The sequence below is a fragment of the Danio aesculapii genome, chromosome 1 (assembly GCF_903798145.1).
Source record: "Danio aesculapii chromosome 1, fDanAes4.1, whole genome shotgun sequence".
Classification (NCBI taxonomy): domain Eukaryota; kingdom Metazoa; phylum Chordata; class Actinopteri; order Cypriniformes; family Danionidae; genus Danio; species Danio aesculapii.
In genome coordinates this window covers 31,228,701-31,300,789 of record NC_079435.1, presented here as the reverse complement: position 1 = coordinate 31,300,789, position 72,089 = coordinate 31,228,701, and the positions used below count along the sequence as shown (strand labels likewise).

Below are 72,089 nucleotides of genomic sequence, written 5' to 3'. Positions count from 1 at the left end.
TGTTCTAGGATGGTGAAGGGACCAACAAATCTGGAACTTAGTTTTCGGGAGGGCAGTCGCAAGCGGATATCTCTGGTGGAGAGCCAGACCTTCTGCCCTGGAGTATAGATGGGGCCTGGAATCCTCCTCTTATTGGATACCTCCTTTGTTCTGCGTACTGCCTTCTGGAGATGGTGATGAGCATCGTCCCAGACTCTCTCGCTCTCCCGGAACCAGTAATCCACTGCGGGGACATCAGATGGTGCGCCATCCCAGGGAAAGAGTGGAGGTTGGAACCCTAGGATGCACTGGAATGGCATCCTAGGGTAGGTTGCCGCAGGGAAGTCCGGTGGTAGGTTGCCGCAGGGAATTCTGGGCGTATTCCGCCCAGCCCAGAAACTGGCTCAAGGAGTTTTGGTGACCGTGACAGAAGGTCCTGAGGAACCGCCCCACTTCCTGAATTTTCCTCTGTCTGGCCGTTGGTTTGGGGGTGATAGCCAGACGAGAGGCTTACGGTCACACCTAGGAGTCTAAGGAATGCTTTCCATAGTCTGGAGATAAATTGGGGTCCTCGGTCCGAGACTATATCTTCTGGTAACCCAAAATTTCGAAAGACGTGGTTGAACAGGTTTTCGGCGGTCTCTAGGGCTGTGGGTAGACCCTTCAAAGGAATCAACCGATAGAATTTTGAGAATCGATCTACGATGACTAAAATGCAGGTGTTACCTTCAGACAATGGGAGGTCTGTCATGAAGTCAACTCCTAGGTGTGACCAGGGGCGGTTCGGGATGGGCAAGGGATGGAGTTTACCAGCAGGTAGATGGCGAGGACTCTTCGACATAGCGCATTCTCTGCAGTCTTGGACATATCTCCTCACATCCCTCGCCATGTTCGGCCACCAAAAGCGTTGGGATAGCAGCGAGAGGGTGTTGTTGGCCCCAGGATGCCCTGTGCCCAGAGATGTATGGCTGGAATGAATGAGATCAACCCGTTGATTTTCAGGGATGAAGCGTCGATTGGGGGGACAGCCCGGCGGAGTTCTGGATTCTGGAGTGGCGACTACTGTAGGAGCGGACCATTGGATGGGACAGATAGTGATCTGATCGGGAAGGATCTTGGCCGGTGTCTCAATGGTTTCATGCTGGTCGTGAATTCTGGAAAGTGCGTCTGCTCGGATATTTTTTGATCCTGGCCGATATGATATAGAGAACTGAAATCTGGAGAAGAACAATGACCAACGGGCCTGACGAGGACAGAGTCTTTTAGCATCTTTTAGGTATTGTAAGTTTTTATGATCTGTGATCACCTGGAACGAATGTTTGGCCCCCTCCAACCAGTGTCGCCACTCCTCCAGGGCGAGCTTGATGGCAAGAAGTTCTCGATTTCCGATGTCATAGTTCCTTTCCGCCGGGCTGAGCTTCCGGGAGAAATAGGCACATGGATGGAGTAATGAGGGAGTACCGTGGTACTGGGACAGGATGGCTCCCATTCCGGTGGTCGATGCATCCACTTCGACCACAAAAGGCAAGTCAGGATCGGGATGAGTCAGGAGTGGAGCTTGAGAGAAGGATTCTTTGAGGTTTTGGAAGGCTGAGGCGGCTTCGGGAGGCTAGGGTAGTGTTTTGGGTTTGTTTTTTAACAGATTGGTGAGCGAAGCGGTGATGAGACTGTAATTATGGATGAAACGTCGATAGAAATTGGCAAATCCTAGGAAATGTTGGAGTTCCTTTATGGTTTTGGGTTCTGGCCAGGAGATGACGGAAGTGACCTTCCCCTCGTCCATACGAACCCCTCTCTGATCTATGATGTACCCCAAGAACTGAACAGATGGTAAGTGGAAGGAGCATTTTTCAGCCTTGAGGTACAAATGATGTTTCCTGGGGGTTTTCAGGACCTCCGCAACGTGGTGGCGATGTTCGGCCTCACTCCGGGAGTAAATCAGGATATCATCAATGTAGACTATGACGAAGAGATGGAGGAACTCCCGGAGGACTTCGTGGATGAAGTTTTGGAATATGGAGGGGGCGTTAACCAGACCATAGGGCATGACCAGATACTCGTAGTGTCCAGTAGGGGTCACAAAGGCAGTCTTCCACTCGTCCCTCTCACGTATTCTCACCAGGTTATAGGCGCAGCGGAGGTCCAACTTTGTGAAAATTTTGGCGGATCTGAGTTGTTCCAGGGCCGCCGGGACGAGAGGAAGGGGATAGCGGAATTTGACGGTACCTTGGTTTAGGATTCGGTAGTCAATACATGGCCGCACCCCTCCATCCTTCTTAGCCACGAAAAAGAAACTTGAGGCAGCGGGTGATGTGGATGGACGGATATACCCCTGACTCAGAGCCTCCTGAATGTACTCCTCCATGGCCTTGGTTTCCGGAAGGGACAACGGGTAGATCCTACCTCTGGGCATAGGAGCATCTGGAAGCAGGTCTATGGCGCAGTCCCATGGCCGATGTGGAGGTAGCTGGGAAGCTCTCTTGGGGCAAAATACGTCCTCGTATGAGGAGTAGATCTTCAGGATCTGGATGGATTGTTTCTGGACTGGACTTTCGACAGACGTGATGTAGGCGGTAAGGGGTCTTTAAATTTGTAAGGGTAGATCGGGAAAACAGCTGGATCTGCATTCTTCACCCCATCTCTTTATTTCTCCTGTGCCCCAAGAGAGGATGGGATCGTGCTTCACCAGCCACGGGCGCCCTAAGATGATATCCATCGATGCACCCTCCAGAACCAGAAATTGAATCTCCTCTTTGTGGAGCAGTCCTACTGGGAGATTGACTTGTTCACATTTTCGATGGATACGTGCCTGAGAATGGGTATCGTTGGTTATGGGTTGAATCTGGTAGACGTGCGTCGAGGCTTCGGTGTTAAGCTGGAGTCGGCGACAGAGGGCGTGCGAGATGAAATTTCCAGCTGACCCGGAGTCGATGAGGGCCGTGACTGAAACTGAGACAGAAGGGGTAGTTAACTGGACATTAGTGGTGAGAGGATGCATCTTTTCAATGGGAGAACTGAACAAACTCACCACAGAGCGTGCTGGACGAATGGGACAGTCCAGCCTGACATGTCCTTCGGCACCACAATATATGCACAGACCCCGGGTCAGCCTCCTCTGTCGCTCAGTGATCGTGAGTCTACCAGATTCTATGATCATTGTTTCTGGTTCTGGAGGGATGACTGGCTCTGACGAACGGAGGAGTGCTTGGGATACTGGTGGAGGATCATGCTGGTAGACCCTCAGACGATCGGAACAGTGCAGGATGAACTTCTCCAACCCCATCGTGTTGTCGAGGGCGGCCAGCTGTAACCGGAGGCTGGGCTCTAGTCCGAGCCGGTAGGTTATGAGGAGAGATCGCTCTTTCCATCCGCTAGCAGCAGCCAATAATCCTGAGTGGACATGGCTCCCTGTTTGAGATGGTATAACTGTTCTCCGGCTGCTACTTCAGCATCCGCGCGACCAAAAACCTCCTTGAAAGACTGGGTGAATGACTGAATGGAATTTGTTACCGGCCCAGACTGTTGCCAGATGGTTTCAGCCCACCGAAGAGCCGACCCAGAGAGAAGGGAGATGATGAATGCGATTTTGGACCGATCTGTGGGATATAACTCGGGTTGCATAGTGAATGCCAGAGAACATTGTAAGAGAAATCCATTGCACTCCTCCGCCCCGCCAGAGTAGGGCGCTGGTCGAGCCATGGGACTGGATGAGTGGGTGGACGGTGAAGAAGTGCTCGGTGCTGGTGGTGCTTCGGGAAGTGGAGCAGATGGTAGTAACACTCTCTTCAATGCATCCACCAACTCCTGAAGGGGATCGTGAGTGCTCATGCTGTTGATCTTTGTGGGTCCGGTCTTCTGTTACGGAAGCAGACGGACAAACAAGGGGAGTAAGTATAAACAATGTTTATTATAACAGTTGAGCATAAAATGGATAACTATAGAGAGGTGAATGGAGTTCAGTGGAACTGATGGTCCTTTGTGGCAGGTGCAATGACAGACACTGAGGATGACCGAATGCACACACCAGAGGGCTTGCGGGAAAGACAGACTGACGATACACACAACGCTGACAGGACACCGGGAACACTGGACAGACTGGAAGGAAACAGAGTAAAGGTAAGTACAGATGCTGAGTTCAAAGGGGAGTGACAACCAGGAGGTGTTTCACCCAGAGTCCGCTTCGTAGGAACGAGACCGGACAATGAGTGAAGTGAGGTGTGTGCTTTTATAGTGAGTCTGCATGATTGGGTGCAGCTGTGCGTGGTTAGAACTCAGGTGAAGGTGCTCGTTGCGTGATGTTGGTGGAAGAGCCTGGCCAATCCGTGACAGTAGTGAAGTTTCACAAATTATGAATATAGAAAACGGAACTCCACAGGGAAGTGTGATTAGTCCTATACTTTTTAACATTATGATTAATGATATTTTTTAAAATGTTGAAAAAGAGAAAGGTGAAAAAGAGAAAGGAATATTGCATTTAATATGGATAAAATTCAAGAAGCCATAGAAATAGTTTTCAACATCAAAAACATGTTATCAAATTTTTACAAAGAAGAAAATAACAGGGAATAAACAGCTTACATTATATGGATCATGTTTAGAGAAAGTAGACAATTTTAAGTATCTAGGATTATGGTTTGATCAAAAGTTAACCTGGAAGAATCATATAGATTATATTTTAAAGAAATGTGGAAAAATATTAAATTTAATGAGAGCAGTGTCAGGACAAGACTGGGGTGCTGACAAACAGTTGTTAAAAGGAATTTATGATGGACCTATGCGATCTAGTATTGACTATGGATGCATTGTATATGAATCAGCATCGTCAACATCATTAAAGAAACTAGACATTATGCAAACTAAGGCATTAAGAATTATTTTAGGGGCTGTGAAAACAACACCTATAGCTGCTCTTCAAATAGAAACATCAGAAACACTATTCTATATAAAAAGACAAAAATTGGCTATGGCTTATCGGGTAAATCTACAGGGACAAAGAGAGAATCATCTTGTAAGAAATGTTTTGAGTGATTGTTGGGAAGTTATAAATACACAAGGGAAGGTATTTGCCTGGAAAATAAAAGAATGGGTAAATGAGAATGGTCTTGATATAGTATCATTTGCATCAATAAATATAATGTCACCAATTTCACCTTGGTTATTAGATCGACCAAAAGTAGATTTAAAATTACATGAAAACAAAAGAGAGATGGAAGGAGCTGTTAACATAATCACATATGTCAAGAACTACATTAATAATGCATATTACTCATATCTACAAATATATACAGATGGTTCAAAGAGTTTGGAATCAGGAAGGACAGGAGTAGCACTCTATATCCCAGAACTTGAAGTGAGGAAGGCTGGAAGGATATCAGATGGAACTTCTGTATACACAGCTGAGATGGTTGCAATTTTGATGGCATTATAGTGGACATATGAAACCAGACCTGCTAAAGCTCTAATATGTTCTGATTCAATGGCTGTCTTGATGAGTTTAAAATCAATTGAATCAAAAAGAAGTGACATCCTAACAGAAGTCATGATCAAATTTAATAGTCTAACACAAATGGGAGTAATAACTCATCTAATGTGGGTACCAGCGCATTTTGGAATTCAGGGAAATGAGGAAGTGGATAAAATAGCTAAAGAATCTCTACAACAAAATGAACCAATTATACACATTTCACTTAGCAGAGCAGAAGGGAAAACCTTAATCCTAGAAGCATGTAATAGGCAATGGCAGAAAGGTTGGGAGTCCAATAACACAGGTAGACATTATTATAAGATCCAAAAAACAATAAAGAAAAGCAAAATATCATATAATCTTAGTCGAAGAGAACAAGTTATTTTAACACGTTTAAGAACAGGACATACACATTTAAATAAAACATTATACATAATGGGGAAACATGAGACGGGTTTATGTAACACATGTCTAACAGAGGAGACAGTGGAACATGTTTTAAAAAGGTGCAAAGCATATAAAAATGAAAGAAGAAATCTTAAAGAGGAATTGCGTAGCCTAGGATACAAGGATTTCACAATAAGAGGTTTATTAAAAGATGGTTTAGATTCAGGGAGACAAATAAAGGCAGTTATAAGATTCATTAAAAATAGTGGATTATACAATAGAATTTAGGAAATCAGTTCAATCTCTTCACACTCCATCACAGTAGGTGGCGATACGCACCTCTAAAGTTGGTTCGCAACTCGCCATAAAACCAAGAAGAAGAAGAAGAAGAAGACCATGAGTTGAGAGCGATTGAATTTTATTAATAATGCACCAATATGCTTAAATGTTTGCGGTGGCACATCGTTGAGGTTATAGCCTATGAAACAACTGCAAAACCTCAACATCGAAAATGCGCTTAAAAGTCTTGTTATATTGCGGGTTAAGATAATCTCAGTAACGCAATCTTTTAAACTCTATTAAAATATTTTGCGTTTTACTAACGTAACTTGATAGGATGAAAATGAGGCTGGCTTCAGCACTGATACTTAATTCTGGCTTTAGAATCAGGCGTGGGATTTATAGTGGAGTTACAAAAACATTGCTGTGTCGTCGTAATGCATGCAGCAGGACGGAGAGAGGGTGGTTAAAACCAGTGGGATTTGACACCGGTGTAACGGCTTACAACAGTCTTACCAAGCAGAAAGAACCTTTGATTCTGTCACAAGAAAAAATTGCTACCTGGTAAGGCAGCTGTTTATAACGAATTTTTTTTTTCATAAAAGTTAATTGCAATCGTACTTTATTTTTTCTCACTGTAACTTTCAGGTATAGTTGTGGACCTACTGTTTATGATCATGCTCATCTTGGTCATGCGTGGTAAGTATTTAAATATGTTTTTATTGCTTGTATCTTGTTTATGGTTTAGCTTTAACGGATTTGTATTCAGTTATTTAAATTGCAATCATATAGTGTACCTTGCTAATAAAAACTGCACATGCTTGTGAGACCTGGTCATGAGCTGAATCTTGCTGGACATATTCATTCATATTCATTACCATTTAAAAGTTTTTAATTACGTTTAGTTCTGGAGATTATTGGGCATTTGAACATTTTATGAACTTTGGGTTATTGTTTGGTAATTTTTTCCTGCCATCCTCCTCTTTCTTTTGTGCAGCTCATATGTCAGATTTGATATTCTCCAAAGGATATTATCAAGACTTTTTGGAATTAATGTCATTCATGTTATGGTTATCACTGACATTGATGATAAAATCATACAAAGAAGCCTTGAGGTAAGTGTCAACCGATAATATATTGTTTCATTTATGTTTTTGTTCATGTAAAATTTGTCATAGGGTGATGTAAATGTAGAAAGTGAAATTCTTTTCAGGAGAACATCTCACCCATCATTCTTGCAAGAATGCATGAGGAAGAATTTAAGAAGGATATGCTAGCACTGCGGGTACATCACCACTTTTTGTGTTGATCTTTCCTGAAATATTAATACAGTGTCTTATAATTTTTTTTGTTTATTTGTCCAGGTTCTTCCTCCCGTGGTATATATGAGGGTGACAGAAAATATACCTCAAATTATAGCTTTTATAGAGCGTATTATTGGAAATGGACATGCCTATGTCACAAGTCAAGGTGTTACTATTATTTCTTTTTTTTTTTTGTATCCCCCTTGTGTAAACGGCATGAAACTAAATGGTCACTATTCTTTGTTAATCCAGGGAATGTCTACTTTAACACGCAGTCTGTTAGTCATCGTTATGGCAAGCTTGTCAATCTTGGAGAAAGTGCTGGGGAGCAGGGTATGTTCATTTTTATTTGGAAGTCTTCATCGGTACATGTGGACACTTGTCTTAAACTCTGTTCTTCTTAACACAAACCTGCTTAAGACATATTACTGATTTGTTATTGTTTATAAGAGAAGTTAATTTAAATTATTAATATCTACTGGAAACTATGAGATTCTTATATTTTAGGGGTTCAGGACAAAGTGAATTCAAGAGACTTTGCTTTGTGGAAAGCATCCAAACCATTTGAACCTCACTGGGAGTCACCTTGGGGACAAGGAAGACCTGGGTGGCACATTGAATGTTCCACAATTGCTAGGTAAATTTCAAAACTTAATGTTGAAATTTGTTTGCATTCTTGAGATACTTTCAAATAGATAGTTTTCTTAGTTTAAACATTAAAATAATCTGAGGCAAGGCCATAACTCTTGTGTTTTTATGGATTATGTGCATTGCAGGAATAATTTTACATTTTTACAAGTTTTTGTCAGACACAAAAATTCAGAAAACCATTTAAATCATTTGCATCAATGTTAAAAACTAAATAATATATATTATTTTTCCAGTATTAAATTCATCATTACAAAATGCATTTCTCATTTCATTTAGCATTTTTTCCATGCCTATTACAAACTGTCTTTAACTGTCTTCATGGGTGTTTGAATGAGTGAGTGCTAAAGTTAGAGACATTTTCACATGAAAGTCAGTGACCTGTAAGTTGAATTTTTTTTCCAAGTGCACAAACACAGGAGTGAGAACTGAATACACCACTGTAGCAAAGGATACCTGCAATTAGGGCTAGCTAGAAGTGTCGTAGTGAACCAGGTGTTCAGTCAGAACACAATAGAGAGATGAAGTCAGCTTAACAGTATTTATTAATAACTGGAGTGAATCTACAGAAAAAGGGAACCAACTTGTGCATACGCCAATCAGTGATTTATGTGCAAGATGTGAAGTGAGTGGTAATGCAGAAGGCAATACTGAGTCTTGGGGCATTGGAGCCATGTTAAGGGAGTTCACTGAGTTGCAGATAAGCCCTGTATCCACTGTAAATGGAATTCCAGGTGTTTAAGATTGTTACATGGAACTAGCTGGTTCGTATGGGGGATGAAGCGATGCATTTACTGTGGACCCAGTGGTGTAAACAGACAGTGTGCACAAAAGTTGAGTTGTGATCGATAAGGTGGTAGGAGCTAAAGAGCTGTTAGTAACTGTAATTTGAAAGGACACTTTTATCACTAGTGAATCAGATGGCTTTCTGCTTAGAGGAATGTGTGTTCTTACTTCAAAGCCGATGAAATATCATACTATTAATTAAACAAGACTCTAAATCTCAAAATCAATCTAAAAGTGCACATGCACATTATTGAATCAAAATGATCATTTTTTCTTTTATTACAAAAAACATTATTGCATCAAAAGTAAAGATCATCTTCCTCAAAGACATTTTGTACATTTCACTAAGTCCAACAAAAACTGTTATGATTAGTTATATGCATTACTAAGAATGAACTCTAAAGGCAATTTTGAACCTTTAGATTCCAGATATTATTGGCTATTTCACACATAAGGTACAGACAGGTATTGAGGTCCATGGTCTGAAATGATTTTTTGTTTTGCCTAATTGAAGTTTTTTTTTTTTTTTAAAGCTTAAGTTAAAAAGTATCAAGGAAAAAAAATGATGCATGCGAGGAAAAAAACAGGAATATAGCATTTAACAAATCGTTTTAATGCAATCTTCTTTTGATTAAAGTTAAACCCTAACATGTCAAGAACTTAAATGTTAAACATTAGCATACAATATACAAATAGTATAAAGTTTGATTAGCCAAGACGTAAGCTGAAAACAGCAGAACTAACTTTGAAACGTACAATTTTTTTTTTGATTTGAAGTGAGGAATGAAATTAAAAGTGGTCGTAATTGAATCGCTGATTTTTGAGTTACATGCTTTGCATGTTGCTGATCTTTTCTTCTTGGCGTTATCTTGCTTGTAATTTCTAAAGCTGAATGTAAATATTTTTGGCAGATTGCGTTCCATTTTCCATCCCCGCATGCTCTTTATTTGATAGCCGAATAGCAAATGAATCATTCTAATGAATCGTTTAAAGTGGTTCTTCTTAATGAACTGATTGATCCAATTCAGCAAATCCAACCGATTCTTGTAAAATGGTTTGCATTTTCAGTAAACACTAATCCACAAAAATTACTCTGACTGGGAAAAAAAAGAATATTCCGTACACCGTACTGTTATTCTTGTTTTAAGAATATTTTGTAATACTTGTAGTGCTTTGTTTTTTAAATCGTGAACATTGAAAAGAACTCATGCTTGAGATTTGGAAAGTGCACTCACCTGAAAAGTGAATAAAAATTTCAATGCACACATTGCAGGGGTTGGACAATGAAACTGAAACGTCTGGTTTTAGACCACAATAATTCATTAGTATGGTGTAGGGCCTCCTTTTGTGACCAGTAAAGCCTCAAATAATTTTGGGAATGACAGATTTAAGTCCTGCACAGTGGACAGGGATTTTGAGCTGTTCTTCTTGCAGAATAGTGGCCAGGTCACTACATGCTGCTGGTGGAGTAAAACTTTTCCCAACTCGCTTCTCCAAAACACCCCAAAGTAATCCACAGCTGAAGATTTTTGTTGCTGGCACCATTGAAACTGACGTTTGGCATTGGCACAAGTGACCAAAGGTTTGATTTTAGCAGCCTGGTTGTTTATATTGGTCTTGCTCGATGACCAATATTTGTGGAAACAGGAGAGTTGAGGTGCACATTTAATTCTGCAATTAGTTTAGCAGCTGGGGTTTTAAATGTTTTGTATTTAATCTGGGTTAGCACCCGGACATCCCTTATAGACAGTGTGAAATTTAGCCATGAAACTTCCAGCACTAGAATGGCCAATGTTTCAGTTTTCAGTTTCATTGTCCAAGCCTTGTTGACAAAGAATTACTTACTTCTCTGAACAGTAAAATTCAGTTATTTCCAACATTTATGTCAACTTTCCTGATGTGACAAATATTATTAATCAGTTATGACTGTAGCCATGAAATTTCTCCCCTTATCAAAACACTTGATCCAATCACTGAGGAGTCATCCAAATTTATTATTACAGACATCCCCAAATGAAACGGGCACTGCTTAGAAAAATTTTGGCGAGCATTCTTTAATAACTAAAGTGATAAGGCTCTTCATGTATGGTATCTTGGAAGTGGGAATGTTGAGGGTTTGTTGCTGAATTGCCCATTTTTTAAAACTTTTTGATTCATCGTAATACCTAATCCCATCAAATAACATATGCAATGGTGACCCCTATTACAAATTGTTTGTGCTTTTTATCTTCAGCTCAGTTTTTGGACATCAGTTGGACATACACTCTGGAGGTATTGACCTTGCCTTCCCACATCATGAGAATGAAATTGCCCAGTCAGAGGCATATCATCATTGTGAACAGTGGGGAAACTACTTTCTGCACTCTGGTAATGCTCTTATTATTCTGGCTTAAGCAGTAGTATTGGAAGGGGATGTTTTAGATACTTGTGTTACAATGCATTTGTGGAATTTTACTTTAACCAATACAATATATGGAAAGTAAATTAAAACAACAACAAAAAACTGTTTTTAAGGGCACCTTCATTTAAAAGGAAGTGTAGAGAAGATGTCAAAATCCTTGAAGAATTATGTAACTATAAAGGTAACAAATATAAATGTACAATGAAAATGATTTGTTGTATTTCTAATATAAATGTAATGCATAATTTAAATCTAACTATCTTTTTTTAATACATATAATTAGGATTTTCTGGCTTCTTATACTGCTAATGAGTTTCGACTGTTCTGCCTTCTGACAAAATACAGATCAGGTAAGTTACAAGCTAAAAAGTACACCTGCAATAAGTCCACTAGATGCTCTACATTTTAATTTTTTGTTTGTCCAGCAATCGACTATAGTGATGCAAGCATGAATGAAGCCCAATCTACCTTGTCCACTATCTCTGCCTTCTTCCACAATGCACGGGCCTACATGCAGGGCCACATGCATTGCCAGCCAATAGAGGAAGGATTACTCTGGGAGAGGTAAAAGTAGATCACTTGCATGGTCTGTTATACATTTTGACCCAAACAGTAACATAAATACAGCCAGTTTCACAACTTCACACAGCAGCACAAACTTGTCATTAACATGTCAAGAAGCATCTGATTGCACCAAGTCCGACAAGAGTGTGTGGCCACTGGCAGGTAAAAGTCTGGCTTCAAATCGAGCGCTTAACTCCTGCTAAAGTTGCCTTGAGCCGATGCACCAAAGAAGATATCTATTGATATCTCCAGTGTCCTGAAGGCTTATGTAACTATAAGGTGCTCTTTGGAAAGCTCTCTTAAACTTTTTCCCTTCAAAGACAACTTGACTCCTGGCTTTTGAATCAATGGGATTCCATTTGTGCCACTCCAAGCTGGACTTCTCCACATGCATTTGTTGTTGCTTGATGTTTCCCAAGCCCATTTAGTAGCTTGTTCTGTCTTAGGTGCTTTATTTATTCTACATTTTTACATCTGGTTTTGTCTAGCTCAGCTTATTCACGTTCTTGAGTGAATTCCAGTTGACTGTCCCCTAGCACATAGGGTCTCACTGTTTGTCAATTAAATAATCAGGACGCTATCAATATTTCCTGTAGTTTAATTTTGAAAACAACACGATGAATGGAATGATTTGTTACTGTCCGCCAGTTTTCTGAAAGATCAGGTGGAGAGATCTACCAAAAGTATGCCTCACTTGTTGTTTGAAAAACAAATATGCTCACTGAGGAAGTGTAGCACTTGCTTGGGGTTTTATTCACTCAGAGAAGGTCTGGACCCTTACCTGTCTGTGTGTACATGCATGCTCATTTTTGTCACACCAGACAATTGCATGCAGAGATCAGGCACAAAGGTGAATCTCTCCCTTAATTGTTTTAGAAAGCTGCGTTTATGTTCATTAACATTATTTTCTGTCTCTTCAGTTTTGGATCAGTTTGCTTGCAGAGACATACAGAAGCTGTATGTCATATAATAGGTTTTTTTATACTATTGTTTTCTTTGCACAGTAGTTGCTAACATCAGGTGATAGGTGATATTGCAACTTGTTGGCTTTATGAGAATATTAAACTGATTTTTGACCTTGAATGATTTAAAACCTATTGTAGGAAACATGCATGCTTGGATAGAAATTTTTGATTGCCATATATCGATGATCATCTATTTTTGATGATCATTTCAAATGCTGTCTTAATATTATTTGAATACAGCTTTCAAAAGAATGGAATGGGGGTTTGACTTTGGTTTCTCATTCATTCACATACAGTAATCAAGATGCTTATTCAAGATGTTGCATGTACAGAATAATAAGTGAGTCATACATAGGCATGGGCCGGTATAAGATTCCGATGGTATGATAACCTTGGATAAAAAGATCACGGTTTTGCGGTATTGTCATTACTGCTCTAAAATATATTCTTTTTAAATGTCTGGGTAAAAAGCAAAAACGTTTTTCCCTTTTGAACACCATATATTTATTTTGAGAAACATTTCAAATATTTTGGAGCAGTAAACAACAGGTTAAATAATTTAAATGACTCATTGACTTTTGCTGTCTTCATTTATTTCAAAAAAATATATATTTTTTTACAATTTAAAACTGCATCTTTGGATATCTTTTCTGATGGAGATACTGTTGTCCTAAAAAGCAAAAAAAAAAAGTAGATAAAAAAAATTGTGCACACCCCTTAGGAACAGTATTGCAGAAAATTTTGACTGTTTTAAAATCTTGACTTGTCCATACACGGTATACCTTGAAACCGGTTATCGTCCCATGCCTAGTCATACAGTACTTTATAGTAAATATGAATAAATAATATTCCTGATGTTTGAATGTAGCCTAAACCAGTGTTTGCAAAAAATTATCTCATCTTACTTGCTTTTTGTCTTCACTGTTTTTGTTTGGTTAAGGTTGTCTAATACTCAGACCAGTGTTCATAAAATGCTCGCTGATGACTTTGACACACCAAAAGCTATGGATGCCATCATGAGTCTCATTTACCTTGGCAACTGTCAGCTTCAGCCTGCTACTAAGGTAACATTATAGGGTAGGTCACTAAGGCCTCACATTCTTTATCTCCGTTACACAATCTTAAAATGTAAAAACTTAATGGCTTTTAATCATTATCTTAACTGTGTCTGCAGGTGGATGGGCCTAGGAGTCCTGCTGTATTTGGAGCCATGCTGTCCTATGTTATGGAAATGATGAGTGTTTTTGGGGTGGATCTATTGGACAAAACGGTGAGAAATCAAACATCACTATCTATTCCTTACCAGTAAGTTGACATGTTAGTTATGAGCCAGCAGTAACTTAAAGGTGCAGTAGGAGACCTGGAAAAATACTAACTTAGCATAATAGCATTGAGAATCCATGTCCCTCAGTGTCGTCCAAAGCCCTGCCTCCTCGAGCCATGTACAGCGCATAGATGACCATAGACAACCTTATAACACTAGATTCTGTCATTCACCAGTTAGAAAACTTACAATTTACAACTTACAAGTTAGAATACTACAATTAAAAATGTAAAAACCTTTTAAAAAACGGTATTGTATCTAGCACTTTTTCAGTTGTGTAGCAAGCAAAACTTTACCAATATAAGCGACTAAAACATAAGCGTTTCCTCAAAGCTGAAACTTTACAACAAAGCCATACTTGCATGCTATTTCAGACCGAATATTCAAAGTTGCATGGTAAATGATATTATATAAAACCATGAAAAATTAATATACTGTAAAACCAACTTTACCGCAGTAAAGAAAGCTAACGTTAGGAGGAATATCATCATTTACTTATGTTTTGTTATTTAACTAAATAAAAATCAGAAAAAAGAAGTGCTAAAAACAGAATTATCCTGTCATCTTTTTATATTACACTTATGATACCAATACAACGACTGACACTAACATTTTAGGATGACTGCTCGCTGCTCCTCACAACACTTGTTTAAACTACTTTTCATCTCGTTTTATGCTTAAACAACTAAAAAATGCTTAGGTCTATTTAATGGACAATATTTGGATTAAATTACATTATCGATGCTACAAAAGGTACCTTGTGAAATTGAAAATTGTCACCATAGGTTTTCAGTGGCTGAACAACACTTCTGTGCATATAGCACATAAAAGAACACAATCTACATCAGCTTTGCGTAACAAATAGTTTTAAAAAATACCTGTCTAAAAGTAATACTTCAGCCTTAAAGATGCAGTAGGTGATTGTCTTCAGAAACATTTTTTTGTTGTTCTGATTGAAAGTCTTTTCACAATCCAATAATACTGATTAAAAGTAAATGATCTAAATGTATTTTTATATTCTGGGTAAGGCATAAGACAAAAAAAAAATGTTCATCCTATTAAAATTATGTCGGGCCGACATCTCCCATAATTCTGATACGTAGCTCAAACTGTCAGCAAATGCAGATTTGAGCTACTCCGCACCTGTTTGTACGCAGCTCTGCTGTTTGTGCATACACATGCTGCGCGTTCACGAGAGAGAGATAGTGAGCACGAGAGCGAATGGTAAAAACATGCTGAATCAAAACTTTTTTTTAAATCCTGAATCAATATTGTAGTTAATTTTGCACGCTGGAGGAAGGACGACACCATGGCTGAAGTATTTCTCTTAGACAGGTAATGCTATGTTTTAAAACTATTTTTGTCATGCAGAGCTGATGTAGATTGAGTTGTTATGAATGGGTTATATGCACAGAAGTGTTGTTCAGCCACTGAAATCTTCCGGCGAAAGATTGATGTGACTATTTTCAGTTTCATAAGGTCCTTTTACAGCATCGATAATGTACATTTTATTTAGTTTAACAACAAAACATCAGTAAATAGGGCTATTCTGTTTAGCTTGCTTTACTGAGCTGAAGACGGTTTTATATTCACTTTGGTTCATTTTTGAACAATGACAACCTGTGACACGTTCCCTATATTGTTTACCGCTACTCTGAATATTCGGTCAGAAATGGCATGCAAGTATGGCTTAGAAATGAGTGTAATTCCTGCAGGCTACTGGCCAAGCTTTAGCTTTAGCTCAACAGATGAGAGAGGGTTCTACTGTCATCTTTAAGGTGCGCGCGCTCATGTTTTCAGGAGGTGTGGCTTTGGATGGCAAGGGAGGGGCGGTGTTTCAGAGATTTATGCTAACAGGCTAGCATTGTGGCAGATCACTTACTGCACCTTTAAGCCCTCTTCGCACAGTGATGCCAGTAATTATCCGGAAAATATCCGGAACGACTTTACCAGTAAATTCAAAAAAGCACTGTTCACACAGACGAGGAAGTTACAGAATTTTTCGGGTAAAGACCATTCACACATCCATTCCAAAATACCGGTAAATTCTGACATCATTAACCAGAAATAACTTCTAAACGGCTGCACTTGTATTTGTAAACACTTGACTACATTACAAACTCTGTGGATGGATAAGTATTTTAAACAACTTCGATGAAAACATATGGAGAAACACTTTCGAATGTCGAGATGTACATAATGTCTGTGTTCTTTTAATTTCATAAATAGCGCAGATGTGAATGAACGTCAGCATGTTTAATCGTGAACGAGCTCTTTCCGGCAGTTTTCCTTCTGAGTTCACACAGCACAGCATTCTGTCAAATTAGCGGTAATGTTACAACTTCTCTTTCCGGAAAATTGCCCGAACTAATTTACCGGTATTTTCACACATACAGAGCTTTAATAAAAAAAAAATGGTTAATAAAAAATAAAAAAACTGCTTTTATTCTAGCCGAAATAAAACAAATAAGACTTTCACAAGAAGAAAAAATATTATCAGACATACTGTGAAAATTTCCTTGTTCTGTTAAACATTTGGCAAATATGACTTCAACTGTGTGTGTGTGTGTGTGCGTGCGTGCGTGCGTGCGTGCGTGCGTGCGTGCGCGCGCGCGCGCGCGTGTGTGTGCGTGGGTGTGGGTCCGTGTGTGTATGTATGTGTGTGTATGTGTATATATATATATATATATATATATATATATATATATACAGAATCAGAATCAGTTTTATTGCCAAGTGTGCTTACCACACACAAGGAATTTGTTTTGGCTACAGAAGCTTCCAGTGTACATAAAGTGACAAGTGACAACACAAAATAATAACAAAAACAAAAAAATAAAATAAAATAATAATAAAAAATGATGAACATTAAACAGATGCGGTTAGTGAAGAAACCTGGATGTTGAGTTGTATGTACAGATTGTTATAAATATACAGGTTATAAGGTGCTGTGTACAAGTGCGAATGTAGAGAGTATTGCATTGTATATTGATATAAGGTGCTGTGTACAAGTGCGTATGAGAAAGTATTGCACATATTTATTGCACAGTAGGGGAATATTTAACTGTTCATAAGGTAGACAGCCTGAGGAAAGAAACTTTTCCTGTGTCTGGCTGTTTTTGTGCTTGGTGCTCTGAAGCGCCGACCAGACGGTAACAGTTCGAACAGGTAGTGTGCTGGGTGTGAGGCGTCCAGAGTGATTTTGCGAGCCCTACATACATACATACATGCATACATACACACACACACACACACACACACACACACACACACACACACACACACACACACACACACACTCCACTGTGTATGTTGCAGATTTTTCTGTATATTATACGGAACATTATTTGCTTTGCCTAAAATTTTCAGTTTGATGTGACTGTCAACTGAGCAAGGACATTTTCAAAAAGTTTCCTTTGTAGACAATGACATTGTTTTTAATTCAATCAGTGTGTAGAATCAAGACAAAAGAACTCACCCTGTGTCCCTTAGGAAGTCCAAGATTCCTCGGGAGTTTTGAATAATGTTGTGGAGGAGTTAGTCCATTTTCGGAGTGAAGTTCGTAAATTTGCTCTTTCTGTGGAAGACCAAGCACCACAGGAATCCCAGACTGGCAATAAAAATCAGAAAAGGCATCAACAACCAGACAGATTACACTTACCCCTACTGAAAGCGTGTGATGCCTTAAGGAATAATCTAGCACCCCTTGGAGTCCACATTAAGGTAAATTGATATTCTGTTAGACTTCTAAAGTTAAAGGAAAATTCATTATAATGATTCTTTAAACATATGGTGCAAACAATATATTTACCCAGTCATTTTCTTTCACATATAATATGTTGATATTTTAAACTATAAAAGCATCCAACAATTTCTTGCAAAGCCCATTGCACATCTCATGGTTAATGCCGTTACATTTTAGATTTTTCTTTTTGTTTCAGGATAGAGGCACCAACTCCACGTGGGAAATAACAAGAAAGGCAGAGATGAGGAAGAAGTAGCCCCTAACAGAATTTCGAACAAACTGTATCGATTAGGACTGAAGTTCTGAAGACGCTTGATTTTTTTTTTTTTTTAATAATGCAACAATCTGGAAAGCACATTTATGTGTTATTGTCATTTTCAATAAATCTGTTAAATGTTTATCATAAACTTTTGATACAGATTCTGTAGCTGTAAAGTGTAGGACAGTGCCATGAAGTTACTAAAGTAAAGCATTTTAATAGGTTTCATTGGCAGATGCACATCTGAGACCACTGACTTCCATAATAGGAAAAAAATAAATATATGGAAGTAAATGTTTACAGGTTTTCAGCTTTCTTCCAAATATTTTATTTTGTATTCAACAGAAGATGGGTGGATTATCCCTTGCGTTTTGCTCATTTTCAACATGCATAGCAAACACATTTGTTGGAGAAACTGGATCACTGCCAAAGGTTTGAAAGAGGAAGAAATCAAATATATCAGATTAAAAAAAGTAGTCTTTGGTCATTGCTTATTGCAAATTCCTAAACAAATCAGACAAAGATTAATTTACGAGATTTATACACAATAAAATCAAACAGTCTTCCATTGTGACGTTTAAGAGTTTAAATTGGCACTTTTTAAAACAGTTCCATATTTTGAGTTACTTGTTGCATCCTTTTTAGGTGTAAACCTTTAAGTGGAAGCACTGATCCACTATGTCCAGATAGGCACGTACACATCTACAAACTCAGTTTGAATACCTTATTTGAAATGTGTTTTTTTTTTTTTTTAATTTATAGCAGGGGCATCAGATAGGTTAATTTAATTGCTCCCCTGCAATTAATAGCATGCCCTGTTCCTATTTATTTATTATTTCAATCTATTGTGTCAAGTAACTTTCTGATTTTTGATTCTTCAGTAAAATGTAAAAATACACTAACACCCACACTAGAGATAGCCATTTCAAATATAACATAACCTTTATTTGCTTTATTTTTGTTTTATTGTTACGTTACAAAAAAGCTAAATGAAATTAAATGTTTCATTTTAAATGCTGTAATTTGGTTGAAATTGTACAAACTGTCACCCGATGGATAGAGGACAATCCAGAGACTTTGGTTAGTTGATCAAAACAGCCAGATTCTGCTTGCCTAGTGTAGCATTGAACTCCACTGTCTTATAAATGTGATTATGTTCTTATTGCAATAAGATTCAAAGTGATGTTTTCTAGTTATTTTTTAATATTATTCAATAAATTAGGAAATGACCCAGGGCAACTTTAATGTAAAATAGTTTGGTGTGTTTATCTTCGGCCCACGGCACTCAAGATATTTGGTTATTGGCCCTTCATTCGGAAAAGTTTGGGCACCCCTGGCCTAGATCAATAATTACTAAAAAAAAAAATTTAACTTTAGATTTTGGATAACTGTAACAGGCTCATTTACAAAAGGAGCATGTCTTTATAGACCTATATACCTGTAAACAAGTAAAGAAAACTCAAAACCTCATGAAATTTGTTGTATTTATGTGACAAATGATTGTAAACAAGCGTGCAAAATTTTGTGGAGATCGCACAATAAGTGGGACTATAACAGTAGAAAAGGTATCAAACAGTTGGTCAGTGTGTTTATGCTTATTTCAATAGTTCAATGACGATTTTAGCCGCTAGAGAGCAGCACAAGACCACTTATTGCTTCTGTCTGCTTTTCAGTGAAAAATGAAACAAAACTGCAGAAAGTGCCTATTTTACACAGCTTTTCACAAATACGCTTGATCTAGATATATGTTAGATCTGCTCTTTCTGGGCAGCTTTTTTTAAAGTCATCTGCTGTCAATCAAACAGTTTATTAAGTAATTTATATTACATCACTAATATACATTCTTGCAAAGTAGTTATACTGTTTTTTTTCCTTCTCTCTACATAAGGATAACCATTTACAAATCTCTGGACTGCCTAGATAAATAATTATTTATGCACTTTTGCATTATCAAAATCTTATATTCATTTTGAAAATATTTTGACCCAGTGTAAGCCTGTAAATCATAAAACAAATCGCAAACCCCCCCAGTTATTCAAGCAGATGTGACATCTTCTAAACAAATACGAAAAAGTTTTGAGGGACCAACCATTAAAATCAATATTTATTTTGTTTGAATTGATCATTGTAGCCAATAGATGCCAGCAAAAGACCACTTATTGGTTAGTTTATGGTAAAAACACCGCTATTGCATTTAAAATCAAATTTAGTCCAAGTTTACCATTCATACTACAATTTTTTTTCCCAACTTATGACATTATAATAATTACACTGAAAGTTGATTATTATGTATATAAATGTCAAAGAACACCAAGTGGTAAACATTTTGTTAACTTTTATTAGTTTAAATATCTACATGTGGCAACAAAGTGTGCATAAGCATGATTAATGACTATTATTGATATAATAGTTTAACCATTCTTTTTTTGTCTATGTTTCAACATTATGTCCACTGTGGGTGTGTTTTAGTGTCAGCCATTAATTTTGGCTTGTCAAAGACTTAATCAGCATTAATGTCAAAAGTCCTTAAATGCTTAAACCTCCATAATGCCACTTGTGGCTTTAATATATATTTCATTTGTGGTCTAGTACAAGGTCTTCATTTCTGTTTGGAAATGTTCATTTTTATGACAGATTTATTGATTGTTTTTGACAAATGAAAAAAATTAAATAAAATACTTTTTTTTCATTTCTAAATACCAGAAACATATTTTTCGCATACCTTCAGAATAACCAAATGAAGTCCTGATTTTTTTTCTGTGAATATACACACTCAGAAAAAATGGTACAATGTTGTACCAAAGAAGGTACAAACCCTTGTCACTGGGCCAGTACCTTTTTATTGAACAGATTTGTGCCATTGCAGTTTGTACCTTTAAGAACATGACTTGTACCATGAGAAACCAAAATGCACCTTTGGTTTTTAAAACCTAAATACCTTTTCATGAAAGGCACAACTTGATCCATAAAGGTACCACCACAGTGTCAAGACACTTTGTAACTTAGTGTCAAAAATGCTTACCAAACATTTATTTAAAATGCCTTAAATGTTTATTTTACAATAGCTATAGTTTCATGTTTATCAGATGTTTTGTATATGATAGAACTTAATAATTAATGTTTATAAGTTTTTTAAACATACTTTTAAATGATGGTTCTTGTTTTCATATGTAAATTAATAAAATCTCTTGGCCTTTCCAGTAATATTTTTTTCATATATATTGTAATCATATACAGTATATTGAGTTTTTCAATGCTTTTGTACCTTTTATATGAGAACAATTGTGCACCTACATTTCAGTTGTACCATAAAAAGCATAGAACGGTATCATAAGAGGTCTTTTCTAGACCTTATAAGGTACCATTTTTACAAAGGTACAAAACTGTTCATCAAGGAACATTATTTTTACCACAGTGTACCTTTTTTCTGAAGGTGTACAGTACACTGTAAAAAGTTCTTCAAGGGTGTTGTCTATAGGAATTTATTTTTAAAAGTATATTTCTTTCAATAAATTGATTACCTTTTCTTTTTGGGTTAATTCAAGTTTTACCTAAGTAAAAAGTGTGATTGTTTTTGTAACTTATTATTACCTATCAAAAAATTGTGTTTTACTAACCTTCAAAATAAATTGCTTCTACAAAACTCTATTTAAATGTTTACATCCAAAGTAAAACGTCACGGCCCGCCCACATGATGCAGCGTGCATGCAGAACGACATCGTTGCTCAGAGTGTCACCTGTACCGGACCATTTTCGAATTTCTGTGGAGTTTTTGCGGGCTTTATACAACCTGCTATACATGTAAGTAACTATTTACATTGCATAAAGTAAGGTTTTAGCCGAATGAGCACGCTTTTGTTGCACTATAAAATGTAAACGCGTCGCTAGGTTTCAGACGTTAACTTAAATTTGTCAGTTTTGCAGGCGCCATGCGGCCTTACCGAAGGTATTGAAACTAGCATTAATCCTAAAAACTATCGCTAACGTATGATCGGTATTTGTGAGATATGTTGCCAGATTATGTTTCTACTTAGTTTGGGTACTTTACAAAAAAAATCGTCATTTTGTTTGTCTAGAAACGTTAGCCTTGGTAAATGTGAATTATTTTGTCTCAAATCATTCGTCTTAAATATGCTGGCTCTTTCCGAATTAACGTTAGCTAGCAAAACACTAATAGCGTGGTCTCTTATTCTCGTACATGTGTCAGTTACAGTTTTTTTTTCAGTCGCGGTGCATTTTTCACAACACTTAGTAGACACTCTTTACATTTGCACAACAGTTAATGCATTTCTCAAAACAATTAGTACAAACTGCAAAACCTAGTTGATAACCTGCAAAAGCGTGTCACTTGCTCAAATGGAGAGCTCATTCCTCAAAAGCAAGTATTCATGTCGATGAAAGTGTCACTGTCATCGAGATGAAAAGTCATGACACCATAGTTTTTGAATAAGACAGTCAAATGGATTTGTCATGTTTTCATTATCACAGTTTACTCTGTAATTTTTTTGCAATGCAAAAAAAGTCAGATTTTGGTGACTTCCTGAAAATGCTCAAAACAGCACTATATACTATTTACACAGCCATTTGAAAACTACAGTAAAGTTAGACATCACTGCATTTAGTGAGGTATCTGAGTACAAGACACAGCATTATGCAAAAGAATACATACACCCTTATTTACAACATACTTAAACTTCCTTTGGGTAGAGCTGTGCACAATATTGCAGTACAATAACTGAAACTGAACCTACAGTATAACATACACAGGTCTGTAAATAATTCATGAAATTGTTCAGTTTAGAAGACATTTTCAGGAAAAAAAAAAGATTACTTTTTTTTTTTATAAAATTGGCTTGACCGATTTTGACAACTAGTTTAACATTTTTGCATGTAATGACTCAATTAATGAAATGAGGACTTAGTTTTATATAGAATGACTTTTCAGCATTCAGAAGTTTAGTTAATTTTGACTGACATGACATAAGCAAATGATAATGTTATAAACAGCAGAGAGTCGTATGAAAGCAGTTGATGCATGTCCAAAAGCACTTGTAATTTGTTGAAAAGAATGAGAAACTGCTACTATTATGTGCACAAATGACTAATTGTTTTGAGATATGCATGAACTGTTGTGCAAATGTAAATATTGTTGTGAGAAATGCACCAAAGCCACTGAGAAAAACTGTAAAAGTTACGTTAACTGATATGTTTGTAATTACATTTGTTGTTCCTGCTTGATTAAAAAAAGATGAAAACATTTTTTTGCGCCTCTCTCTGCAATTTATCATAATAATTTAAACGTTCTAACTTAATCTTTTGATATATTTGTTTGAAATGTTTTATTTTTCCTTAAACCATTTGTTCAACTAAAAAGACTAAACAATTTTGCATTGCAATAACATCAATGATCCTGATATTTTCCTAAACTCTTCTTTTATTTGTGTTGCTTTTTTAGAAGACCATCAGATCTACAGGCAGGAGCAGTTCATGGAGTAGGTAAGCTTTTTAGTAACAGGTGGAATTGAGTTAAATGTTTCAGATGTTTGTTGTTATCTGTCATTTAGAGGAATTAAGATAACCAAAAGTCAGTTATTAAGAGTTAAAAAAAAGAAAATAAGTAATTATAAATGACATCCCTCTCTATTTTTAATAATAGATGGAATGGCCTTGTAAATTATGCAGCACTGTTGTACCAACAAAGACTGATATACTAAAACATTATAGACTGCATCATGGGACATTTGGACATGCTCATGCCTTGCCTTGTATACATATAGATTGCCCATGCACTTTTAAAAACTGGAGTAGCCTCCGCTGTCACTTGTCACGACAACATCCAGGAGTTGACTCACTTAACTCACCTCAAGTAACTCTTTTCTTTACCTGCCTATTATGTCAAAAATCTGGATTCCCTAGCGAAAAAGAGTTTTTTGAACATATTGGTCATCATCTGAAGAATAACGAGACTGTAAAGTGTGTTTTTGCTGGGTGCAATCACCAAACAAATGTGTATGGGACTTTCGCGACACACAAACACAGGAAGCATACGCCACATACTTCACAAGATTTTAAACCAGGCATTATTGGTGAAAGACAGTTAACTGAACAGGAGGAGTCACTAGTTTTTGAAGCCTTTGAAGAGGATCATGTTCACAGTGATGGCAATTACCTAGGCTCTGGCTCAGATGTTCACTATGAAGAGGATAATGGAAGCAGTGTGGTTGTAGAGTACATAGCATCCCTCCTTTTGAAATTAGAAAGTGTTCATAATGTTTCAATTCGGTGCATTGATGAACTAGTAGATGATCTTCACTTCATAGTAAGTTCTGCATCCATTACTGCAATAAGAGATATTGTTGTTTCACACTTAAAGAAACATAATTGTACGATTACTGACACGTTTGTTACATCTCTAGTGGAAGAATTGTGCGAATCAAATCCACTAAGCACAGCACTTAGTGCTGGTGGTCCTCTTTCATCATCATTTAGAAGGCGACAGTATTATAAAGAAAACTTTGAAGTCGTTGAGCCCATTGAATACATCCTTAATCCAAATGAAAAGAGAAGTTTCCAGTATATACCAATTCGCCAGTCCTTAGTTCATATTTTGGGTAAAGAAAATCTTAGAGAAAAAGTTCTGAGCAAAGAACAGGACCAGTTGTCATCTATTTATTATGGATCATACCGTGATGGTACAGTCTATAAAGAGAATTCTTTTTATTCTGAAGAGCTAAGAATTGCACTTGTGTTGTATGTAGATGACTTTGAAATTTGTAACCCCCTGGGTACATCAAGAAAAAAGCATAAAATCACAGCTGTATACTGGGCCTTTGGCAACATCCCTCATTCATTGCGATCCACTCTTAACTCTGTATACTTGGCCCTTTTATGCAAAGCAGTTGACATCAAAAAATTTGGCTACGCTGAAGTGCTTGCTCCTTTGTTAAAAGACATTGCCATTTTGGAGAGTGACGGTGTCTACATTTCCAGTCTTGGACAACATGTTAAAGGCTCTGTGTTTTGTGTAGTCGCTGATAATCTTGGGGCACATTCCATTTGTGGACTTGTGGAAAATTTTTGTGGACCATTCATTTGCAGATTTTGTCTTGGAGAACGATCAGAATTTCAAAGAAAGGAGGTGAGGTCAGGTGCATTTTCTGCTCGGACCAAAGAGAATCATGCCACTCATTTATCGACTGTTAAAGAAAATCCAGCTTTGACACACTGTTACGGTGTAAAAAATGCCTGCCCACTTACTGAAAATCTGAGCTATTTCCACTGTGTGACTGGCTATCCACCCGATATATTGCACGACATTTTTGAAGGCATTGTTCCTTTGGAATTAGCTCTGTGCTTCAGTGTTTTTATTTCAAAGAAATATTTCACTTTCAGTGAACTTAACAGTGCCATCACACAATTTCCGTATAAATGGGCTGACAAAACTGATTGTCCTCAGCCATTGCCTACAACCTTTTCCTCAAAAAAGAGGATTGGAGGGAATGCACATGAAAATTGGGCCCTCATACGACTGCTGCCATTCATTATTGGACAAAGAATACCTTTGAATGATCCAGCCTGGCTTCTACTTATGTCTTTAAAAGACATCATTGAACTTGTTGTTGCCCCAGTTCACAACAAAGAAAGTATTGCATATCTTGACTCAAAAATTTCCGAACACCGACATAGATTCCAAGAAGTATTTCCTAATGAAGGGTTAATCCCAAAGCACCACTTCTTAGAACACTATCCTGCATTAATAAATGCTTTTGGGCCTGTGATTGCTTTCTGGACAATGAGATTTGAAGCAAAGCACAGCCAATTTAAGCAGATTGTGAGACACACTGGCAACTTTAAGAACATTCTCCTTTCTCTGGCCACAAAGCATCAGCTTATGATAAGTCATCACCTGCATTCCACAACAGTTGTGCCTGCTCTAAGCGTTGTAAGAGTCACATCAGTTCCATTGGATGTACTGCATGTAAATGTTCAGGAATCAATCAAGCATCTGTTTCCTTGTCAGTCTCAAGTACAGCTGGCTGATACAGTCACCTTTCATGGAACAAGGTACTCAAAAGGCATGATCGTGGCCTATGGTGGTACTGCTGGTCTTCCTGATTTTGCAGAGATTGTCCAAATTGCCCTTTTTGGGGAAAAGGTGCATTTTATTGTGAAAACACTCATGTCCTGGTATGATGAACACTATCGTGGATTTCATCTTGAGAAGACTGATCACATAACTCTTGTTGAACAACAAAGGCTTAGTGATGTTTGTCCCCTGTCAGCCTATATTGTTGCAGAAAAGCTCATGGTGACATTAAAGCGCTACATCTGTCTCCAGTGTTGAGTATGACTTTGTATAATTGTTTCTTCTACCTTTCTAGAGATGGAACCAACAGTCAGATTCCGGGTCCTCATTGATCACGAGGTCAAAAAACTTACACTCAAAAGTGGCATACCCTCAACTGTTGATGAATTGGTTGCAGCCATCCAAGAACAATTTGCCATCACCACTGAAATCAGTGTTCAGTACAAAGATGAAGAGTTTAATGACTTTTTCACTCTAACGACCACAAAGGAACTTAAAGATAAAGACACACTGAAAGTAGTGTATGTTCCGTTAAACATAACACTGACTGTTGTTCCCCAGGAAAGCACCCCTGATGCCTCCAGTGTGTGCTCTTTATCAGAGTCTGTGACACACTCTGACGTCTCAGATGATACTGTGATTCTCTCTCCTTCACCCTCTGAAAGACAATATCCATGGCCTGCTGTATTTCCAATTCCAACTTTCTCACACAATACTGAGCTGGCTTTGAGTCAAGGTAATGAGATTTATTTAAGAGATGGCACCCTACTGACATCACCCAGTGTCAAAGCAGATATCTTGGAGCGCCTGGCAGAGGCCATGTTTTGCTATACAGCATACCCCAATGATGCCCAGAGATCTGCAGTAGCACAGGCACTAATAGAAAAGCATCCCTGTTTGAAGGAACCGGGATCTTTTAATGGAATTTATGGGTGGCAACAAAGCCTGAAATACAAATGTGGAAACTATCGTACCAAACGCAAAGCATTGGGAAGTCCTGAACTCCTGATAAACTCAATGAAACACAAGGTGGGAGATGAGAGAAAACCTGCTAAAAACATCAAAAAACCAAAGAGGGCAGAAGTAAATTTCCTGCCTCAGCACCCTTCAGGTGATACAGATAACAGCCTTGAGAATGTGAGACTTGAGTTAATAGAAGCCAGCAAGAAAAGGGATGTCAAAAGCATAAATGACATGATGGCCAGGACGTATAGCTGCAGAAGAATGGAAGTGGTTGCCCAGTCCCCAGATGTACCAAAATTGAAAGAAAGATGGCCTGCCCTCTTTGAACCATTCCAGGTAAATGATTTATCACTGACATGATGCTCACTCAGTTTTTGTTTAAAGGAAAATAGTGAACAAAGTTGCTAGAATGTGATGCTAGACACTCCTAAGGCGGTTTAAGAATGAAAGGTTGCCAATTAATTACACATCTTACGTGTTCCAAATAACAGTCAAACAATTTATGTATTACAGATAAATGAAGAATTCCGAAGGTGTACTGCAGTTCCACTAGAATCAATGTTTATGTCCCAGCTGGACAAGTACACTCCAAAACTTCTTGACCTGTTTAGTGCGAAGGGTGGAGCAGCTGGTCAACGCATCAAGAACTTGTTATTGGAACTGATACAGGTGAGGCAAAAGTGGTAACAGTGTTGTAGATGCATATTAATGCAATAAGTTCTTTTATTTACTTGTCTTGTGAGTAAATAATAAAAATAATTTTTATTAATCCTAATAAATTAAAGATAAATAAAAAGTGTGTGTGTGTGTGTGTGTATACACAGTTGAAGTCAGAATTATTAGTCCCTCTTTAAATGTTATTTTCTTTTTTTTAATATTTCCCAAATGATGTTTAACAAATAATATTTTTTCTACTGGAGGAAGTCTTATTTGTTTTATTTCGGCTAGAATAAAAGCAGTTTTTAAATACGATCAATATTATCAAAATTATTAGCCCCTCTAAGCTATATTTTTTTCGATAGTTTACAGAACAAACCATCATTATACAATAACTTGCCTAATTACCCTAACCTGCCTAGTTAAACTAATTAACCTAGTTAAGCCTTTAAATTTCACTTTGAACTGTATAGAATTGTCTTAAAAATATCTAGTCAAATATTATTTACTGTCATCATGACAAAGACAAAATAAATCAGTTATTAGAAATGAGTTATTAAAACTATTATGATTAGAAAAGTGTTGGGAAAAAAATAATCATCTCTCCATTAAACAGAAATTGGGGAAAAAAAATTTAACGGGGGGGGGGGGGGGGGTGTTGGGGCTAATAATTCTGACTTCAACTGTGTGTGTATATATATATATATATATATATATATAGCTCTAGTACAGAACCACACTGATAATGGCATTGTACGTTTGTAGTTGTATTCCCTTCAAGAATCAATTTTTCATTATTGACTTATCAACTATAGGATCCGAGTACCTCTGTGGTGAAGAAAAGAGACGTGACTCTGAGATGCCTCATTGAATACATGGGAGAGAGTGGGCAAGAGCTCATCTCTGACTACATTGTAAGTATTGTTTAAAAAACATGGTTAGACTTTTTCAATATCAATCTTATGTCTCCCTGAGATATCGTACGAGACTAGAGTTAGGGATTAGCTACCATGTCTAAAAACAAATATTGTTACGGTTCAAAACACACCTACAAACACCCAGATGTATGTGCAGGAACCAGGGTCCCAAATTAACATTTTGGTTGTCCAGTTGCAGACTTGATTTAAAAAATACTGTCATATTTTTCAACTGCAAATCCTTGTTTTACATTTTGCAGTGTTTTTTCGACTTTTAGAGTCATAATCATCTGACACTATAACTGTAAGAGTGGCATTTTCAGTTTTGACACTTATTGTTCTGTTTATTCTCATACAGGGAAAAACGGAGAGCAGTGTCCATGAGGACTTGAACATGCGCAATATGCAGATATATGTCTGCTGTGAACCAGATGCAGTGGGCATCATCATTGAGGGAATTCCGGTGCTTACTGATCTTGGAAATCTGGCCAGGGCATGTTGCTTGCTTCTGGGGATGACATATGCTCTGAACTTGCAGTATCCACCACAACTTTGCAAAACATTTGAGGTGTTCCAAAGACTTTTTGTGGGACTTGACACACTGCGCCCAAAGCCTTCTTCCCGATTCATGACACTCAAAAACAAACTTCTGAGTTAGTTGGTCAACTGCCAGCCTCACACTAAATGGCAATCTTGTGTTTTTATTGAGTTTTCCAGAAGATTGTTGTGAATGTTTAATTGTTAATTGGCTGAGTCTCAGAGGTTCTGTTTCTTTGCTGCTTCACTCTTGTTCGATGGGCTGTTTAACTAAAAGCAATGTGGTAGTCAAGCACAGACTTCTTCAGTTCCTGGATAAGTGTCCAGCTTCTGGGCACTTGATTTGCTGAAGTTTGTTTTGTTATGTCAAATACTGAGGTCAGAGGCCCTTTATTTTATTTTATTTCAATTTCAAATGTTTTATTGCAATATAGCACAGATTGCACTTTAAACATGTTCTGTTATTAGTTTAACATGTTTTAACATATGTTACATGAAAATGTATTGTACTGTACACACAAGTCAGGCTGTTTATGTAAATTGCTTAGGTCAAGAGTGACTGTACTTTAATGTTAGTGTTAAGAGGACACAGATTGCACTTAAAAGGTGTTCTATGTTGCATTTAAAAATGAGAAGTTTCTGTAATTTGTAATTTCAGAAACTGCATCCAATTGTTTGTATATGGCAGCTGTTATAGAGTAATAAACATTGGAAACTAATATCTCTTTCTTTATTAATTAAAGTTATGACAATGCTAACTAATTATTTCAATTGGACTGAAGAAAAAAAAAATTCTAAATTAAAAAGTAAAAAAATTATTTAACTAAAATCAAAAAGTTTAGTTTTATATTTTAAATGTTACTTATTTTAACTAAGTATGATTGGGTAAATTTACTGAGCTTTGTCACATTGGTTAAACTCAAATATTTTGCTTTATATTGTAGACTCTACTTAATTTTTTTGCATACAGTAAAATAAATAATATTGATTTTTACCAAATTAAAATAACAAGAAGTTCACTAAACTTACAAAAAGTAGTTGGAAAATGTTGCCTTAATTTTTTTGAGTAAAATCTAAGTAACAGTTTTTACAGTGTAGATAGGTAGAGAATGATAACCAGTCAAAAAATAATGTTTCAATAATTCAATTCACCATTATTTGTATAGCGCTTTTACAATGTAGATTGTGTCAAAACAGCTTCACATAAAAGATCATAGTAAATTGAAATAGTGTAGTTCACTTTTAAAGTTTAAGTTCAGTTCAATTCAGTGTGGTTTAATAATCACTACTGAGGGTTCAAACACTGAAGAGCAAATCCATCGATGCGCAGCTCTACAGATCCTGAACCATGCAAGCTAGTGGCGACAGCGGCAAGGAAAAAACTTCACCAATTGGCAGAAGTGAAGAAAAAAACCTCGAGAGAACCAGGCTCAGATTGGTATGACCATTTCTCCACTGGCCAAACGTTCTGTGCAGAGTTGCAGTCCAAGTGTCCCTAATGTGTCGTTAGCGTCATCTATGTGAATGTTAAAGTCTCCTACAATTTGTATTTTATCAGTTTTAACTAGTAAGTCAGAGATAAAATCAAAAAACTCTTTTAGAAAATTGACATAGGGTCCTGGGGTATATATATGGCGATTAAAGCGAGCGATAACATAGGTTTTTGCATAATGTCCCGAAGGATAACATTAAGCGCTAATACTTCAAAGGAGTTAAACATAAGTCCGTTTCTCTGATTATCATTAAGAATATCACTAAAGATTGATGCAACTCCACCACCATAGCCAGTTTGACGAGCCTCATGTTTACATAAGAATCCTGGAGGAGTTGCTACATTTAAACCAATATAGTCATTTTGTTTCAGCAGGTTTCAGTGAGACAGAGTGCATTAAGATTGTTATCTGTTATTATTTCATTTAAGATAAGTGCTTTAGGTGCTAGTTACCTGATGTTTAGGAGACCAAGCTTTATGAAATTTGTATTTTCACTTGTTTCTTGTTTAATTCTTACTAGATTATTTCTGGAGCCCACAGTAGGTTTATTTCTTGATCTAATAATACGAGGAACAGACACAGTCTCACAGTTCCCTAAGATACAGGGAACCATTTTACATTTACATTTAGTCATTTAGCAGAACATTTTATCCAAAGCGACTTACAAATGAGGACAAGGAAGCAATTCACACAACTATAAGAGCAACAGTGAATAAGTGCTGTAAGCACGTTTCAGCTGTGTAAAGTCTAAGAAGCAAAGCATTAGTAATGTAAATTTTTTTTTTTTTTTTTTGATAGAGTACAGTTAGTGGTATAGCCAGAGAGGCAATTGCAGATTAGGAAGGAAAGTGGAGACTAAATAGTTGAGTTTTTAGTTGTTTCTTGAAGACAGCAAGTGACTTTGTAGTTCTGATGCAGTTAGGGAGTTCATTCCACCAACTGGGCAGATTGAATGCGAGAGTTCGGGAAAGTGATTTCTTCCCTCTTAGGGATGGAACCATGAGGCGAAGTTCATTCACAGAGCGCAAGTTTCTGGAGGGCACATAAATCTGCAGAAGTGAGAGCAGATAAGAAGGAGCAAAGCCAGAGGTCGCTTTGTAAGCAAACATCAGAGCTTTGAATTTGATGCGAGCAGCAACTGGCAGCCAGTGCAAACGGGTGAGTAGCGGAGTGACATGTGCTCTTTTAGGTTCATCAAAGACCACTCGTGCTGCTGCGTTCTGAAGCAGCTGAAGAGGTTTGATAGAGTTAGCTGGAAGCCCGGCTAGTAGAGAGTTGCAATAATCCAGTTTTGAACGAACAAGAGCTTGAACAATGAGTTGAGCTGCATGTTCAGATAGGAAGGGTTGGACCTTTCTAATGTTATAGAGTGCGAATCTGCAAGATCGAGCAGTTCTAGAAATGTGGTCAGAGAAGTTTAGTTGGCCATCAATCGTTACTCCAAGGCTTTTTACCATTTTGGATGCAGTAATGGTTGCCCCATCCATCTGGATTGAAAAGTTATGGTGTAGAGTCGGGTTGGCAGAAACTTCAAGCATTTCTGTTTTCGCAAGGTTGAGCTGAAGAGGTCGGACACCTCTCCCCTCCAAGACACCCTGAATGACCTGTCATAGAGCTAAGATCTGAACCATTGAGTAACAGTGCCTGCAACGCCCAGTGACTCAAGCGTAGATAGCAGGATCTGGTGGTTTACAGTGTCAAAAGCAGCTGATAAATCCAGCAAGATGAGGACAGATGATTTAGAGTCTGCTTTAGCCAGTCTGAGATCCACGACCGAGAGCAGGGCAGTCTCAGTTGAGTGGCCTTTCTTAAAGCCAGATTGCTTGTTGTCCATGAGGTTGTTTTGAGTAAGAAAGTCCAGGACTTGATTGAACACTACTTTCTCCAAAATCTTGGCCATGAATGGAGGCAGGGATACCGGTCTGTATATACAGTCAAGAGATATACAGTCAAGAGATGTGTTAATTATGTGAGTCAGTGTTGGTATGACTGCAGGAGAAATGGCTAGCAAGAGATGAGAGGGAATGGGATCAAGTGGACAGGTGGTTGGATGGCTAGATAGCACGAGTTTGGACACCTCAGACTCAGAGAGCTGAGAAAAAGAGGTGAGTGTGTGTGGTGTTGGTGGTGTATCTTGCGTGTTTGTTGTAGGTGCAGCAAATTGAGCACTGATTTTTGCAGTTTTGGTGCAAAAGAATGTAGCAAAGTCATCAGTAGTGTGGAGGATGCTGGTGGAGGAGGAGGATAGAGGAGGGAGGAAAATGTTTTAAAAAGTAAGCGAGGATTGGTGGCACTGTTGATTTTCTGACGGAATTATGTCTGCTTTGCAGAAGTAACCTCAGCCGAGAATTTTTTTTTAAATAAACAAATGTTGATTGGGGTCATAAATATACCCCAAATTCAAATTAAGGATTAATTTGCAACTGTATGTTTTGACTGTTAGACTGACAACTAGCAATGTGGACATACTAAAAGATGGCTAGTCCTGTGGGACCGAGTTAGTCAAGACCTCCCGCTGTCTCAAAATGACACCTGTTTACAAACAGACTACTGAAGCTTCTTTGCTCTGAGGATTTGATGACCTATCCTCTTTAAGTTGCCCTTTGCATGAAGCTCACCAGTGCTCTTGTCACTCCTGTCAGCACTTCTTTAAGCTTCTGTACAAAGAGATTTAAAGAACAAACTAAAACCTAATTTATCTTTTTTTTTTATCTTATTCACTGATTGTAGATAAAGTTTTTCTTCATGTTATGTAAAAACATTATTCAGTCACTGTATCCACTATATTCATTTGGTGTAATAATGCAGTGTGTCTCTCATTGCATTAAGAAATGGGCATTTTTTCTTTTTTTTTTGCAACAGTGGCAATTTCAGGCTAATATTTACAAGCTCAGTGTACATAATCACAGAAAACCAACCTCATTAGTGAACAGAAGATACGTTCAGTCCTTTAACAAAAATTTTAATTAAAATAAATACTAGGTTAAAAACAACACAAAAGTGCAAACACATTCACATATTCCAGCCTATCAGTTGGACCAAGGTATAAAATCTTCTTACATGTGACAAGTTAAACATGTCCATCATTCTCATTCACTATCCTTCAGCTTAGTCCATGATTTGTCAGGGGTCGGCACAGCAGTTTGAGCCACCAAGTACTCTGTCATATGTTTTATGTGGTGGATGCTCTTCCAGCAGCAACCCAGGACTGAGAGTACACTGAATGGCACATCATGATTTTGCCAAGTACAATATGATCCTGGATTAACATCTATGTTGATCGTAGGACATCATTTTTGTTGGAAAATGTAATCAATACCTTTTCCTTACCCCTAAACCCAACCATAACTAAATTAATCTCTAAAATCTGAGGGGAATAATAGTTGGATAACAATCGTGTAGAAGTGCATAAACCTAACCGTAAGCCTAAACCTAACATAAACGGTAAGCATATGCCTTACTTTTGATTGGCTGATTAGAAAATTGTTCCAGGATCAACATAGATGTTCATCCAGGAACATGTCCTACTTGATGAAATCAGGTAGATGCCCTGACACACACACATAAACAGTTGGGAAGGTTACTTTTACAGGTTGCAAAATACATTATTTCAAGTCATTTGCAACATATTTAGTTACATTGAGATACTAATAAAAGCAGGGTTTTCTAAAGAAGAACTGCATCCACAAAATATTTGACTTATTTGATTATTATGCACAAAAATAATGTGCAGGAGAAAAATATATACAAGAAAGGTTATATACATTGATTCCTTGCACATTATTTTTGACATCCGTTTTCCATTCTATTTCTATCATGAAGCAAAAACTGACAATCGCTCATTCTCAAAAAGCCAACACAATGACTTATTAGAGATGAGGTATGTTGAACTTATTTTGTCTTTAGGAAATGTGCAAATATTAGCTGCTGAATAGCAGTAATAAACGAAAAAAAGTGTGATCTTTAAACAAATTAAGAGAATTGTATACGTCATCTTGTTCAAATGTTTACCTTAAAATATCTCTTTTTAAAAAAAATCTTTATTTTTTTTTTTATAAAAATCTTTGCTGTGAAAATGCAACCTATAGTGTCAAAAAATAGGAAATACACTCATTTTATTAGGTACACCTTACTATTACTGGATTGGACCCCGTTTTGTTTTCTGAACTGTCTTCCTTCGTGGCATAGATTCAACAAAGTACTGGAAATATTCCTAGGTAATTTTGGTCCATATTGACATGATAGCATCACGCAGTTGCTGCAGACTTGTCTGCTGCACATCCATGAAGCGAATCTCTCATTCCACTACATCCCAAAGGTGCTCTATTGGATTGACACTGGTGACTGTGGAGGCCATTTGAGTACAATGAACTCATTGTCATGTTCAAGAAACCAGTCTGAGATGATTCGCACTTTATAATATGGCTGCTGTAGCCCATCTGCCTCAAGGTTGGACGTGTGTTCAGAGATGCTCTTCTGCATACCTCGGTTGTAACGAGTGGTTATTATCTTTCTATCAGCTCAAACCAGTCTGGCCATTCTGGTCTGACCTCTGGCATCAACAAGATATTTGTGTCCACAGAACTGCCGCTCACTTGATATTTTCTCTTTTTCGGACCATTGTCTGTAAACCCTAGAGATGGTTATGCATTTATGCGTTCAAAGTCACTTAAATAATCTTTCTTCCCTATTCTTATGCTCGGTTTGAACTGCAGCAGATCGTCTTGACCATATCTAAATGCATTAATGCATTGAGTTGCTGCCATGTGATTGTCTGATTAGAAATTAGCAGCAGTTGGACAGATCTACCTAATAAAGTGGCCAGTGAGTGTATCTTGCATGGGTAAACTTACTAGCAGAACTGCACATTGGGATGCTTTTGTAGACTCTGTCTAAAGTATATAAATCAGAATAAAATGCAAAAGTAATCACTTTGGTAATCTAAAATACTTTTCAGATTTAACTGCAATTTGATTACAACCCAACTGAAATACAGCTACTCATATTTTATATTAAATAAGTTACGTAGATTGAATTACTACCCAACCCTGTAAGTAGCTACAAAAAGATGGTGCATTTATAGAGTATTTTTGTCCATGACTCTGAATAAAGCTATTATCTGCTCTGTAATGCATATTTATGAATATCCTGAAAATGGATGTACAGTGCATCTTTCTATATACACAATCTGTCAAGGTACACAACGTTTGGTCTTCAGACTAGACTATTATCTCATTGTGGATAAATACAACATCTCTTGGATTAGAAGCACATCTAACATACTAATCTGCCTTACAGAATCTACTCTTGGATAATCAGTCTAATTAGTGGACTGTAAACAAATTTGAGATGAAAGAGTTACCTTTGCCCATCATAAAAAAGCATGGGATTGACAGGGTTTATGGATATTGCCATAAAAATGTTTTTGCATATTATATTAATTAAAAAATATAATTTAAATGTATTTTATTGCATTTTATGATATTAATTACACAACATTATTTACAGCTATTACAGTTTTTCCAACTGCTACACAGAATTCTACAAACAATTCCCAAAACTGCACACGCAATTGCCTGTTTCCTTCAAAATGTAGCACTGTATTCAAATGGAAAACACGTCCTTCATAATAGTAAATGTTGTAATATATCATGTAAGCACTGTTGTTCTAAATCTACAGTTCTTTGCTCTTTTTATAGGCTTATCTTTTCTTAACAATGTTCTACAGTGAAAGCAATCCGCTGAGAGGAGTAAAAGGTACACTGTAAACATCAATGCAATGTAGAAACAGAAAATATTTAGTAGGGTAAACATACTGTTGTACAGAGTAGCATACAACAAAACCATAATGACATTTATGGCTTAACTAGGTTAATTAGGTTCATTAGACAAGTTAGGGTAACTAGGCTAGTCATTGTATAATCATGGTTTGTTACAATATAAAACAAATTATTATTAGATTTGGATTTCAAAACTGCAGTTTATTGGTACGTGAACAGTAAATTTAGTGTTATAATTTTATTAAAGTGATTTTCCTTTTTAATATAAGCTCATTTATTAATCAGAATAGTAAATATATTCAATTATTTCCTTAATCTTGACCCCACATTAGCTTATGCTTTCACAAAGATGTTGGATGTGTCTTGCCTAAGTAGATTTGTTGTGGATAAGCTTTGATCAATGGGTTTTACTTACATTACTTCATCATTATACAAGATTAGAGTTGCTAATGTTTCAACATATGCTGCAAAAAGAGAGATCATATTAGATCACCAAACAACATCAGCCACAACAGATTCTGATCTGATTCTGAGCACAATGCTTATTAATCCATAGGATTTGATCATGTTTCATGTGACAGAGCTGGTTAACAATAGACAGCTGCTCTTAAAAAAATCCCAAGATCTTTTCTGGATCAGCCATGCTGTTTGCTTACCATAATCTTCTTTAGTCCAGATTATAAAACAAATTACATAGCTGCATCAATCAGCCAGTGAACTCATTCTGGGTTTTGCTGCACTGGTATAAATGGCTAGGTCTACATATACATATTATAAATCTGATGTCTTATTTGGCAAATGTCCTTCATATAGTTGCATCTAAAATGTTGAATCTTTTGTTGGATTACACTTATACTATTTATAAAGAATCAGCAGACTGAAGTACTGCGCTGTGACTTGATTTGGAATTTTGGCAGAGGAAATATACTTTCTTGTGAAGAGAGAAACATTTAATATGGTGTTATGCAACAGGTTCGTTAAAACATTTCAGGTGTTCTCAATGGATTTAAAAAACAAACAAGATTCACCTTTTCTTAAAAGCAAAAAGACAACCATACTTGATTTATGACATTATTATTTATAATTGAAATGAATGCAGTTAGATTGATGAAATGTATTTAGAACTTTACAGCTAATAGTTAAATTTAAGGTGTTTTCATGCTCAATTGATAATATAAATTAATACCACAAAAATGGGTTTGTGGTTAATGCAAACTGTTGCTCTTACAGTCACCGTGCTGCGCCTATATTACTAAACGCAAGTTGAAATGGAGTTGAAATAGAGCTAGGCAATAAACCGTTACGCGACTATTAAATTATATTTTCAACATTGTGTTGTTATGATACGCTTGACCGAAGGGTGGCGTATGTTCACTTCTACATGCTAGTATACGCAGTATTTGTTTTCCTTGGAACAAACAGATCGATTTCTTCCATTCCAGAAAGTTCCGAGACTACCTAAAGTAAAAATCTGATTTTAAAATAAACATAATTCATTTAAAACACACTTTAAAGGTAGATTGTGTCACACTGTATTTTCGCAAAGAAAATGCAAAAGCTATTGACACCACGGACGAGAGATGCACAACAACATTCCCTATTAAAATCTACAACTAGATGTTGAAGTCTAGATGCGTTCTTCTTGATGTTAATGCGAACAAATGCTGGTTGGAAGTGCTGTTGCTGGACAGGGACACCCAAGTGCATAAAAATAGACTGTCATATGCGTTATGTAACACGCAGCACGCGCATTACGACTCCGCTCTTGTTTACAAGTTAGAATGGCCTCAATTACTCCCTGAACTAAAATAAATGACATAATGCGTTGGCTAAATATTTCCACAATCTAGTTTTAAATGGGCAATTTAAATTGCTAAACAATTCTGAAATAGCTACGCATAGCTTAATATGACGTTTCTGACATCTTTCTGATATTTTTGAATGTACTAGATTTAATTAGGCTGCAAATAAAACATGTCAGTGTGTGTATGTTAACATCCGAAACACTTTTACAGTAAACCAGACGCAACTGCAGCACCCAGTGGGTATGTACAGTAGGCTAGATGTGTCATCCACACCGCGCTGTGTTTTTAGGAGGAGGAGAGAACAGCTTGTGTTCGAAGCGATTTGTCTCATACTACGCCACGGATTTGTCAAAGTGCCGTCATTCTTTTCGCCTAGCCAATGAAGCCAATGACCAACTCATTCGTTGGTTCTTCGGGTACGCCTCTTAAAGATCACACCGCCTTATATGACTGTTTTTCACTGATCCATGATGGGCTGCGTCTACGTCACATGTTGTTTTTTGCTTTAGCTCACTCGGTCACTCTGAGCGAGGAGTTGCTTGTGGAGAACTACAGACATTGCATGGTGAAATTACGCTGAAATCTTCAGTAATCGGTTAAGTTTTTCTTGTTTTTTTTTTTTTTTTACGAATGGATAAGTTTTGGAAACTGAGTAAATAAACTGTAAACGCAAGTATGGCAAGTCCGCCTCTTAAAGGGGGACCCTCGTTATCAAACAGCAACAACATTCATTCAAACAACATACGAAAACATGGATATCTCAAGAAGCAAAAGCACGGACATCGGCGCTATTTTGTTTTGAAAGACACGAGCGACGGACTGCCAGCGCGCCTGGAATACCACGAGAATGAAAAGAAATGGAAAAACAAGTCAGCTCCAAAAAGAGTGATATTCCTCGACTCTTGTTTGAGCATAAACAAGCGCGCTGACGCGAAGCACAGATATTTGATAGCCCTCTATACCAAGGACGAATATTTTGCTGTGGCTGCGGAGAATGAGCAAGAACAGGAGAGCTGGTACGGAGACTTGGCTGATTTATTAAGTAAAGGAAAAGTGTGTGACAGCTCCGTTTCTAGTTCGGCATCCTCTCTGGTGGGCTTTGACGAGGGAAATTACGGAATGATTACACCGGTGAATGCTGCTTATAAAGAGGTATGGCAAGTGAATCTTAAAGCAAAGGGACTTGGGCAGAGCAGGAATATCACTGGAGTTTTTAGGCTGTGTTTAACAAGTCGGACTATTAGTTTTGTGAAACTTAACTCTGAGGTGGCATCAGTTACCCTACAGTTGATGAATATTCGTAGGTGTGGACACTCTGATAGCTTTTTCTTTATTGAAGTGGGAAGATCAGCCTCTACTGGACCCGGAGAACTGTGGATGCAAGCAGACGATTCTGTGGTGGCGCAAAATATACATGAGACCATTTTAGAAGCTATGAAAGCAATGAAAGAGCTGTCAGAGTTCAGACCCCGCAGCAAAAGCCAGTCGTCAGGATCAAACCCCATTTCTGTACCCACTCGTCGGAACCTAAACAATTTACCCCCAAGTCAAACAGGGCTAGTGAGGAGGTCAAGGACGGACAGTACAGCAGCCACATCTCCCGTCACCAAATTTTCTTCTTGTCGAATACGGACTGCAAGCGAAGGAGAAGGTACCATGGTCAGGCCAGTCTCTATATCAGTATCTGAGAATGGAAGCCCAACGACTGTTGGCCGGAACCACATGAGTAGATCTAATACAGTTTCAGTAGGCTGTCGGACATCAGAACCATTACTGCTTAATCACAGCAGGTCCATGTCTATGACCATGTACCACTCTCCCCCATCTGTTGTAAGTCCACTAAGTTTGTCTTCAATCAGTATGAATGATTCTATCTCAAACACAGCACACAGACCTTCCAGCTGTAGTGGTTCTGTTTCTGGGTCACCAAATGATATTGGCTTTTTATCATGTGAGGATTACAGTTCTAGCCCCGGGGATGTGAGGTACAACCTATCAAACAGGAGTGACACTCCTTCTTCTCTGTCCAGCACACCACCCTCACGAGAAGCCAGTGAGCTACATAGTTATATGGTGATGGACAGGCCATCCAACTTCTCCCAGAACAAGACTGGCAGAGACATGTTGGATGTGGAGACATACAGGAAGAGGACATATTCTCTAACAACCCCGCGGCAGCAGATGGCACACTCCCAGCTATCTTCAGCATCACTTGATGAATACATGTTGATGAGGGCTGCGAACAGCCATTCTGGACGAAGCACAAACTCTGCCTCTCCTAAGGTCTCATATCCAGAAGATTATGGGGACATTGAGATAGGTTCTAACGGTAATATGGGTGATGATGGCTACATGCCAATGACACCAGGCATGGCACCTCAGTGTGCAAAAAATGACCACTACATGCCAATGAGTCCCATGAGTGTTTCAGCACCCAAGCAGATCATTAACCCGAGATCTCATCCACAGTCTACAGGCAGTGGCTGCACAGCTAACTCACCCAGCAGTGGATCTCTAGAGGACAGTGGGTACATGAAAATGTGGTCCGGATCCAAGTTTTCACTGGAGAGCTCAGATGGCAAAGCAGCGAATGGAGAATATATGAATATGTCACCTGTTGACACATCCATCTCACCCACACTACCAGAATATTTTATGGGTCAGTGTGAGCCAACACAACGGCCCTCCCCAACTCAAAGTATTCGCTTCAATAAGCAACAGGTGCCTAAAAGAGTAGATGATAACCAGTATGTTTTCATGAGTCCTCAGAACCAAAATCAAGCAGAAGAGGCCCACAGCATTTCTTCTCTGCCCCCCCTCCATCGCGCTGATGGAATGGCACAGAGATCAAAGGTCAACAGGCCCAATAGGTTATCTCTGGACACTCTAAGGATGCTTCCAAGGATGACTGAACATCCTCTACCATGTGAGCCTAAAAGCCCTGGAGAGTACATAAACATAGACTTTGCTGCTGCTACACAGTACTCTTCTCAATCTATGGTCTCTGGGGAAAGCCAGGCCTCACTGTCCAGCCTCAGACAGGGATCTCCGCTCTCAGACCACATGAACCTCAACCAGAGTTCACACTTTCCTAAACTGTGTGAAATGAGTAGTCCCCTCATTGGACTGCCAGAGCTGGCCGAATGCCCATGCCCACCTGATGATGGGACTTGTTTTCTCAATGAACGGAGAAACTCACCATGCCCCTCTGTATCAGAAAAAGGTAATTACACTGAGATGAATTTCAGCAGTGGTTCCCTTGAAAATCAAAGGCTTAACCTGGGCAACCAGGGGGTTTCAAAAGGAATTGGCGCTTTCTTGTTAGCTGCCTCCTCTGTAGATCCAAACGGAGGAGCAAAGGTGATTCGAGCAGACCCCCAGGGCCGGAGACGGCATAGCTCTGAGACCTTTTCATCCACCACCACAGTTGCACCCGTCTTTCCTTCTTTTGCACACAATGTTAAGCGACACAGCTCGGCCTCAGTAGAGAACATCTCGGTACGAAGCAGTGAAGGTTCTGATGAGGAGTACGAGTCTCCTATGTGCCAAGAAATGTCAGCTGGTTATCAGAATGGGCTTAACTACATTGCCTTAAATCTCATGGAGAAACAAGAGACTGGCAATTGTGAAAATCTTGTGGGCTTTAAGACTGGCAGTTGTTGTAAAGCAGGAATAAATGGATTACAAACAACTCCATATGTGTGTCTAGGATTCAAAGAAACTGCAACCACTGTACAAGGTAAGTTCAGATGATATGATGTTCTGATGTAAATCAAAAAGATGACTATAAACTGGTGAAAGATGAAAAGATGATTTAGCATGTAGGTTGAGCTAATATTGAATAAATAATAGCCCAGATTTTGTCACCGTTTGCATTTTTATTTGTTTGCTTTGAACATTGTGGTTAAAGGTCACTTTATTGTTGCTTAAATCTCAGTTTAATACTTCTATAAATAGTTTTATACTAAATAATTTATACTTTAGTAAATGGTACTAAATATAGTTTTATACAAAAATATATATGTGTGTGTATATATATATATGTGTGTGTGTGTGTATATATATATATGTATGTGTATGTGTATATATATATATATATATATATATATATATATATATATATATATATATATATATATGTATATGTATGTGTATATATGTATGTGTATATATGTATATATGTATGAATATATGTGTATATATGTATGTATATATATATATATATATATATATATATATATATATATATATATATATATATATATATATATATATATATATATACACATACACACACACATATATACATATATATATATATATATATATATATATATATATATATATATATATATATATATATATATATATATATATATATATATATATACACATACATACACACACACATATATACATATATATATATATATATATATATATATATATATATATATATATATATATATATATATATATATATATATATATATATATATATATATGTATATGTGTATATATATACACAACTTTATCGCAGTAATTAAACAAAAGTTTTAAACAAAACATTAGAGAACAACGACATAGTATATAACAGTAAACACTAGTGAGGCGTGACCTCTGTCCGCTTGTGTGAGCAAAGAGATAAGATTTGTTTTTTTTATTCAGAGGAATTCCAGCGAAATTTGAAGCATGAGAAACGTGACTGTCTGGCCGCGCGCAGTAAACAAGCCAACTGCGCATACACTATGACGCTGCAGGAAAGCGGGGTGCGCGCGCTTGTTTATTTCCAACAAACGTGAATCGCAGCTTGCCGTTTAATGCTTGTAAACCGTTTAATGCTTGTAAAAGAGGAGTTAATAAGTTAAACGGTTCTCGGGTGATGGAATATTGTGTGGCGAGGGAATTTTGTTTTGAGGTTTATTTGGCTCAAATGTGAAGCAGTGTTTTCCGGTCTGTACTTTCCTAGAAATAAATCTTCAGATTTCTCACAATCTCACATTATATTCTAAATTCCTGTTTTAGTCAAGCATCTAACCAAACGGTTATTCCCCTTAACGGGCATGGTAGTTCATAATTAAAATGATTGAATGTTCACTTATGCCTACACATGACACATTTCTCGCAAAAGTGCGTGCGTTAATTTGTCTACTTGAATTTTATGTGAGCGTGAGATCAAACTGCTGTCACGAGCAGGAACAGTTTTCTGCGCATTATATAGTGCTGCGCCTGGGGCTTTTTCCTGTGCACGCAGTTTTTGCATAGCATCCAGAAAACAACATGCCATGTTAAGAGGCACGTACTTCACATCATCTGGTTCTCCCGCATTTGCATTATGCCTCAGTGGGAAGTAGTGTTGTGGCCTGAAATTATCCTCACTGGTTAAAAGACCGTTCATGGTTGGTAGTTTCATTGCAGGCTGCCTGCTGTGTAAAGATCAGACAGAGGAGGGAAAGTGAACGGCACAGAGTGTTTAACCATTTCTTCAATGGGGAACTAAGCCTTTGTGGAAATGAGTGCGCAGGAGGAAGTGAGGGCTCGTTTGCATTTTGTTTCTGAAATAGACATGTGTTTAGCCACGTCCATGGGTCTACTGAGAGGTACTGGGGGAGCCTTCTTGAGCCATATGCATCAGTCAGGAGGAAAAACAAGCCAGTTGTTTGTTTGTGGGATATATTGTCAGATAAGAGGTTTCATGGTTAGAACTCTTGACGGATAAAGGTTGCTGGGAGAGGTGAACACTCATTTTTTTTGATTTCACCTACAGTTTTAATATTGTTCACTCTTTCTACCCACTGTCAGGCTTTTGTTTCACATACATAATAATAGCATACCGTGCTTTAACAACTTATTTTAATTAGTTTTAATGCAAAACAAAAGACTGTAAATCATTGTAACAATAATAATTATTTGATTTAGGTTCTAATGTATTTATAGGTGTTTATCTATGTAGAAAACCGGTCAGATGCCAGCTTACCACATTAATTACAAATTATGTTTTATTAATTTATAAAATATAAAAACTACTGAGGCAGTGCTGTAATTCAGTCATAATATCAAATTTGTTTACTGACAGTGTTTTGATATTTTGCTGGTTGGATCAGTGAAAATTGAGCACAGGACAATTTTACTAGGGCTAAATTGGTACCCCTGAAGAGATGATGCCCTGGGTGGTTGTCTTGCCTCTTGTCCTGAGGAGTGTGACAACAATATACACAGCTGTAATAGAAGGTACAGAACCAGCTGCATGGGAAAAAGCATGGACCCTCAAGGTAGGGGAGATTTGTACATTAAATTCCTCTAAGAAGACGATAACCTACCTGTTATGCAAGACCTGTGTCATTTAAAGAGCCTACCACAGTCATCCTCCTTGTAAAATTGTTTTAAGTGCTTTTATACCTGTTTGCTCACAAGCTATAGTGATGAATCATTAAATAGTGCTGCTTAATTTAAAATCACAAACAACAGCAGCAGTATATTACAATTAATGCATGTTGTGGTTTTCAGCAGTATAATGCTAATAATGTTACATTTGTGCACTGAGCAATGGAAGTTTAATCTTCTTTAAATGATTCTTCTTATGTTTTAAAAAAAAGAAATATTTTTAAAGTATTTATTACTATTACTATTATTTATTTAAGTTTATTAAGTATAATTTTGATATTTCAACAAATTCTGCTGCTTAATGTCTTATCGTCAGCATGTCCTAATTTCAGTACAGCTTGTTTTGCTTTTGCGTTTATTTTTTTTACTGTTATACATAAATAATAGCCAGGTTTATATAATTATAATAAGCTAAACATCAAATGTAAAAAAAAAAGTTAATTTAGTTAAAAAACATTTAGTTTTCAGCGGTGGGAGGAATTAGCCAACCAATCGATTATTAAAACAATCATTAGTTGCAACCTTACTGGCGAGTATTTCACAAAAGAAACTGTAGATAAAACGTACGTACACAGGGCTAATTTATGTCCGAATAAAGACCAGAAAATGTACCTGATATAACTGAAAGAAGAAATTCATTTAAACATGTTCTCTCTTTCTGTGTGTGTGTATGCAGGCACAATGTGTATATTATTAATGGGTATATTATATGAGCAATGTATATAACCAGCGTTAAAGATGTGATATTTACTGTAAAAACTCAAAACATAAATTCACATAGAAAGTATTTACGAACATTATATTGAAACATCTGTTTATATTTTCCAGAACAACTAACCGTTAAGGGATCAGAAAATATCAATCTGTAAACATGTTTTGTACTTTAAATGAGGAAAATAAACATGCGTTATGGATGTGACCAAAAAAGTCAGCGAGTTTGTAGTATGCAATATACTTTGTAGAAATTCTATGAATTAAACTGCACAAACCAAAAAAAAAAAAAAAAATGCTAATCAAAAGGATATGAGTTGACTCACTAGAGAACAAACATGATTGATTTAATTTCGTTTAATATTTTTGCATTTATGAGGTGAAAGCTTCGTTATGCATGTGACATCCTTTCTGTTATGGATGTGACCGATATGAAATTGCCATTCATGTGACTTTGGTAAATCAAATAAAGTTGTTTAAAACATTTTTAAAGTACTTTAAGACACTTGCTTACAATTGCTCTAATGGGTATATTATGGTATAGAAACCAGTTGCTGCTTTGAGTACATATTTAATTTTATTTAAAATGTTTAAAATTTGATTATCTATCTATCTATCTATCTATCTATCTATCTATCTATCTATCTATCTATCTATCTATCTATCTATCTATCTATCTATCTATCTATCTATCTATCTATCTATCTATTTATTTATATATATATATATATATATATATATATATATATATATATATATATATTTATTTATTTTTATTTTACATTTTTTTCTCTTCCTCACTGGAGCTGTACTCCTTGAGATGATTGTGTCCATTTGCATGTGTGGCAGATGGCTGAGTAGATGTGGGGCTGCGCGTGTGTGTGCTCGCGTGCACCTGCCGCTCTGCTCACCGCAGGTCTGTTATCAAGCATGGCAGCAGCACAGACAATACACTAATGACAGCAGGCCATCTGCTTCTGCCCCAGGACAGTGCTTGTCTCTTGTCCCTTTAGCCAGAGCTTGCTGGGGGATGGGGGAATGGAGAGATAAAGAAACAGCTTGACAGAGAGATAAAGATTTCTTTATTTATTGGGTAATTAAAATCATTGCTATTAATGGTGTTTTGTTCACTTGTGATAAACCAGTTGTGATGAAGTTCTTCAGTAACAGGTTGCATTTCTATATTTCAACCAAGCATATTTTATGTTTTACTGCAATTCCTAGAGAAATTAAATTTTAAATGAGCAAACAGTGGGTTTGCCTTGTTTTTTTCTACCTGGTTGAATTGGTGTAGTAAAGAAGGCATTTCATTCAGAAAGATCAGGAAATGGGGTTAAGAATAGTTATTACAACCTCCTGCTCACTATTTCTGTTTGTTGTCAAAATTGACAGTTGAACCAGCATGTTAAAGAGCCCATATTATGGGTTTTTGAAAATGCCCTTCCATGTAGTGTGTAACACAGCTCTAAGTGAAGTGAAATATCCAGCTAAGGCTTAAATCTGTAAGTGTACAGTGTTTAAAACTATTGATTCATCTATAAAAGAGTCGACTCATAGTGCTTCAAACGAGTCGCCTTGATAACGAGTCATTAGGTGTTTCGCGATGACGCAGCCACGAAACACAAGCCTCGCCAGTAGTTACGCGCGCAAACCAGAGAGATTTGAAACCTGCGGCCCCGCCCACTAACACAGAAAAAACACTAGACACACACACACAGACGCCGCCGGTCAATGAAGTCACGCTGTGCTCAGATGGATAATATTGACAGTCTCTACCCAAAGATGAGTTGTTAACCTGGTACAGTACTCGCGGTTACTCTTTATATTCTCTTATCACATGTAAGCCACGTTAAAAACGCGACGCGTGCCGCTTTGTTTACGGATTTAACGTTAAAGGCTTTTGTGAGCTCGCGTTCCACTGCCGTTTGTCGTTGCTATGGCGATCGATCGTAAGCTAGGAGACAGGAGACTCGTGTCACTTTCCCTAGTTCTTCTGAGGAGCGTTGTGTGTGTGTGTGTGTGTGTGAGAGAGAGAGAGAGAGAGAGAGAGAGAGAGAGAGAGAGAGAGAGAGAGAGAGAGAGAGAGAGAGAGACTCGCGTCGCTTTCCCTAGTTCTTCTGAGGAGCGTTGTGTGTGTGAGAGAGAGAGAGAGAGACTCGCGTCGCTTTCCCTAGTTTTTCTGAGGAGCGTTGTGTGTGTGTGTGTGTGTGTGTGTGAGAGAGAGAGAGAGAGAGAGAGAGAGAGATAGAGAGAGAGAGAGAGAGACTCGCGTCGCTTTCCCTAGTTCTTCTGAGGAGCGTTGTGTGTGTGTGTGTGTGTGAGAGAGAGAGAGAGAGAGAGAGAGAGAGAGAGAGAGAGAGAGAGAGAGAGAGAGAGAGAGAGAGACTTGTGTCGATCTCCCCAGTTCTTCTGAGGAGGGTTGTGTGTGTGTGTGAAAAAAGCCTTACACTATGAAGCGTGTATGCACTGTGACTACTTTTATATAGTTGATTACCAGCTGGGCATTTCACTCTGTCTCGTGCTGAAGCCTGTCACTGTCGACCAATCGCAGCAGGCTGTCATCGGTCCAATCAGCGCAGATTAGCTTCGCGCTGAGGAGGGGGTTGGGAACAAATGAATCGCTGAACGATTCATATGGGAGTCGTTGGGATAATTAGGTAAAAATAAATGCAGATTATAAGACCATCAAAGTGTTTTATGACCTTGCATGCATATTAGACTGTTGTTGGAGACCCTTACAACCTAAATATGACCCTATTTCATGTATAATATGGGCTCTTTAAGTATATTAGCCACAACAATTACCTCAAAATCATGTAATCTGATCATTTAACTGAAAACAAACAGGAAGTGCATTTTCAGATTTCTATTAAAGATTAGAAGGGCAAACTATCTGTTTCTTAATGACATGCACAGATGATTTGTTCATCACAAAACTAGCATTGTGAGCTAACAAAATCATATATGGTTAGTTTTGATTTTTTGGGGACTTTAAAATACATTTTTCCGTTCTGTGATTTTTGGCCTCAACACTATTTCGACTGAATGTTTTATGATGCTGACATTTTGTTGCATCACTAGTATTAAGATTGTGCAACCGCTGATCTATTATAGAGAATTCTATATAGATCAGTGGGTGCAACGCATATTGCTGACTGACTGTGAATATGCATCACCAGCAGAATAGTTCATACCCTTGTAAACACGTTTTTGTGTAACTTTAGCACAAGGACAGCAAATGTGCTTTTTCTGAGAATTTGGTTACTGTTCTACTACTCTATCAAAAACAACACACCCGTCTCTCTCTCTCTCTCTCTCTCTCTCTCTCTCTCTCTCTCTCTCTCTCTCTCTCTTCTAGAGTTCAAGTTGCTTTATTGGCACGACATTTAATACAGTATTACCAAAGCATTTTAAATATGTAATATATTAACATCATCAAATAAAAAATAACAATACAGTAGATAAGAAATGAATGACAGAAAAAAAATCTGATAATACATTTGATAAATATAACAATAATAATATTAATAATAATAATAATAATAAAAGTAGGGTGTAGGGTGTATACATATTTTGCAGCTAGTCTAGATGTCAATTCATCCTCTCTGCGTACATGGTAAAGTTTTTCTGAGTCTTTTAAATAAAAAAATGAATTAATCAATGTTTCAAATTGGGAGAAAATATTTCTCTAGTTGTGGTGTATTTGGGGCAGAACAGAAAGAAGTGTGTTTCATCCTCTATTTGATTTGTGTCACACTGTTTACATATTCTCTGTTCTTTGGGAGTCCAGGATTTCTTTTATTTCTGAGGCCATATTAGAAAGGCCATATTTAGAAAGAATGTGTTTTTCTTTTAATTGTTTTAATGATAAATAATTTGCCAAATAGGTGGTTCTGTTTAGGGCCGGATAACATTAAAGTATAGCTTGGAGGTTGAATTCAGTTTTTAGTTTTTAATCATAATTATATTTTAATGTCTTGTCAATGTGTTGGTGAAGGTTTTGATTGGGGGCGTGTCGGTTCGAGTTTTCTTCAGTAGTTCTGATACGAGCGTGTTTAGAGGATGGTCTCTTTCTCTCTAACATACATATATAATTAAAAAAAAGAGTAAATAGTAGCAGTATTAAAAAAACATTATATTTATATATAATAATTAAATAAAAAATAAATAATATATCATATTATTCAATACATCATAAAATTATTCAATATATCACATTATTATTTAATATATCGCATTGTTATTCAGTATATCATATTATTATTCATTATATCATATTATTCATACAAATCAATAAAAAAATAATGATAGATCAGAATACACTGTACATTTAGCAATCAACCTTTTAGGATAAAACAGTAATAAAAACAATAGTAATCAGTATATTTACAATGATTCAATTATAATAATCTAGATTGTGCCGCTGGAAGGATACAGTCAGTTTTTTCCACTAGTAGTAAATACTGAAGCTGTGTTTTGTTGTCTAACTCAGTGAATTGTGGGTAAATGCTCTGTAGTTTGGGATAGAATGTTTCTCTGTTGTGTTGATGGTTTGTGCAGTAAGTAAGGAAATGTTCCTCCATCTCCACCTCTGCCTGGGCACAGTGTGGGCAGATGCGGCTCTACAGTTTCTACAGTCAGACTGTGAGCACTCAGCCTGTATTTGGTCATTGTTCTTCTTAATTTTCTGTCCTTTACCGCACTCAGATATGTTGCTGTGGTATAAGTTCTATTTAGGTCTAAATAACATTGATGTTTATTTAGTTTTCCGGCTGCTTCTTTCCAGTAAATCAGATACTCTTCTTTTTGTGCATTTATCATTTGATTGGGCTTAATTCTGTGGATGAGCATGTCCGTGTCCTGATGCTGCCTGCTGTTAGTCATATTCGTTGTGTTGGTTTGTGTTTGCAGCTTCAGGACCATCTGAATTAGGGGGCTTTTTTCAATGTCCATTTCTTGGTTTTTGAGGGCTTTAAAATGATGAGAGTTGCGCTCACTCATTTTTATGTGTTTCCAAAATTTCACGGCTCATTTCTCAATGCGCATGAGTAGAGGATACTGGCCTAATTCTGCCCTGCATGCGTTGCTGGGTGTATTCCTCTGTACCCTTAGGATGTTCCTACAGGACTCTGCATGTAGGCTTTCAATTGGATTCTTTTCCCACTTATCAAACTCATGACTGAGGAGAGGACCCCACACTTCACTCTCGTATAACACTATAAGTTCAATCACTAACTGGAAAATTTTGAGCCAGAACTGGAATTTCTATTTGTGTTGTTTTTTTTTATTTATTTTTTTTATTTTGATTACGTAAAAGGCCCTTCTTGCTTTCCTTTTCAGTTCATTCACAGCCAAATAAAATTTTCCATTAGCACTTATTTACCTCTCTTTCTCTCTCTCTCTCTCTCTCTCTCTCTCTCTCTCTCTCTCTCTCTCTCTCTCTCTCTCTCTCTCTCTCTCTCTCTCTCTCACACACACACACACTTTTATAAACGTTTCTTTTTTATATAAAAATTGTTTATCTTTAACATTAAGTTTATTGTTGTTTTATGTTACTTATATCTAATAAAGGGTTAATAATGACTATACGATTTCTGATGAATGATTTCTTATAAGATATGAATTAATAACACAGTTTAATAACACAATGCCATTTGCCATAGAAAAGTGGTATAAAATACATAAATCCTTCACCCTTGCACCTTTGAAAATGCTTTTTTTGTAAGTAGCTTTGCGATAAAAGTGCATACACAACAAATGTAAAAGTTCCCAAGCTTATAGTTCAACCAAAAGTCATCATTTACTGCTCCTTCACTAGTTACTGACCTGCTTAAGCTTATTCCTTTTGTTGAACCTAAAAAAAGATGTTGAGAAATGCTGAAAACCTTGTAACTATTCATTTCCAAAAATGAAAAAAAAAAAAATAAATAAAAATAAATCATTTCCAGAAAAATGAAACACCTTAATGTTTGAAACCAATTGAGGGGGAGTAAATAGTGAGAATTTTCATTTTTGGTGAACTATCCGAAACCGAAATTCGAAACGAAACCATTATTCTTATTGCTAGTTTTAATGTTATTGCTTTTACTAGTTTTAATGTAATCACTTATGCTGCAAATAACAGTGTTATGGCTTATTACTTTATCAAAATTCTATCATTTCTACCTTCATACGCTTCCTCCTGTACACCTAGATTCGTTCATATGCACATGTTCATATGTGAATGTTGTCAGTCAGTTCTTTTATATGTTTGCTTGCTTAAAGGATATATGTAAATATTTTTACATCTCTTACCAGCACAATAACAAAAAGATAAGTAGTATAAAACATGTTTGATGGTAAAGCACAGGTGTCAAATCGTAATTCTTTTTTACCTTTTATAAATGTTGTCGAAGAGTTTTCAAATCTGTTGTGTTATTCTAGTCATATTTGACCAGACATTTCTTTGTTTTTATTAGGGTATGCTTAATGTCATCTCCTTGCAATTCTAATCGGACTCATAACTGTAATCATGGAAAGATTTAAGCAACAAAAAATTGTTAACCCAAGCAGTTCTCTTGGATTCTACACCTATGCAGAGCTGACTAAACTAGGCCGGGATGTTCCTGCCTGAGATAGCCATGTCAACACTGTCAATGTTACCCACATTTAGCCACTAGCAAGAGGAGATTACTCTTAGGGGAGAGTGGGGGATTAGACATTGTTCAGCGGATGAAAGGAGTAGACAGTCATTCATGCAGGTGCACAACAGCCACGTCCTCAAGTAGACATCACAACATTTCCAGGATTGTTTAGCCGAGCCTCATTAGCTTTTGAGTCTCTGACGAATATAGGGCTAGGTTTGAACCCATGGAACATTCTATAAACCTAATTAAATCCACAGCTTAGACTGTTTTTTTAGGGGACCCAGATGCCCTTTTGTTTTACAGTTGGAGGTGTTGTGACATCTCTATCCAGTGATGCGCAAACTAACAGAGCAGCTATGTCATGCATGTGTTAAATACAATATATTTAAAAAGATTGGTGGCCTTTTTTCAATGAAGTAAAGTTACTCCATTGGTAAATTTCCTATTAAATTAGCTAAATTCCATCACAAGCTCTGTTAGCCTGGAAACTGACTCACAGCCACAATTTCTCACCCCACAAAACCATTTTATGGAATACTGTAGACATTAGGATAAATAATAAATCTTTTTTTCTGGGATAAATGATTTAACAAAACACTATTTGTGTTTCTGCTCTTTTTAATAGTAACGGGATCTTTTAACTAATGAGGGTTTTAAAAATCAATTCCCTGTCTGGTATATGGAATTTAAGTCAATTATAAAGGCTATACCTAGTGGATTACTATGTCTGATGAAAGCAGCTCTTAGTTATGAGGCAGGTTCTAAACAATTGTCACAGTTATGCTTATGGAGGAAAATCTATTCTTTGTAAAGAATGCAATAATAAGTTCATACGTCAAGTGTCCCAGTCACATAACTCAATTACTCCTAGAGAAATGTTTTTTTGGGGTTCTATAATTGTTAACATTCAATGGAAGAAAGCATGGTTATTACCATATAAATTCTGTATTCCTAATAAAATAAAAGAGGTGCACTTATTATATTTACCCATGTAATGCACTTTTATCCAAATATTATGATGTTACTTATATTTGCACGTTTTGTAAGAATGAGTGTGAAGACATTTATCACTTTTTTTCATACGATGTATCATTGTTTTGGAATGATTTAAGTTCATAGTGCTTTTCCAAGGTTAAAATGAGTGGTAATTTGCACCTTAAGGACGTTATTTGTTATTTTGAAAACTAAAACAAGTTGTTAGAAGCCACTGTGAACTTTCTTATATACTTGCTGGGAAATTTCTAAAAAAAAATCCAAACTTTATAGAATTCCTATGTGAAATAGAACATTTAATTAATTCACTTAGATTAATTGAAAATAAGAAATGTGCTTCTTTCTTGAGCAAATATGATGAGATCTTTCATGCTACTTGAATATTTATCTCTTTTTTTATTGCATTATTTCTTTCAACTGAAAAAAAAATATGTATTTTATTTTGGTTTTGCTCTTGTGTATCTAACCTGATTGTGTAAAAGAACTGTTATCTTTTACTTTATTCTAAGTTGTATTATACAGTTTCTTGAAATCAATTTAAAAATGCATGTTTATTCCCCAGTTCCAATCATCACTAGCTGCTGCTGCCTAAAGCATTAAATGATGCATTATAGGCTGTGGTCATAGCTGTAGGTATCATCATCACACAAACTCGAAATCCCATCAACTGAATAGAACGCCACCATTTAGTTGAGTGCATGAGCCTTTTTGGCCTTTAATGGCAGCTGTAACCTTGCTGCTCCATAGGCATAAACATGTATTCATGTAATAAATGTATTTCTGATATATGCACCTTGAATATTTTTTGAAAAATAAATTAACCAAAGTTCCAAGTTCAGTGTTAGCTACAGTATTGTTATTCCAGGCAATCATAGGTTTGTACTTTATATTGTGTTGTCAGTGGATGTATTGTACATTTAATAAGGTTGATTTTGCTGGTTGGGAGTCTAAAATTGACTTAAGGAGACTGAAACACAGATTCCACCCAAATATTTCTTAGTTGAGCTCTTAATAAAAATCATTTATATTTAACTATACTGTTTTGAACTTAAAATATAGCCCTTGAAAAATAAAATAACATTAAGCTGAAATGAAAGATAAACTTTTTAATTGGATGAAGTACTGTTTGAATTTTCTTTCAGTGCAGATTTAAAGAAATCTTTCTTTTCTTCTATACAGACTGAGCAAGAAGCAGAGGTTACTCCTAATGCTGAGGGAAAATGGAAGCTCAACCATTAACTGGACTAAACTGGTCTGGCCTGGACTATGCTGCTGTAAATGAACCGTGACCTTTGCACCTCATCTTAAAGCTGAACGTCGGATGGATGTGTTGTGATTACTCCTACAAGGCCAATGTGTTACTCCTGTTTTTCCAATCTGCATCAATTTTTAAGCTGCTGCTCTTTTGTCATGAAATGTCATGTAATGAACTTTTATTGTTGTTGATGTGAAAACTTTGTTTAATTCTGAAAACATATTACATTGTTTTATTTTGCAATTTGTAAACTTATTTACCTGACCTAAACATCCTGACGGTACCATTTGCCCTGTTGTACGAATTGCCACGTGTGTCATTTTAGTTATTTAAAAAGATTAGATTTAAAAGAAATCTATAAGTCCTCCCCGAAAAAATGATTTGTACTAATGCACGTGTTTCAGAAGAGATAAACAATCATTTTAATTTGAATGTTCTCATATGACCAATGCCTTACTCTCTTTGTTGACAAATTTATGACTTCTTATCTGGACTTAAACAATGAAAACATTTATTATATTAACTCTATTTTTCTAAATATTTAGTTTATTAAATAATCACTTATTAAGTTGCTACGTCAGAGCCCTTTCTTGATATGGAGAATGTCTTGCCACTTTCTTACAGCAGATGTGGTTACTGCACAAATTATTTAATATTTACTCAAATGTTATATTTATGACCATGGTCAATCTTTTGCTCCTATTTTTCCACAGATTAATTGTCACCTAAATCTTGGCTATTTGTTGTACATCTGCCTCATTTCATATGAATATATTTGGAATTGTAATATAATGAATGCTAACAGTGACTGCTTCCCATTCCCATAGCATGTTGCCAGTTAACTTGCCGAGATTAAAAACATATTCACTCGACTGTACAGATGCACAGAGCTTTTAACAACAGAAAATGCTATAAAAAGCTGTTTTCGACAGAGAAAGACAATCTTGTTCTGAAATTTTTAAATAAAATATTGTTCAAATAACCCAAATGACATTGAATAATCACTTTAAAATTAACAATTTCTTTCTATAATTTTTCCGATAGAAAATAAACACATTTAGTAATCAGACTACTTCAGAAATGCTGTTAATTTCCGTACAATGATTACAGTTGAATAGTTGATGCGGGTCTTAAATTGCTCACTTTGTCTTTGGCAGTGATTGTAACATGACACATCTGAATGTAGAGCACACAACCCTCTTATACAGTGTGAGTGACCCAAATAGTGGGGCTGATAAAAAAATTGATCACAACAGGAGTGATTCGTAGATATTGTCTGCTTTTCCCTGAATGTGGTGAACTAAATACAAAGCTGTGACCTGCTTAACATGTTTTCTGCATTCAACGCAATAGTCTCATAAAAATACAAAGCAAACTACATCTATATATATATATATATATATATATATATATATATATATATATATATATATATATATATATATATATATATATATATATGTATATATATGTGTATATATATATGTATATATATGTGTATATATATATATGTATATATATGTATATATATATATGTATATATATGTGTATATATATATATGTATATATATGTGTATATATATATATATATATATATATATATATATATATATATATATATATATATATATATATATATATACATATATATATATATATATATATATATATATATATATATATATATATATATATATATATATATATATATATATATATATATATATATATAATTTTTGTTGATTTTTATTATCATTTTTTTGAGTGACATAAGATAATGGTACACATTCTACTTGATTCTTGGAAAGGTCTTGCTTCTTAGATGGCATCCATTCATTTGTATATGCAATAATTCAAAATCTAAATAGTTTACAAAGTGGAACCAAATGTATAAATGTTATGTTAATATATTTGTTTAAAAAAAAGAGAGATACTGAATTAATGTTGTTTGTACGTTTCTTTCTACCAACTTTCAAAGCTTATTTTATTGCTTTGCTCAACTATATATATATATATATATATATATATATATATATATATATATATATATATATATATATATATATATATATATATATATATATATATTCAACAGTGTTCTTGAAAATCCCGTTTAAGTGTAAAAAATCTAATATATCTATCGTTTGTACGTATCAAAGGGTTAATATATTTTCAATATTTGCAAGGTTTAACTAAACAAGCTGTGTCTTCCATTGTACAAAAGTCACAAACTGTTCATTGTTTTGCTGTTGAGAGAAATGTATAATATCCTAGATAAATTTTGCTTTAGTTTGTTCTGAAAGATGCAATAATACAAATAAATATTATTTATGGAAAATAAAAGTTTTACTGATCATTCTTTGCATATGTTCTACACCAAATGTCAAATAATGATAATAATTACAACAAAGCCCATCTAATATTTATATAAACATGCAATGTTATTGTCGTAATTCATGCCTCTTTACTGACACTGTGTCCCTAAGCTTGAGGGCAGTAAAGGAAGGAACGTACAGTTCATTCATAAACAAGTTGACAGATTACTTCCTGTTGAATGAGCTAAAGACCAAAAGTGTTTTCCTGTGCATATCACGATTACCAGGATCTCATTGACAGAACAGGATGCCAATGAATCATAATATTGCAGTCAGTGCAATGTCCAATACAGCTCTCTCTTCTGATAGTCTACTGGAAATCATTAGAATGACGCTGGGATGCGTGTAATTATATCAAAACATTGATTTTTTATTTTTTTTTTATCAAACAAATAATTTTAGTGTGCAAAAAAAGTATAGAGAGAGTTATTTGACTCGTAATAATAGCTAGATACTTGTTTTATTATACAGGAAAAGCAAGGTTTTCAAAACATCTTTATTTTGTGGAAGAAACATCTTCCCAAATCAAAGCAGTAACAAATTTACCCTTGCATTTAAAACATCTTGATTGGGATTAAAGACCACTAAATAACATCATCACTGTCTTCAACTTCTGTATTTGTTCAATATATTAAGATGCACATAAACTAAATACTTCAAATGTTCATGCAGTATAGGTAAGACATGTCAGAAGATTAAATGGGTTCTAACTAAAGGTGGGCATAGATTATTATTTTTTTAATCTAGATTAATTCAGAATATCTGTGCTACCCAAATAATAAGCCTTTGAGAACTGGTTTCTCAAGCCAGGTAGTGCTCCTGTTTCCAAAATGCATCACAAACTGCTTGAGAAACTGTTCTACTATGATAATTGGTAATAAAAATAAACTGTGTTCAATAAGATGTACTTGTGTTCACTAACTGTTTATTCAGTTAAACATGAATTTTGAACTATAGGCCTACATAAGCTCAAAACAACGATTTTTGATTACCTTAATATGATTAAGTCATAACTGAACTAAACAGGAATGGAATTAAGACATGTGGAGTATGCATATATTCGTGTTTCGCCATGTTTTCCGACAGGATCCACACACATGCCTGTCAGTAAAAGACCGCACGCACACACACGCGCACGCACACACATACAGACACACCAGCCTGATCTCACGAGAAAACGTAAGTATTTTACGTTTTGACAGTTTAGTGGCTAATTCGTACGAATTCGTACGAGTTCAGTCGTACGAAATTGTACGATTTTTAAAAAGGAGGCGTGGCACCTAACCCCACCCCTAAACCCAACCGTCATTGGCGGATGAGCAAATCGTACTAAATTGTACGAATTAGATCGTACGAATTCATACAAATTAGCCACTAAATCAAAAAGTTACGAATTGCCGTGAGATTGTGTTGGACACACACACACACACACATCGCAGAATGCGTACGTTTTTTCTTTCCATCGATGTGCGTTAGTAAATTCCATAACACTCTCAGCATACCTAACTCCTTATTTGCGTCCTCAGTTTGTCACGACGACATGAATGAAATGTTTATAAGTAAAGTGAAACTGCCCAACTGCAGTTAAAGTCAGGCATCCTGCTGATTTGATTCAGGAGGGCACTTTTTGTCAGATGGCTCTCAGGTATACATCTGCGCTAAAATATCAAGGTGAAAGTCATCATAGCTTGCCTAGACCCAGCTCCCAACCCAACTTTGAGAATAGATTAACGGCAATATTTTTTTTTTTTTTTTATCATGCGATAAGAGTCTCGCGTTAACGCCGATAACGGTCCACCACTAGTTCTAACTCATGTATGCACTGGGGCACTAAACAGACAAATGATCGCATATTTGCACTCGCACGAGAAACAAAAGGGCAGCAGGACTTCTGTTAGATCACATCGACTGGAGGGAAGAGGCAAGGGCACTGTGTTATGCAATAATCCATGTCAGTGCGTAGAGAACACACTGTGCCAGAACTGCAATTTACCAAGCCCATGTCCCTGGGCCTGTTTCTGAATTATTTGCAAGACCTCCCACACAGAGACAAAATGAATCAAGAGATTCAAGTTTACTGAGTGTCAGAAGAGGAAGAGGTGGACCGACACACACAGACAACCATTTATCTCAAATTCTGCTCTGTGGACTATTTGACTGGGTAATAATTCATATGTGTGGTTACCTATCAAGAATAGTTTAAACTGAAAATCATGGATGAATGTTATTTGGATCTCAATGATTTTCAAAAGTTGTCTTTAAACATCATAATTGATTGGACAGTTGGATAGTTGTTTGCTATATGCTAATTAAATTTCTTTTAGGTATAATTAATAGCTTCGGCGTCACGGTGGCACAGTGGGTAGCATGATCGCCTCACAGCAAGAAGGTTGCTGGTTCGAGCTTCGGCTGGGTCAGTTGGCATTTATGTGTAGAGTTTGCATGTTCTCCCCATGTTGGCGTGGGTTTCCTATGTGAGCTCTGGTTTCCCTCACAGTCCAAAGATATGCACTATCGGTGAATAGAATAAGCTAAATTGGTAGTGGTGTATGTGTGTGAATGCAATATGGTATGGGTATTTCCCAGTGTTGGGTTGCAGCTGGAACGGCATGTGTAAAATAAATGCTGGATAAGTTGGCAGTTGGCGATGGGGTGGCACAGTGGGTAGCACGTCCGCATGGGTTTCCTCCGGGTGCTCCGGTTTCCCCCACAAGTCCAAAGACATATGGTATAGGTGAATTGGGTAGGCTAAATTGTCCATAATGTATGTGTGTGAATAAGTGTGTGTGAATGTTTCCCAGTGATTGGTTGCAGCTGGAAGGGCATCCGCTGCGCAAAACAGGTGCTGGATAAGTTGGCGGTTCATTCCACTGTGGCTACCCAGGATTATTAAGGGACTAAGCCGAAAAGAAAATGAAGCGGTTCATTCCGCTGTGGCGACCGCTGCTTAATAAAGGGACTAAGCCGAAAAGAAAATGAATGAATGAATGAAGTTGGACGTTCATTCCGCTGTGGCGACTGCTGATTAATAAAGGGTCTAAGCCAAAAAGACAATGAATTAATTAATAATTAATAGCTGCAAAATTCACAATTCCCATATGTGTGTGTGTGTGTGTGTGTGTGTGTGTGTGTGTGTGTGTGTGTGTGTGTGACTGTTAAAGTTACATCATGTTGTAATTATCATTACAATTGTATTATTAATCAAATTTATTTTACTCACTATTTTACTAAGTTAAAAAAAAAACTTTATAAAACCCCATTGGAAAATCTCAAGGAAATCAGAGGTGAATTGCTCTTCTGTTTTTTAATGTCACGAATGCAGCACTCTGATCTCATGTCAGTAACATGTTAGAGGTACAGTAATATTTTGATTAAAGATCAAGAGGGTACATGGATTAAAAAAATAAAACAATGACGTGCAGAGATAATTCCTTTTATAATGAAATATTGCATCAAAAAGAAGAATACACAATTTTCATATAATGGTGACATTAATGCCTTCAAATTCAAATTTCATTTTAAAACTTAAACCTAAAAAGTAGCACTCTATTTCTTGGCATTTTGAATTCATAGGTCTCAACACTTGATAGAATGGTGAAAATCATCAAATGTAGCCTATATAAAAATGTGGCATTCGTATTTATTTTGACAGTCTAATTGACATGACAAATAAATATTAAGCAATATCTATTATAACATTTCTAACATAACAGTTAATATAACTTTTTGTTTTCATTTAAGCAGTTAGCCTAAAAATGCTAAATGGGACATAGATTTATCATTTGGTCACAAAATAAAATATTTTTCGCACATATTATTAAATGGAAAGCACAATTGTGGATGATAGCACCTGCTTTTCTTGTCAAAGCTAGCTGTGTGTGGCATAGTCTCTATATTTCATTAATGATGTTGAGGGATGTAGAACATGTAAGGTTGAATCACTAAAGGTTAAAAGGAGAGGTATCATAGTAATTTCTGAATGAAATCATGTGTACAGTATATTCACAATTCCACAACATAATTCGTTCATTCATTCATTCATTCATTCATTCATTCATTCATTCATTCATTCATTCATTCATTCATTCATTCATTCGATCATTTTCTTTTCGGCTTATTTCCTTTATTAATCCACAGTGGAATGAACTGACAACTTATCCAGCATATGTTTTACGCAGTGGATGCCCTTCCAGCTGCAACCCATCACTGGGAAACATCCATACTCATTTACACACATACACTACGAACAATTTAGCTTACCCAATTCACCTATACCGCATGTCTTTGGACTTGTGAGGGAAACCGGAGCACCTGGAGGAAACCCACGCGAACACGGAGATAGCATGCAAACTCCACACAGAAATGCCAACTGATCCAGCCGGGGCTCGAACCAGCGACCTTCTTGCGATCGTGCTACCCACTGCGCCACCATGACGCCTATTCCCACAACATAGTAATAGTAATAAAAAACAACTTTGACCCAATTAGACATTTGCCCATTTTATAAAGAATCCATTGGTATGTGTAAAGGTTGCAAACCAAATCACCCACAAACATTGATAGTGTCCATTCAGTATCCATTTAGTATCCATTCACACATGCAGTTGACATAAAACACAACATTACAGCCATGATTATTTTGGATTACCTTGGCTTATTATCCGCCAATTGGTCTGGCATAGACACAGCAGATGCCCTTCCAGCTGAAACCCAACACTGATCATATAACCCTCAGTGCTGGGAACTACTCAGACTCTCTCTCATTTACACACTATGGCCAATTTAGTTAAACTAATTCTCAAGAGGACACCCAGGAAAACCCACAACAACATGGGGAGAACATGGAAACAGCACACAGAAAGGCATCCTGAACCAGCAACCTTCTTGCTATGAGGCAACAATGCTACTATCGAGCCATGTAATTTTGATACAGTATAACCATCAAAACTTTTCTTATTCAGTGAATACATACAGAAAACAACAGCAAGTGCAATATGAACAGACCTCATTGCTTATCTTCTGTCAAAAAATTATGAAAATGGGTTAATATTTTGTATCAAAATTTTTTTAGTGTCTTGTATTTTTGTATGTTAAAATACTGTAAAATACTTTTTAAGAAGTCTACAGGATGACATAATAAAAATGTGGCCTCAGATTGATGGTTTCTCAGTTATTTGCCAAGGCTTGAGATCAGAGCAGAAAATTGATTAAGAAAGTGGTCAATGCTTAGAGTATAGATGGAAATCATGCAACACGCACAAAGAAAATAACACACAAATGGCATGGCTATACGTATTTGGGAGCAAGTCAACAATCATTAAAAAAAAAGTATACTACCCAATGCTAAGACCAGTAATATATAATGGCAGTACAGAGTACAATACGGCATCAGCATCTTTGCTTAAAAATATGAGATGGAGTAAAATATCAGTCCTTAAGAACAGGATGAGGAGTCTTCAGCATATCATTATCAGTCTTAGTACTGCAGCTGGAAATGCAGAGGAACTTTAGAAATTTAAAACACCTAAAGGTGGTGTACTGGTGTTCACTAAGGCGGTAAACTGAGACTCTTCCAATTAAAAAAGAACTGAAGAAAATCTTGGGAGAATGAGTAAACTGCACAAATATTGATAGTTTTGGATAGATTGCTGATGTAGAGGCCAAGAAAATAAGACAAACAACATAAAAGTAAGTCCTACACTGGCGATTGCTACAATACTTCATTGGCTGTTTCAGATGCCAGAAGTTGATCTGAAAGATGTCTGCCTAAAGAGGTCAAAGTGGCACAATACAGTACACAATGAGACACAAATATTTAATAATACTCCATTCTATACAGACTGGTCAAAAACTCCAGACTCCTGTAACACAGCAACAGCAGGATGTGAAGTGTATATCTGCAAAAATAGATAGCATTCTTTTTTTAGAGATATCATGTTTTATGATGTGCACTGAAGAGTACAATTGCAAAAAAAAAAAGGAAATTACTAGTTGCGGCTGGAAGGGCATCTGCTGCGTAAAACATGTGCTGGATAAGTTGGCGGTTCATTCCGCTGTGGCGACCCCGGATTAATAAAGGGACTAAGCCGAAAAGAAAATGAATGAATGAATGGAAATGACTAAAACTGAAGATTTTAGTAGTTTTCAGAAATCATGTTATTACATTACGTATTGAAGATTTTAATAGCAAAAAAGTAAATAGCAAACTACATTTATTGAACCAAAAAATAAAATAACCTCTTCATATATCACCCTTTTAAAATATAAGATTATGTTAAGAGATGGTGGCAATTTTACTGGCAATGTAATGGATAGAAACACAATGAAGAGATATGGTACTATATTCCAACTCATTATCTGCATTACAGGCATTCACCTCTACTGCTGTAAGTAATGTGTATTTATATAGCGCATTTATTGTGTATGGCCATACACCTAAAGCACTTAACAATCATGAGGGAAGTCTCTCCACACCACCACCAGTGTGCAGCATCCACTTGGATGGTGCGACGGCAGCCACAGGACAATGGCGCCAGTGCCAGCTATTGGTGGAGTGGAGAGACAGTGATACAGCCAATTCGGTGGATGGTAATGGTTGGGAGGCCATGATCGGTAAGGGCCAATGAAGGGAATTTGGCCAGGACACCGAGGTTACATCCCTACTCTTTTTACGAGAAGTGTCATGGGATTTTTAATGACCACAGAGAGTCAGGACCTTGGTTTAACGTCTCATCCGAAAGATGACACCCATTGACAGTATAGCGTCCTCTTCACTTTTACTGGGGCATTAAGACTCACACAGACCACAGGTTGAGCGCCCCCTGCTCGCCTCACTAACACTACTTCCAACAGCAACCTTCCCATGTGGTCTCCCATCCAGGTACTGACCAGGCTCAGCCTTGCTTAGCTTAAGTGAGTAACCAGTCTTGTACATGAGGAGGTATTCATAAACTTTTTTTTCTCTTTTATTTTGGTATACATTTTGTACAAATCTTATACAGAAAGTTATGTCTTGAAGATGATCTCTTTAATAACTGTAAAAACCCTGTAATGCAGATAATGAGTTGGAATATAGTACTATATCTCTTCATTGTGTTACTTCATTGAGTCAGTTTTGGAATTGATCGCATATACTGTACTGTACCTATTGATAGAAGGATTGCGAATAAATGTCATGTTCCCTTATAAAAGTATTTTGTAGTATTTTCAAAATACAGTATTTTATTTTGATACTTCTTGTGGCTGCTGTATTTTGTAGTTTATTTTGGTATTTGGTTTTTTATTTTAAAATACATTTCAATGTATTTTTGCCCATCCCTGGTAACCACATAGGCCTACACTGATACACTGAAGTATCGTAGTTTATACATTTATAATGCCTATTACCGATTATTTAGTAAAAGAGACGACTATTTCTCTGATGACCTTTATTTTATGCATATAGCCTACATTAAGCACATATGGCTAAAACCACAAAATAAGCCTAATGTTGTTTTGAAATCTGAAGCCTGAAATTTGTGCATTTGATATTGAGAAAAAGCTAGCAAATGATGGCAGCCATGCCTCTGTTTTCTATGCCTACATTTTCCTCCATCCACACTGAAACGGAGGAGGAGTGTTTTAATACAAAAACAGTCTCTTCAGCATTTTAAAAACTCTTTGTTTACAAGGGTCGTAAACTCTAGGGTAGTGTGTACGAAAGGCGTAATCATGGCAAAAGCTATGCGTTTTAAAACTAAAATGTATTAGAGGACTTAACTAACTCTATGATGCAGCAAAGGAGACAAGTAACGTGCTTTGAGGAACCATGAATGTGTTTAGCGCTAATCGCACAAAGGCCACAGACAGCAGCAAGTAATCATGAGCTTGTAAACATGTCCACATGTTTGCTCCCGCTGCAAGCATAGAGCCACCCCTTTCTCTCAACGTCTGTTTGAAGCTTTCTGAAACAACTTGTAAGGGCAAAATATTCATTCATTTAATCTATGTATGTATTTATGTAGGCTAAGTATGTGTGTTTGTGGCTCTATAAAGAAAAAATATGTCACGATCTCTGCTGATCAAAACAGATATAAAATGTTTAAACCACATGTGTAATAAATTATAATTTTTTTAAAGTGAAAAGCATTTTAAAAAGATTTAAAAGAAATGAACATCTTGTTCTAAGGGATAGCTCAGCCAGGCTTAGCTCCAGCTTTAAAATTTAGGGATGGCCAAATGATTGCAGGTTGACCAAAAAAGTGTATTTACAGTATACATCCCCAAATCAGAAGAAGTTGGGACAGTATGGAAAACGCAAATAAAATGAAAAAAGTAGTGATTTCTAAATTTGCAGACGATACATCAAACATTATTTAATGTGTTCCTCATAACTTTTGTCGTTGTTGTTGTTTTTTTTTTTTTTGTTTTTTTTTAAAATAAAAATGGATTTCAATTTTGGTTCTTTTCTTTTCTAAAACATTGTGACAGGAGCAATTTAGAGCTAGTAATCAGGTAAATTGGTTAAATAATGATTTGATTTGAAACAGGTAATGTCAAAAGGTGATTGTAATTATGATTTGGTACAATAGCAGCATAAGAAAGTTCTAGTCCTTTAGGAGGAAAGATAGGCCAAACATCACCAATTTGCCAATAAATACAAAAGAAAATAATTGAAATGTTTAAAACCAGCGTTTTCCTCAAGGAAAGATAGGAAGATATTTGGATATTTCATCATCAACAGTATGCAACATAATTACAAGATTCAAAGAATCGAGAGGAATTTCAGTGGGTAAGAGACAAGGGTGCAAGCCTAAGCTGAACTATACCGTGATTTCTGATTCCTCAGGTGGCACTGCATCAAGAATCGTCATTCATGCAACATCACCACATGGGCTCAGGACTACACTGGCAAACCTTTATCAAGTACCACAATAGGTAGTTACATTCACAAATGCCAGTTAAAACTGCTGTGTCAAAAGGAAGTCTTATGTTAACAGTGACCAGAAGCAATGTCAACTTCTTGGAGGTGTCTGGGATGGACCATCACACAGTGGAAACATGTACTGTGGTCAGATGAATCAGTATTTCAGGTATTTTTTATAGTCATGTAGGACCCGGATAGCTGTAACATGTTTTACATTTCTCTCTCTGTATCTTTGAGATCTTTTAAGCCAATACGTTCAAAATTTGATTGAAACTAATTTGAGATGTAACATTATAATTTTTACATTTGAGATGTAACTGTATAAAATAAGAATTATGATTTTAAACCTAGGTTTTAAATCTTTTTATTCAATGCTGTGTTTTCAGTATAATGGGTGTCTCTGTGTTGCAAAGCTGCATAAAATGAGCAAATGTGCATCAGCTTCAACAACTGAACAGTATTTGTGTTTGCAGGCTTCATGAGCCCACAGAGGACAGATCAAACACTGAACACAAAATGGTTAGGCGTTGAGGTGTTTCTATTTCAAGTCCGATAGGAACTATGAAATTAATTTATATAAATACAGTTTTGAATATGTTCGGGATTGGTGTTAACATTTCACTGGTGTTACCTTACCAAGAGTTTTGTTGTTACAATTGACCCGGAGCCATGAATTTGCTCACCTTACAGCCAACAGCTAAAGCGTTATCACCAACAACATGCATTACAAATGTGTACAAAAACACACAAATAACATTATGTAACTTTGACAAAGTTTAACTACAAATCAGGAATTGCTATCCTAAAAACAATTTAAGTAAAAAATAATACTTTCTTAGTTCAAATGTAGTTTTTCTCCTCTAAGACCTGCTGTTGACACAGGACTCTACTTATTCATATGTGGAATGAGGACTAATATGTGTGAAATGAATCAACTGATTAGTAGCTAGTCTCTTATTGTGGAGATTGGTATCACAGTGTCACAACTGACCCGTGTTACTATAGGGGAGAGCGGGGCACAAAGTAACACTTTTTGGTTTTGGTCAAACAATGAGCAAAGTAATAGGCTTAGCCAAACCCTATATTTTTTTAATAACACACAATCCTCTCCAACAAATGAGCACTAAAATTATGATTGCCAGACCTATGGTTTCTCTGCAGTATTGCCAAAAGTGCCAGGAGTAAAAATTTTACTATTTACCCCACCTGTGGAGCAAGTTGTAACAGTCAGAGGGTTAGTTGTAACACATGCTTAAAAAGGCAGATTTCACACAATTAATTTATATTCAGTTTACTTTAAATAGTAGCTACATTTCGTCATTAATTGGCTCCATTTTTGTTCTACATAGCACAGTATGTTTATTTATTTATTGGATAAACACATTTGAATTTATTTGCATTATTATCCATTTATCCATTATTATACAATGCATTTATTTGCGTTATTAGCAATAAAATTATTAGTTTTATATAAAGAAATATTTTCTATTAAAAAACATTTTTTAACCCTTAAAACCTTAAAAAAATTAATAAATAAATAAATATATATGTATGAGATAAATAAATGTTTCTGTATGAGATTTGTACAATATATATATTTTAAGTAATATTTGACAGGACCTGGATTATTAAAATACATGCTTTCAATAAGATACTAAAAACAATTGTTTATAAACAGTTTTATTCTTTAATTTTTTGAAATGCCAAATATACCTGCAATAGAATCATCCATGTTGCATTTAATACATATGATAATGTTTAAAATAATTGTAGTGTTGTCAAGATACTGGATTTTCCAACTTTAATATGATACCTTGAGCCAACATGGACATTAGTATTGTTTTATTAACTAATATATTAACTAATATAAACGAAAAAATTACAAATAGCAGATCTTTGATATTAGACTTGCTAGAGGTAGACAGGTGATTAATTACCTATTATTATTAATTACCAATTATTGTTATCATATTTAACCATTTTTCAGTTTTTATTTCACATATAATATTTTTATCAATGCACATACATGGCGCTATGCTGAGCAGTGAGTATGCTTTACCATGAATCAACATCTCAAATTCTCAATATTGATTCAGAATACACTAATGTTAAGCACAACAGTGTCAAGAGGAGTGCAGACCTGGTGCAGTTGCAATCTGAGCTGCATGCAATGCATTTTAATGCTCACACCACCCCCACCCCTTACTCCACCACTCACAGTGATGTCACTAGCTCCAATGAGTGCATTGTGTCTGACATTGCATGTCCGAGTTTCAGCTTGCAATTTCAGCTTGCAAAATCAAGGCTGCATCCAGATACAAGTTTCTAAGGCATCTACTGTTTTTAATCATTTTTTTGCTGTTTTTCCCTTGTCAGCTAAAACATCCAATAACTGAAGGAGATCACTTATAATAATTTGAGAGATTTAAAGGATAATAGGGACAACATGTCAATCGACGGCACTTTAGTCAGCTAATTAAGTGCTCTTTCATCTAATGCGACTTGAATTGTTTCAAAATGTAAAAAGACAAGATTGTTAATGAGCCTGATTTGATAAAACATGTTTTAAATACCACGCTCACATTGTATGCTGCCTTCTCAGTTATTATTGTTGTTATTTGATGTGGGGTCAGGGTGGGCCAAGCTCCCGGTTGGGTGTTTAAAGGGGCATGTTTCAGTTCTTCTCTTAAACATACGCACAAAAGTTATTTTGAACAATGCTGAGAGCTGGTAGTCACTAAATTACATAGTAAGTTTTTTTCCTTTTGATGTCAGTCTTCAACATTCGTCAATATACAGTATATATATTTTTAATAATGCCATGATGGTTTGGAACCTCTTCAGGGTGAATAAAGGGCTGAGTAAATTTTCATATTGGGGTGAACTATCCCTTTATCATAGGTCAACCTTTACCTTTGTGACAATGTCTCAACAGCTGCATCAATGTATTCCAAATGTATTTCTGTTTTACTGTTTTCTTTTGTGCATTTTAGAGCTTTTTCAAAACAGACATTCTTATTTGAATGTATTATGTTTTATGATCAGAATAGAATAGAATAAAACTTTATCATGCAAAATATGCACTAAAATGCATGTGACTTTCTGATCAAAACAATACATGTATGTCCAATAATGTTTGCGAGCAGAAAGTGGTATAGGAGGAGCTGAGGAGGATTTGCATTTGACTCTCTGTGTAAATAATTTGTCCTTTAATATGTTAGTCTTTGTTTAGATTGTTCAGTATCTTTTCCCACCTAACAGAGGGGAGAACAAGTGATGTTCAGGGTGAGAGAGGCCCTTTATATGTTGATTTAATTAATTAAATTTAAGGCTGGCTACTTCCACAGTATTTTTTAGACACAGCTAGTGACAATTGATTAAGATTATTTTTGTACAGTTTCAAATGTTCAGTCAGTCAGTCTTTATTCATTTCCTAAAGCCAATTTAGTTGCAGCATACAAGCAAATCATACATAATACACAAAAACACATTGTACAATACAAATCTATCCTAAATTTAACAACTTTACAGCTGAGGGGATGAATGAAAGCTTAAACCGATTTGTTTTACTAATAGTGTGTAATCATCCCAACTAATTCCTTATTCAAGTCAAATGCCTTACACATGATGGTACTGTACCAGTCTTGTATATAGAGTAGAGGTAATTCTGATACTGGTTCTCTTTTAATAGATGTCTAGTTGGAGATTCGCCTCAAGCAAAAGGATACTCAGCTGTGACCTATTTGCCTGATGTGAACACTCTCTGTTACAGAGGATAAAAGATTTAGAACACTAACTGTGACTTAAAGAGGTCAGCATTTTCTTCATTATATAGGTCATTTCCCTAATTGAAAAAAAAATGGATTTTTTATTAATCTCAGTCAAAAAGAAAATTAAAATCTTGTAAAAAATATAAAAGAAAAATCTCAATTTAAATGGATAAATCTGTGCTCTAAAAAGAATTTGGTCATCATATGCTATTTAACTTCTAGTAGGCTTGTTTTTGCAAGTTTATAAGCATTTGCTTTGCCTTTTGAGTGTCTTAAAGATGTCAAAGACTGGATGACCAACCATTTTCTTCAGACAAGGACAGCACAGTGGCGCAGTGGGTAGCACAATCACCTCACAGCAAGAAGGTTGTTGGTTCGAGCCCTGGCTGGGTCAGTTGGCATTTCTATGCAGAGTTTGCTTGTTCTCCCCGTGTTGGCGTGAGTTTCCCCCATGTGAGCTGGTTTCACCCGCAGTCCAAAGACATGTGCTATATGTGAATTGAAAAAGATAAATTGGCCAATGTGTGTGGGTGTTTCCCAGTGTTATGTTGCGGCTGGAAGCACATCTGCTGCGTAAAACATGTGCTGGATAAGTTGACGGTTCATTCTGCTGTGGTGACCCATGATTAATAAAGGGTCTAAGCTGAACAGAAAATGAATGAATTAAATTTAGACAAAGAGAAGTATTACTTATTGGGCTAACATCCTCTACACAGCAGATCTCACAACTTGACATGCAATTAGAGGGATACAAAGATAGTATTAACGCTACTGTAAAAGATCTAGGTGTTATATTAGACAGAAACGTGACTTTTGAAAATCATGTCTCCCACAAAAACCACCTTCTATCATCTGAGAAATATCATGTTAAGCTGCTTTGAAACAATCTATATTGTAAAAGCATTATAAATAAAGATGAACAGAACTGAATTGATGTGAATTATGGTCAACACATCCTTGTCACTTATTAATAAGTTCTTAGTATAGCTGTTTATTTCCGATTCCTCTTAAGAATGATTTACAGCTTAAATGGGTCAAGTGTGGCCTCTAGCATGGAAATTTACCTGAGTAAAGTACACATGCCTGTCAAGCCAGTGGTTTTATGCTTCTAATAAGCTTTTAACTGAATAAATAAATAAATATAGAAATGTCTTCAGTTTCTTATTGTTTGTAACTTTGCTCTGCAGAAAGTAGAAGAGAAAACAATGAATACTGGGAAATATATTATGTAAAATACTATATTTTTGTCAAGGCAAAATTTTAATATGCACAACAATGTTACAACATTTATTGCCCTTCAGGATTGCAATATTGTTTGGCAAAGATCTTGGGAAAGATGCAACAAGTTTTTCACACCTGCATTTGGGGATCCTCTGCCATTCCTTCTTGCAGATCCTCTCCAGTTCTGTCAGGTTGTATAGTAAACATTGGTGGACAGCCTTTTTAGGTCTCTCTAGAGATGCTCAAATGGGTCTAAGTCAAGGCTCTGGCTGGGCCACTCCTTCGTTATTATAGCTGTGTGCATAGGGTCATTGTCTTGATGGAAGGTAAACCTTCGACCCAGTCTGAGGTCCTGAGCACTCTGGAGAAAGTTTTTATCTAGGATATCCCTGCCATCATATTTTGTGAGGTTATTACACTAAAAGTGTGATCTTTTTGGTAATACAGCCTGTAAACGTGTAAGAGTTACTAGACCACTACCACCTCCACAATCAGGAGAACTTCAAAGAACTTAATAAGTTGTTTTGAAAGATATATGTAAAGTTACTGCCTAGAGTATAGTGTTAACGTTTGAATCATTAAAGTGAAACATGTTTCGTGTAGGCCTATGGGATGTAATGGATTATAGTATTTCCATTGATCATTAAATCAAATATGATCAATCTATTTATTCTGTTAAAAATGAACCAGTTTTCCTTCAAGGAAATGACAGAAATTAACAACCTTAATTTTGGTGGGCCACCATCATGCTAGGCCCAAAAAAGTGTACCATGCATGCCTGTCTGCTACACCACTGGATGGTTACATCAATGCAGTCAACATTTTTTCCGGTCACCCAGCCTAGCATCGCTGTCATATCCCTAACCGAAATTGAGTAAAATCCATTAATCTCTGGGAATTACATTTCACAGGTAAGAACAATTCTTACCCCATTTTTTGTGCTTTTAACTGTTGGTAACAATCAACAGACATGATCAAGCTTTGAAAGCTTTTTATGAATATGAAAGTATAACATTAGCTTAGCTTATTTCTTATATGTTTTTAGCTTACATTTTATTATAAATTAAAATGGCTGTAAATTTAAATGTTCATATATATTGAAATTACTGTTTATTCTCACTTGTGTTAGATTGTGTTAGACAGTTGTCTCACCTGTTTCAGATAAGATATTAAATGGCAGTATAGGTTAAATATTGTCTCAGATTGAAGCTTTTCAAATAAATATATAAAGACAGTTGAGTTGAGGAGGCACTGGGAAGAATTTCCAAATGAATGTTTTCTGCCTAATATTGTGTGCCTATAATGTGTGGTAACAGCTAACGATATATATAATCAGCTCTGCATCAAAATCATGTCATATAGCTCACATGAAAAAAATACTATAGTAGTGTGTACCAAATACTATAGTGTTTTTGAACCATACTAAGTGTATTGCACTGCATACATTGCAATATTTACAACAGTTTGAATGGTACAGAATCCTATAAACATAGAGATCTTATAATC

The 72,089-nt window shown here is 36.4% G+C and overlaps 3 protein-coding genes across 5 annotated transcripts; all 3 read left to right on the top strand.

Annotated features, from left to right (window-relative positions):
- Positions 1 to 6,207: 6,207 nt before the first annotated feature.
- cars2 (cysteinyl-tRNA synthetase 2, mitochondrial) lies at positions 6,208 to 19,127 on the top strand. Of its 3 annotated transcripts, none has more exons than XM_056458858.1 (15): positions 6,208 to 6,673; positions 6,758 to 6,808; positions 7,107 to 7,224; positions 7,323 to 7,394; positions 7,474 to 7,579; positions 7,666 to 7,746; positions 7,921 to 8,050; positions 11,081 to 11,214; positions 11,362 to 11,429; positions 11,532 to 11,598; positions 11,674 to 11,812; positions 13,718 to 13,841; positions 13,952 to 14,047; positions 17,594 to 17,824; positions 18,043 to 19,127. In XM_056458858.1, exons 1-15 carry the CDS (start codon positions 6,447 to 6,449, stop codon positions 18,100 to 18,102), a joined length of 1,704 nt encoding a protein of 567 aa, XP_056314833.1. In that variant the 5' UTR covers positions 6,208 to 6,446; the 3' UTR covers positions 18,103 to 19,127. The 3 variants fall into 3 exon arrangements, with proteins under 3 accessions (XP_056314833.1, XP_056314824.1, XP_056314842.1); XM_056458849.1 differs by having other exon boundaries at positions 7,906 to 8,050; XM_056458867.1 differs by lacking the exon at positions 7,323 to 7,394 and having other exon boundaries at positions 7,906 to 8,050.
- A 4,340-nt stretch (positions 19,128 to 23,467) lies between these two features.
- Positions 23,468 to 29,947, top strand: LOC130244269 (uncharacterized). Its single transcript, XM_056476661.1, has 5 exons — positions 23,468 to 23,601; positions 26,487 to 27,490; positions 27,668 to 27,823; positions 28,627 to 28,725; positions 29,087 to 29,947. Exons 2-5 carry the CDS (start codon positions 26,489 to 26,491, stop codon positions 29,384 to 29,386), a joined length of 1,557 nt encoding a protein of 518 aa, XP_056332636.1. The 5' UTR covers positions 23,468 to 23,601; positions 26,487 to 26,488; the 3' UTR covers positions 29,387 to 29,947.
- Positions 29,948 to 38,820: 8,873 nt separating this feature from the next.
- irs2a (insulin receptor substrate 2a) lies at positions 38,821 to 55,705 on the top strand. Its single transcript, XM_056458838.1, has 2 exons — positions 38,821 to 42,082; positions 54,237 to 55,705. Exons 1-2 carry the CDS (start codon positions 39,019 to 39,021, stop codon positions 54,239 to 54,241), a joined length of 3,069 nt encoding a protein of 1,022 aa, XP_056314813.1. The 5' UTR covers positions 38,821 to 39,018; the 3' UTR covers positions 54,242 to 55,705.
- Positions 55,706 to 72,089: the final 16,384 nt, after the last annotated feature.

Coding starts and splice junctions, on each gene's coding strand:
- cars2 (XM_056458849.1), top strand. CDS start 6,447: ATGAAAATGAGGCTGGCTTCAGCACTGATACTTAATTCTGGCTTTAGA. Junction 6,809..7,106: donor GCTCATCTTGGTCATGCGTG/GTAAGTATTTAA, acceptor TCTTTTGTGCAG/CTCATATGTCAGATTTGATA. Junction 7,395..7,473: donor AGGATATGCTAGCACTGCGG/GTACATCACCAC, acceptor TTATTTGTCCAG/GTTCTTCCTCCCGTGGTATA.
- LOC130244269 (XM_056476661.1), top strand. CDS start 26,489: ATGGAACCAACAGTCAGATTCCGGGTCCTCATTGATCACGAGGTCAAA. Junction 27,491..27,667: donor CCCTCTTTGAACCATTCCAG/GTAAATGATTTA, acceptor TATGTATTACAG/ATAAATGAAGAATTCCGAAG. Junction 27,824..28,626: donor TGTTATTGGAACTGATACAG/GTGAGGCAAAAG, acceptor TATCAACTATAG/GATCCGAGTACCTCTGTGGT.
- irs2a (XM_056458838.1), top strand. CDS start 39,019: ATGGCAAGTCCGCCTCTTAAAGGGGGACCCTCGTTATCAAACAGCAAC.